Source organism: Rhinatrema bivittatum, chromosome 1 (genome assembly GCF_901001135.1).
Source record: "Rhinatrema bivittatum chromosome 1, aRhiBiv1.1, whole genome shotgun sequence".
NCBI lineage: Eukaryota > Metazoa > Chordata > Amphibia > Gymnophiona > Rhinatrematidae > Rhinatrema > Rhinatrema bivittatum.
In genome coordinates, this window is record NC_042615.1 from 47,343,002 (window position 1) to 47,415,090 (window position 72,089).

Below are 72,089 nucleotides of genomic sequence, written 5' to 3' on the forward strand. Positions count from 1 at the left end.
TTTGAAGAGGTGGATCCACCAGAATTCCTGTATAATCTGTGATCTACTTTACCTATGCGTTGACATTTAGCTACCTCCTCTCGCATCTCGGGTTTGGTCGAGAATTTCTTGGAGTATGGTGGGACTATTATGCTGGCCGCTCTCAAAACTACCTCTGCCTCCGTGTGGGATTTAGCTCTGGAGGTGACGCCTTCAATTATGAAAGAGAGTCCAAAAGGAAATAACCATCAATATTTAATCTCCTCCTTGCGCAATACTGCTGTGACCTCCTGATGTTTTTTCAGTGTACTAGGAGCCAAATCAGTGTAAACTGCTATGGGGTGGCCATTCCACATCCAAGTAGGCTGTTTCCAGGCAAGATTATAGATTTGTTCTTTTAGCCAATAAGCGTGGAAGCACGCAATAATGTCCCTGGATTTCTTGGGGACCCATTGACTCACTGCCCAGTGAGCCCTTTCCAGCTCGATCGTAGGTTCAGCCTCCCCACCACTCTGAGATTGTAAAATCCCACAGCAGATGCTAACCACCAGCGCTTTGCAGTCCTCATCCTTGGAGGTCTCCGGTACCACCCTAGAATGCAAATTGCATCTCCGGGTGCGATTTTCCAAGTCCTCCAGCTTGTCTTGGAGCTCTGTATGTTCCTTCTGCAGTACCTGATATTTCCCATTGAGCTGTGCCAGAGATTATGACTGGGCATCAACACGGTTCTCTATGTCATCCACCCTCCGGCCCAGCTCAGTGATATCTTCTCTCAGCTCTGACATTATCTCCAGAATCTCTTGTTTATTGTGCTTCATATTTGTAATGGTTTGTGAGTCTGTGGACCCTTGGCCCGAGGGTAATGTTGTTACCATCTGTGGGGAGGGGCCCCACAGGTCTACACTGTCAGGAGACGAGGTCAGGCACAGCCGAGAACTCTGGGAGAAACTGTGGAGGGGTCCTGAGGAGCAGGGCAAGAGACACAGCAAGGAGGGATCCCCACAGTTCATGGGCAGGCTGGAGATCAGTACCTGGGCAGAGTCCTCCGAAGGAGATGGCGCTAGGCAGGCCCGCGGAGCAGGGAGCACGACACAGGATGTGCAGGAGGTATTCCAGAGAGACAACCCCGAGGGGGCGGAGCTGTACAGTGAAGGAGGTACTGATGTGATGACATAGGCCGACCCGCGAAGGGGGGAAGCCCAAGACAGGTCTCCATATGATGACGTAGGACAGCCCGAGGAGTGGGAGGCACCGACAGAGCCTGATGGCAGAATCAAAGGTACTGCCCCGAGGAGCGGGGAAGCACCGGTAGTCCCAAGTGTAGCACGTAGCCACGTAGGCACTACCCCGAGGAGCAGGGAAGCACTGACAGTCACAGAATAGAACGTAGGCACTTCCCCAAGGAGCGGGGAAGCCCTGACAGTCTCAGAAAGGAACGTTGGCACTTCCCCGAGGAGTGGGGAAGCACAGAGGTACAACTCCCAAGCGGTGAAGATGTTCCCAGAGGCAGCCCCAAGGAGCGGGGAGCCAGCAGGATAGGATTTACTGGAAGACGCAGGGCTAGCCCGAGGAGTGGAGGAAGCCAGGAGACCAAGTCCCCGTAGATTGCGTACGCTGGCCCCCGAGGAGCGGGTACCAGGCAGGATCCAGAGTCCAAGAATGTCCGATAGCATCACCACAGGAACGGCAGAGACAGGAGCTCGTAGAATAGTAATGGAACTCGTTGCCAAGTCGGCTAGCTGAGGACGAAGGTGGAGCTTAAGTACTCTGATGCAATGAAGTCATCAATCTGGGACGCCTCTGAGGTTCCCGCCAAAGAGGCTTTAGAAGAGGCTCCGGTGGCACACGTGCTCGCCACTAGTAAGGCCCAGTGTCAGCCTGGAGGACGGCAGCGTCTAGACTGCCACGAGGAGCCATGGGGAACGCGGCAGCAGGGACTTGCCTGCGCTGCGAGCAGGCCTGGAGAGGGAAGCAGGACGGTGCAGGATGTGAGTAGACGTGGTCACAGCCATCTGCGACCGACGGTTATAACAGTACCACCCTCTTAAGACCCTCCCCCGGGGGTTTGGGTTTGCGAGGATGCTTAGCATGGAAATGCCGAATGAGATCCTTGTCCAGGATGTTGGCCAGAGGTTCCCAGCTGATCTCCTCAGGCCCAAAGCCCTCCCATGAGAGGTGATATTCCCATTTTCTTCCACGTTTTCTAATGTCCAGGACATCTCGAACTTGATAGGTGACATCTGCTTCCAAGGACAGCGGTTGGGTGTCCGGTGGTTTTTTAGAAAATCCTGAGAGAACCAAAGGTTTTAATAGAGAAACGTGGAAGGCGTTGTGTATCTTGAGGAAGGAAGGCAGATACACACGCAGACATGCACGTACACACACAGGCTGCTATGGTCCAGACTGTGTTAATCAGTTGTTTGCTCTTTCGAAAAATACTCAAAGACTAGGGGATCCACAATGAAGTTACTAGGCGATACATTTAAAACTAATAAGAGAAAATATTGTTTTACTTAACGCATAATTAAGCTCTGGAATTTGTTGGTGAAAGCTATTAGGGTAGCTGCCTTTAAAAAAGATTTGGACAAGTTTCTATATGAAAAGTCCATAAACAATTAAGATGCACTTGAAGAAATCCACTGCTTATCCCTGGTATAAGTAGCATGGAATCTATCTACCCCTTGGGATCCTGCCAGGTACTTGTGACCTGGGTTGGATGGACCTTTGGTCTGACCCAGTATGGCATGTCTTATGTTTTTACCCAAGCAATGCGGGGCGCTTTTTGCTTGTGTATGTGTGTATGTATATGTATACATGCACATATATATAGACTGTTAGATATAAAATCAACCAATATATAAACAGCGGGAATAGCATAAGGCCCAACCTTTCGGGAGGGTCCTGGACTAGTGTAATAGGGATCATAAGAAAATGTTTTCTTCCAGTCCATTCTGCCACTCCAGTCGCGTTCAATCCAAACAGATGGGACATACCCAAGACTCACTATTGAGGGAGGGAGGAAGTAAAGGCCATCTTCAGGGTGCCAGCCCCTTAAGCTGGGTCCCCCTTAGTGAATATCCAGACAATAATGTTTCACAAAAGAATTCATGGAGGGCCAAGTAGCTGCCCTGCAAAATTTCTTCAGAGTGACAGCAATGGCTTTCACTCAAGTAGAAGATTGCACTCTAGTAGAATGAGCGCAAATGAATTCCAGCACCCACCGGCCCCTAAACAGATAAGTGAAGAAATTGTATCTCTGCTCCAACAGATTAAGGTAGCTTTAGAAGCTGCTTTATCTTTACGCAGACCTCCAAACAACACAGATTGTCAGACTTACGAAAAGCATTAGTCACTTTCAAATATTGAATAAGAACCTGGTGAATATCCAGGAACCTCAAAGATTTGTTAACACCTTGGCACTCTTCCCTAGAAAAGCCAGCATAGTGATAGATTGATTCAAATGAAACCCTGAAACCACCTTCAAGAAAAAGGAAGGAACAGGCAGAAAAGACACCAAATCCAAGGCTATAACCAAAAAAGGGTCCCTGCAAGATAAAGCCGGAATGTCTGAAATGCAATAAGCAGAACAAATGGCTATCAAAAATACAGCCTTCAGGGAAATATCCTTCAAAATAGCCCACTTCAGAGGCTCAAAAGGAGAAGAAATCAAAGCTTGTAATACCAAGTTAAGATCCAACTGAGAAATCAATGAAGAAAAGAGGATTTATATTCAGACAACAACCAACAAGGACTGAATTGCATAGTCTGGGTAAACAAATAAGCCTGGAATACATATCCGGTGCAGCTCACTGATTCAATGGCAGGGGGAATGAAGAAAAGAGGATTTATATTCAGTCAACAACCAACAAGAACTGAATTGCACAGTCTGGGTAAACAAATAAGCATAGGAGTAGCTTGCTTATTGCGGCGGTTACTACCCCTAACCAATTAAGCTTGATACCTCACTCAGATGCAGCTCCAGCACTGCTCTCTACTAGAGATGTGAATCGTGTGATCGGTCGTCTTAACGATCGATTTCGGCTGGGAGGGGGAGGGAATCGGATCGTCGCCGTTTGGGTTTTTTAAATATCGTGAAAATCGTGAAAATCGTGTAAATCGAAAACCGGCACACTAAAACATCCCTAAAACCCACCCCTACCCTTTAAAATAAATCCCCCACCCTCCCGAACCCCCCCCCAAATGCCTTAAATTACCTGGGGTCCAGTGGGGGGGAGGGCGGGAAAACCGGCACACTAAAACAACCCTAAAACCCACCCCGACCCTTTAAAATAAATCCCCCACCCTCCCGAACCCCCCCAAAATGCCTTAAATTACCTGGGGTCCAGAGGAAGGGTCCCGGTGTGATCTTTTACTCTCGGACCTCCGGTGCTTGTAGAAATGGCGCCGGCGCTACCTTTGCCTTGTCATATGACAGGTCAAAGGTAGCGCTGGCGCCATTTTGTTTTTTGTCCCCCGAGGTCAGGAGCATAGGAGATCGCTCCCGGACCCCCGCTGGACCCCCAGGAACTTTTGGCCAGCTTGGGGGGGCCTCCTGACCCCCACAAGACTTGCCAAAAGTCCAGCAGGGGTCTGGAACGACCTCCTGCAGTCAAATCGTGTTGTCTACGGCCGGCGCCATTTTGCGCCGCCATTTTGCGCAAAATGGCGCCGGCCATAGACAACACGATTCGACTGCAGGAGGTCGTTCCGGACCCCCGCTGGACTTTTGGCAAGTCTTGTGGGGGTCAGGAGGCCCCCCAAGCTGGCCAAAAGTCCCTGGGGGTCCAGCGGGGGTCCGGGAGCGATCTCCTGCTGCGAATCGTTTTTCCGTACGGAAAAACCAAAGGTAGCGCCGGCGCCATTTCTACAAGCACCGGAGGTCCGAGAATAAAAGATCACACCGGGACCCTTCCTCTGGACCCCAGGTAATTTAAGGCATTTTGGGGGGGTTCGGGAGGGTGGGGGATTTATTTTAAAGGGTCGGGATGGGTTTTAGGGTTGTTTTAGTGTGCAGGTTTTCCCGCCCTCCCCCTTCCCCCGATTTACGATTTTTTGACGATAAATCGGGGGAATTGTTATTGTATCGCGGCTCTAACGATTTTTGACGATTTAAAATATATCGGACGATATTTTAAATCGTCAAAAAATGATTCACATCCCTACTCTCTACATCAATGGTGGGGGTGGAAGGTAACTAGAACCAAAATGTTACTAATAAGGGCCAAGAGTAACAGATAAGTATAAGAAAAAATAAGTGTGGAAGCTTGCTGGGTAGACTCGATGGGCCATTTGGTCTTCTTCTGCCGACATTTCGATGTTTCTATGTTTCTATGAAGGCAGCTGGAATCGATAGATAACAGGACCCAGACGGTGGAGCACAGGAAAGGGATCAATATATCTAGGGGCGAAGTGAACTGAAGGCAGCTCGAGTCGAATGAATTTGGTACTGAGCCATACCTTATCTCCGGGTTGGAACCGGGGTGCTTCGCAGTGATGTGTGTCAAAGGCCTTCTTCGATCTCTGGGCAGCCTGCTGGAGCAGCTGTTGGGTATTATGCCAAATTGGTGCAATTTTTGAGCAGTCGCTTGAACTGCTGGTGATGCCACGGACAGCGAGAGCGGAAGTGGTGGCAAAGGCTGGCATCCATAGACCACCTGAAACAGAGACAAACCGGTGGAGGCGGACTGATGGGAGTTTAATGCGAACTCTGCCCATGGAAGAAGGTTGGCCCAGTCATCCTGCCACAGGCTCACATAGGCTCGCAAGAATTGTTTTAGGGTTCTATTAGTCCTCTCCATTTGGCCATTGGCCTGCAGATAGTAGGCTGAGGTGAAATCCAATGAAATATCGAATTTCTTGCAGAGGGATTTCCAGAAGTGTGCAGTGAATTGAATTCCATGATCCGAGAGTATGAGCTTGGGAAGGCCGTGGAGCCAAAACACATGTCAAAAGAACAGTTTGGCGAGCTGAGGCGCCAAAGGGAGACTGGGCAGCACCACAAAGTGGGCCATTTTGGAGAAACGGTCGACAGTGACCCATATGGTATTGTTACCATTGGAGACAGGCAAATCCACTATAAAGCCCGTTGCGATATGGGTCCAAGGCTCACTCAAAATGGGGAGTGGTTGCAAGAGTCCCAGGGTTTTCCTGCTGGAGGTTTATGATGGGCGCACGTAGGACAGGACTCAACGTAAGCTTGAGTATCCTTTTGTATAGTAGGCCATCAATAGTATCACTGCAGCGTGGAGAGCATTCTGGATTGGCCTGGATGTCCTGCAGTCAAAGAGTCAGTGGGCCCATTGCAGCACCCTCCATCATAGCTGGCGAGGGACCACCGTCTTCCCCAGTGGCACAGGATAGGTGGCGAAGAGAATCACCTTGGCATGGTCTATTATGTGCCGTGGGTTATCGGGCACATCCTCTGCGTCGAAAGACCTGGAGAGCGCATTGGCATGATCATTTTTATTGCTTGGGCGGTAATGCAGTATGTAATTGAATCGGATAAAGAAGAGGGACCAACGGGCCTGGCGATGGTTTAATCGTTGAGCATGATGTAGATACTTGAGGTTTTTATGATCCGTGTATATGGTGATCTGATGTTGAGCTCCCTCGAGCCAAGGTTGCCATTCTTCAAATGCCAGCTTGATGGGCAGCAGTTCTTTATCCCCTATGGCATAATTACGTTCCACCGACGAGAAGCACTGGGAAAAAAATGAACAAGGGTGTAGAGTATGATTAGTTGAGTATTGATTCAGTAAGGCTCCTACTCCAACGTCGGAGGTGTCGACCTAGAAGACAAACGGCCATGTAGAGTCCAGATGACGGAGACAAGGTTCCTTGAGGAAGGCAGACTTGATTTCCTGAAAGGCGGTCATGGCTTCGGGGGACCACTGAGAGGGGTTGGCCCCCTTGCGAGTCATGGCTGTGAGTGGCACAGTCAGGGTTGAATAGTGGTGAATAAAGGTGCGATAGTAATTGGTGAAGCCAAGGAATCTCTGAAATGCCGTGAGGCCGTTTGGTTGAGGCCAATCACGGATGCTCTTTAATTTCTGAGGGTCCATTCAAAACCCCTGGCTAGACACCACATAGCCAAGAAAAGAGACAGTCTCTTGCTCGAAGGCGCACTTCTCAAGCTTGGCGAAAAGTTGGTTATCTCGCAGGCATTGGAGGACACGAGAGACATCCTGGCGATGACTTTGAAGGTTTTGAGAGAAGACTAGGATGTCGTCAAGGTATACGACTACGCAGTGGTAAAGCATATCTCTGAAGACCTTGTTCATCAAGTTTTGAAATACTGCGGGCACATTGCAAAGCAGAAGGGCATCACGAGGTACTCAAAATGGCCATCACGCGTGTTGAAGGCGGTCTTCCACTCATCGCCCTCGCGGATCTGGACCAGATTGTAAGCTCCGCAGAGATCCAATTTTGAGAAGATTTTTGTTCCTTGAAGCCTGTCGAAAAGCTCAGAGATAAGAGGCAGTGGGTAGCGATCCTTGAGCGTGATTTCATTTAAGCCTCAGTAATCGAGGCAGGGATGGAAGGAGCCATCGTTCTTCCCTACAAAGAAAAATCCTGCTCCAGCGGGAGACTTGGAGGGCCGAATGAACCCTTTGGCCAGGTTCTCATGGATGTACTCAGACATGGCTTGGATCTCCTTTTGAGAGGATAGATTCTACCCCGAGGAGGCTCTGGGTTAGGCAGCAAATTTATTGAGCAGTCGTAGGAGCAGTGAGGGGGTAGAATATCCGCAGCCTTCTTAGACAACACATAGGAAAACAAGGCACACTGCGATGGAAGGCCGGGAAGCAAGGGCAAGGTAGTCATACAAGGCAGAGGAGAGACGGACTCAAGGCAGTTTTCATAACAGGATGGACCCAAGGAAAGAGCTGTAGAGTAGCCCAGTCGAACTGCGGAGTGTTCTGCTGTAGCCAGGGCAGTCCCAGAACTACAGGATGAATAGCCTTGTCCAAGATATAGAAGGAAATGGTTTCCACAAGCAGGGTCCAGGTGCATAGCTGAATAGGAGCTGTGGTGAGGGCAACCTCACCAGGGAAAGGTTCTCCATGGATAGATGAGAGTAGTAAGGGTACTGGAGAGTGGATGGTGGGAATCCACAAGTGTTCCATGAGCTGTTTCAATATGAAATTCCCACCAGCCCCAGAGTCCAACAATACCAAGGTGTGAAACTCCTGGTTGTCCATCTTAATGGACACGGGAACAGTCAATGGAGGAGATGGTGAAGTCAGGCCTAGGAATAATCCTTCAGCAGAACCTAGGCCCAGGAGTTTCCTGGACAGACTGGACAAGAGGCGATGGCATGTCCGGGTTGGCCGCAGTACAGGCAAAGGCTGGATTGCTGACAACGTCGTCATTCCCTTGGAGAAAGTCTGCTCCGACCCATCTGTATGGGTTCTTCCTCCACTGGACTCTGCAATGTGTTCCCTCTGGGAAAAGAAGAACATTGGGATCGAGATGAGCCTGAGGTAGACTTCAGGGATGCTCGGGACTCCTGAGAACATTCTTGTAGACGGTCAATACGCCCAGTGGGGTCTATTAAAGAGTCCAGTGACGAGGGCAATTCGGGAGCTGCCAACTCATCCTTAATCCGAGGGCTCAAACCTTCGAGGAAGAAGGCGCGCAGACAGTCGGAGTCCCAGTGGAGTTCCGAAGCAAGAGTTCTGAATTCAATAACATAGTCAGCCAATGGACGAGAGCCTTGTTGGAGATGAAGAAGAGATGACCCAGAAATGGCTCTACGTCCAGGATCTTCCAAGACAGACCGAAACAGGGCCAGGAATCCTGGAAGATCTCGAAGAACCAGATCAGCTCGCTCCCAGAGGGGTGACGCCCAGGCCAAGGCTTTACCATCCAAAAGGGAAAGGATGTATGTAGTCTTGGTGATCACGTCTGGGAAGTAAGCTGGTTGCAGACAGAAGTCCATATTGCATTGATTCAAGAAACCCCTGCGTGGAGGTGCCAGCAAGGGCACAGTTGGCCGAGGAACTGGCGTAGAGGTGGAGGCATTGAGCTTGATAGATGTCGTGGTGGCAGTCACGGTAGCATCTAGACAAGGGCTCAGGTTGTCTAAGGCTGCTACCAGAGACTCCAAAAATATTTACTGTTTGCTGATCCTTTGTGCTAGGCCAGGGATGGCCTGGAGGGCTGATACCTCTGCCGGGTCAATGGACTTGGCAATCTGTAATGGTTTGTGGGTTTGTGGACCCTTGGCCTGAGGGTAGCATTGTTACCACCTGTAGGGAGGGGCCCCACAGGGCTACACCATCGGGAGGTGAGGTCAGGCACAGCTGAGGACTCTGGGAGAAACTGTGGAGGGATCCTGAGGAGCGGGGCAAGAGACACAGCAAGGAGGGATCCCACGTTCGTGGGCAGACTGGAGATCAGTACCTGGGCAAAGTCCTCTGAAGGAGATGGTGCTAGGCAGTCCTGCGGAGCGGGGAGCATGACACAGGGCGTGCAGGAGGTATTCCGGAAAGACAATTCTGAGGGGCATAGCTGCACAGTGAAGGAGATACTGATGCGATGACATAGGCTGACCTGCCGAGCGGGGACACCTGAGACAGATCTCCAGATGATGATGTAGGACAGCCCGAGGAGCGGGAAGCACCGGCAGAGACCGGTGGCAGAATCAAGGGTACTGCCCCAAGGAGCGGGGAAGCACAGGTAGTCCCAAGTGTAGAATGTAGGCACTACCTCGAGGAGCGGGTCCCTGCATTGCCTATGATTAGGTAATCACTTCCTTTGCATGCCATTAGCATGCCCTCACGCAGAAAAACCGCGGGTCTGAAAGTGCATTTGTATGCGCTTTTTTCCCGCACACAAACCTGTATTACATCCCCATCTAGGCTTTGTGCGGGAAAACGCACATATAAACTCGCATACAGGCACGTACAAACCTGTGCTTCAGCATACCTTATTACATTAGCCCCCAAAAACTGGTATTTATGCAATCATTTTACATAATGTTACTTAAACTTTATTTTAAGAACTAATACAGCATGGAAGAAAAATAAAAGAATGACTGCCCTTTGCACCATACATAGAGACATACACTATGGGCCTGATTTTAAAAAGCATTTACACACTTAAATCTGGGTTTTACACATGTAAATGCATTTTACCTGTGTTAAATGGGCTTTTGGAAATTGCTACAATATGTGCCATTGAATTGTCCATAGGATATTCATGTGTAAGTGCACTTTATGCACTTAAATGGCTTTTGAAAATTGCTAAAATAGTATGTTACACTTATTTGTGTAACTCCTTTTAAAATTATCCTTTTAATCTAATGAAGAAAAAACAATAACCATGTAGAAAGTTCCTGCTAAGTGAGTTATAAATTACATGAAAGGAGATCCAAGTCACAACAAAAAAATAATTAAGATAATCTTACAAACAATACCTCCTGTAGCACTTATCTTCTGCCAACAAATTATGAATGTTATAAATAAAAAATGAATGTTACAATTCTAATATCACCCTTTAAGGCATACAAGAAATGGAAAGGAGCCACTGCACATGCCCCAGGTTTGTCATTCACAAAAGGTTTTAATTGCTGGGAGGTCATAAAAAATAAATTATTTTCCCTGATATTTGACTAAACATTTGTATGGGAATTAAAAAAAGGTGGAAACCTCTTGTTGCATTGTCAAGAAAACCTTCCTCCTAACCTGGGTAGCACTGCAAACATCAGGAAAAACCATAATCTTGTGTCCCAGAAAAAATGAATTCCTTTTTTCAAAAAATAATCTCAATGTCCAGTCCTGAACATGCTCCAGAAAATAGTAGCCTTAGTGACTTCAGGTTCATAAGGTGCCTCCAACTTCTAGGGCAGCTCCTGATTCTTTACAGACAGCCAACTCTCCACTGGATCCTCCTAGGGGTGTGTGGCCCAAAGATTTTGTTTTGCATCATTCCTGAGAAGGGAGGGCGTATTCCGGGACTTTTCGCGTGCAATAGCTAGATAGGGGCAGAGTCGGGACCAGAAGAGGAAGAGTCGGGGTGGACGTGGCGGTAACTTCGCTGGCAGCGATAAGGTAAGACCCATTATCACCGCCAGTAGCGTGCCCAATAGCGCCACCTTTCACGGTGGCGCTATTGGGTGCGAAAGCCGGCAGCGATAACACCGCAGTGGTGCGATCGCTGCCGGCTTTCGCAGGCCTTCCCCCTGCTTCGCCCCCCCCCAACTCCTGTTACTGTGGGATTCAGAAAGCCATGTGATTTTAGAAAATCCAGGCCTAAGCAAGTTACAAAATAATCACAAACATAAAACAAATTCCTCCAACCCACAAAATAAATAAAAACAACCCAACATACCTCCCAATATCAAATAACAATGAAGCAAAAATACAATTACAAAATACTTGCACTAACAGAACACAACAAATGTTCCCACTCACCTCCAACATTCATGAAAAATAATAACCCCATATCTCCCAAATTATTTCAATAAAAAAACCAATAAAGCAAGCACTCTTCATCAAAATAATCCTCCATAAATAAAATATCTAAACAAGGAACAGAAAAAAGTATTAAAAAAACCCTGAAACTATCAGAATGGCTGCATGAAAAGCCAGGTTTTTAAATTCTTATGAAAAGACAATGGATCTTGAAGCAGGCACAGTTCTCTAGTTGCTGATTCCAGATAAAAGGCCACTTCCATTGAAAATGCTCTTTGGTGAGTGTGTGCCAGCCAGGCTTCCTTCGCTGAGGGAGCTGTCAAAAGTCCATCTCCCTTCGAATGCAATAATCGATTGGGTTTATGCAGCAGAAGCTTATCTTTCAGGTAACGAGGACAAGTCCCCCTCACAGTCTTAAAGTCTACACAAGGGGGGTAATTTTCAAAAGGAGTTGCATGCGTAAATGTAGCTACTATTGTAGCAATTTTCAAAAGGCATTTACTCAAGTAAAGTGCACTTATGTGAGTAAATCCTATAGACAAGTCAATGGCATATATTGTAGCAATTTTCAAAAACCCACTTACTCAAGTAAAGTGAATTTACTCCAGTAAACCTGGTTTTTACTCGAGTAAATGCTTTTTAAAATCAGGCCCAAGGTATCCTAAACTCATTTATTTATGCATTTTGTGAGTGATATTCCACCTTTCAGGTTGGTTTCATTGGCGTTTTCATGTCATTTGAAAATGAAAGCACAAACCTAGCTCTTGCCCATTCCTGACCTGTTGGTTATTCAAAGAAAATAAAATATCTTGGCAGTAGGCAGGATAGCCTTAGAGGGAATCTTCAGTCTTCAGGAGGGGTTTCTGATCACCTAATGAAGGAGATTAATACTACTCTCTCGCTCTCTCTCTTTTGCTGTTTTTCTTTCAAGTGAACTGAGGAGAAGCTAAAATGCTGGTTGTTAAGTTGGTTACCTGTTTTTCTGAGGCTAAAGATGTGTAAATACGGAGGGTAAGGAGCAGAAGACTTAAATTCGGAGATTCATCAGTGGCAGAGAAGTGAACCATAGCAGGATGGGAACTGTTTTCAGGATACAAATATAAGGACATCGCTCTCTTTGTTTTGTGGACCTTAAACATCCCAGGAAGTAACGTTTCCCAATGAGATTTGACTCAGAAAGGGCTTGGAGGTTTCCAACCTTTGTTGTGTGCTTTAATAAATTGTGCCCAAAAGCACTTGAACCAGAAAAGTCACCCTGACTCTCCACCCTACTCCCCTCTTCCCTGATGGTCACCCTGTCGGTAATTGTTTAATTCAGGGTCCCCCACTACTCATTTGTACACAGCGCACACCACATGTGCGCACTGCTGTATGGCGACAGAAACTGAATTAATGTTTATTTTCTGATAGAAACACCCCCCCCCCTCCTGAAACAAATAAATAAATGATGTACTGTGTGACCCATTTAGGTTCATATTCGTGATCTGACATGCAATACTTGCAGAAGTTCTCAATTTCAAAATGTTTGCATTCAAAGTAATTCGGCCTAACTGCGTCTGTTAGCCCTTGACTTGTACACCGGGCATGACTGCGGACGCAGGGGTGACTCGCCTTTCCACTGGCTACCTCGCGCCTGAGATCTGGATTGTGCTTTCTATCCAGACGTCCATTGTCGTCAGTCATTATTTGTGCTCGCCTTTTAGGCTCACAGAGAATAAATGTTAGCTTTTGTTATTGTTAAGGTTCAACACAGTAGTGTGTTTCATTATTTTTTTTTCTCTTTATTTATTTTTTTATTTATTTAAGGGTTTCTTATATACCGAGGCACGTTTGCAAAACATCACCTCGGTTCACAGTGTAACATAACCTAGCAACAAGCTTTACAATAATAATAATAATAATAATAAAATAAATAACTAGCAACAAGCTTTACAATAGAACATTAACAGGTAGCGGTTAAGAGGGTAGGGGATGATATATAAAATCTTTCATTTTTTGACATAAGAAATAATTAGGAAACAAACCCAGAACATAAGTGGAGAGTAATAAAATGAGCCCTTTGAGAATTTGCTTTAATGTCATCTTAATTATTAGTGTAATCCGTGTTCTGATCGTAGCTCGGTGGCCGACTGACCTAGGCAGCATCAAAGACTGCTGTGGGCCTCCCAGTTGCATTGAAGGGGAGAGAAACCCTTCTGCTACAGTCAGCTCCACTTCCATTACTATATGTTTCTTTTTTTTATATATTTCATTAGGCTAGAGGGTGGGAGTGACAGTGCAGGGATTCGGCTGAAGTCATTAACGAGAGACAATAGTGTACATGCATTTAAAAAAAAAAGAGAATTGTAAAATCTGACGGGACTGGAAATTGTCATAGCGTAACGGAGTCCTTCGACTCTAGGTCAGCTATAAACAATCTGACTCGTTTTAATAGGGTCCTTAAAAAGGATGTCCTGCATGAAATGAATTAGCGGTCTCGGTCCGATTGTCCCTGTGAACCAATGCCCACTAAAACCAGCCTCACACTTTGTCACGAATTGATAGCAGCTGGTGGCAGCCTCAGCAGAGAAGCTGAGGCTACCACCATTTTCAAAGGTTGGCTCTTATGCTATCATATCCCCCATCTTTCCTTTCTAGGGTATACATGTTTAAGTCCATAGGTCTCATGCCATATAGCTTTTGGTGCAGTCACCATACCGTTTTGGTAGTCTTTCTCTAGACTGCCTCAAGCTTGTCTATTTTCTAATTGAGATCTCACCGCCAACCTATACAGAGGCATTATCACCTCTTTTTTTTCTGCTACCATGTCTCTGTCTATGCACCCTAGCATTAGGGAATGTCTAACACTATTTGTTTCCTCTTATCTGTGACTTGCTAAAGAGTAGCCCGAACAACTAATACCTACATGAGTCATAACCTGCTATGAGGACTTACTGCTTGTATGAACATCTGTTCATAGTTCCTGCACGCACCTTCTGATGAAAGTTATTAGGAGTTACCACCAGAAAAAGGACCTTTATAGGATCTGCATCTACTCTAAGGAACAACCTACTACTGTCTATCAGGCTTGCACCCAATCTTCTTTCATTCAGAAAGCTATTAAAGACCTAGGGGCTGATGCAATACAGTGTGCTTAGCTGAGCGCACTGTTTAACCCGCTTAATCCCCGAAATAGTGCTTATCACATGCAAATGCATGTGAATGAGGTTGTATTCACTCCCAATTAAAAAAAAAATGTGGGTCCAATAAGCACATTTTTGCGCTCAGAAATTAATGCCTGGCGATATTAAGTCAGAGGAATGAAAGATTAAAAAAATTTTTTTTTATAAAGTGCTGGTGGTCAGCTTCGGGAAACGGACGCTCAGTTAGCCAGCATCCATTTCCCGAAACCGTGACTGTGCACTGATTAGGAAAACAGACGCCGATAAATTCAGCGTCCGTTTTCTAAACCAGCGGACAACTGCGGACATCCGACTGCTCACGGGCACCAGTTGTCAAGGAGGGGCTTGCAATCGACCCCTAATTTAAATATTGCATGGCACCCCCAGGAGAGGTGCCTGGGGGCGTGAACACTCAGCGCCCGTTTTCAGCGCTTTTTTTTTTGCATTGGCCCCCTAATTTTTCGAAGCAGCATTTAGTCCATAGCAGAATTTTCTCCTACTTCCATGGGCACAATACTGCCCTTCAATTTCCAGTACTCTAATCTTCCCTATCACCATTTAAAATTTTGTTGTACTGCATAGTACTAGCAAACATCAGAAATACTCATAATAATGTAACCCTTCCTGGGGAAGTTTAGGTCCCAAGGGCACAAAAATGTATTCGTTCTCTTCCGGGTATGCACTTCTCCCATGCTCAGCTCTCTATTCTAGGGTGGATTCTTTCTACAGGGGGAAGCTCTCATTTATGGCCCAGACAATGGTATGTTATTCCCAATCAGGCCGATTCAATATAGTACGCTCAGCCAAGCGCACTGTTTAACCCGTGGTTGGACGCGTGTTTTGGACGTGCGACAACAACCTCTTATGCTATAAGGGGATTCGTGCGTCCAACCTCCCCGCAAAGGTAATAGCGCTCATCACATGCAAATGCATCTTGATGAGGCTAGTAGCTATTCTCCCCCAATTAAAAAAAAAATGGGCACCCAACGCGCACAATTTAATCTGCAAAAATTAATGCCTGCCCAAAGCAGGCGTTAATTCTTGAGGAGAAACTGAAATAGGATAATTAAAAAAAAAAAAGTGTGCCGCGGTCAGGTTAGGAAAAGGGACACTCAATTAACGAGCATCCATTTTCCTAACTGGCTCACAGCCACCTCTCCCGGGCACCCGCTGCCAGGGAGGCACTAAGGGTGCGCAATTTCCCCTAGCGCCTCCTTTTCACTGTGGCGCCCAATTTAAATACTAAATTGGGCACCCGGGATAGGTGGATCAGCGTGCGTTAAGGGAGCGGGCACTCAATCATGAGCACCCGTTTAACACACCCCGATATTGCTTCGGCCTGCTAGTGTGTTATTAGTAACTGCAACCCAAGGAGTGGGATGCTGGGACAAACTAGAAAGGACAAGGCATTGGGTGTTAAATTAAAATTTACTGATTGCGCAGCAATTAAATTAAAGTCCATTTGTCCATTAGATTGAAGTTATGGGACTTCCGGTTATGCACTGCTGTAGAGAAATCGCACGGTGAAGAACTCTGGGAAGGCCTATTTAATTTTTGATATTTACATACTGTTGGGAATCCTGGTCGTGGGTGGCCGCAGTCGGGGCCTCCTTACCGGCAGGCTCTTCTCCTGCATCGCGGGAAGCCCCGGCCAAGCTTAGGCCATAGTGAGGCCTCCTCTCGGCGTTCTCCCCATGAGGGAGATGCCGTCGTATTCCTTGGGCGGCTCTGCCCACTAGGCGCGCGCGCCCGACTGTTTAAATTTAAAGGCACCGCAGCGGGAAACCATGGCCCGGCCCCTTTCTCCTGGTCTATTTAAAAGCTGCACGAGATACCAGTGCTTTGCCTTGGCAACAGGTCACCTCCTTGGAGCTGATTCCTGCTGTCCCTGACTCCGTGCCTGATTCCTGCTGTCCCTGACTTCGTGCCTGACTCCAGCTGCTCCTGACTCTGCTCCTGTACCTGGTTGGTTCCTGCTTCCGCTCCCGCTCCTGCTATCCTTGACTTCGTGCTTCCCTGACTTTGTGCCTGGCTCCAGCTGCTCCTGACTCTGCTCCTGTACCTGGTTGGTTCCTGCTTCCGCTCCCGCTCCTGTGTTCTGGTCTCCATCTTATGGCTTCATCGGCTTGACTTTGGCTTCATCTTCTGGCTCCTCCTCATCTGCTGCCCGCCTCGAACTTCTGGACCGTCATCGACACTTCTCGACTGCTGCCTGCCACGACTCGGAGCTATGGGATGGATGGAATTGTTCAAGACGTAGAAGGAGATCTTCTACTTGTGGAGAATTCTGGTGTGCAGGATCATGGGAGCGGTCTTTATCCACCTCCCGGCTACGAGTACCACTGCAGGCCTTCCTTCAGTGGTTCCATCTCTCACTCTAGCCGGCCCAAGGGTCCACGCTTTCAACAAGTTTGCCAAGGCCATGGACCCGGTGGACCTCTCTGGCCTCCAGGCCATCCCTGGCCTGGCCCAACGGATGCAGCAGCAGCAACACTGCTTAGATATCTTGACCGCTACTGTCGAAAGTCTAGCTAACCACCTGGATTCAACACCTCCGGTGGTAGCCCCGCCACTGGTTCCTCCAGTTGCCGCTCCGGCCGCATCTATGCATCTACCAGTGCCACCTCGCTATGCGGGAGAAGCCAAGCAGTGCCGGTTTCATCAACCACTGCCTCATGCAGTTCTCTCTTCAACCCATGCAGTTCGGCCTAACTGCTTCTGTTAGCCCCATCCGATCAGGTGACGACCACCTACATTCTGTCTCTATTGGATGGAAGGGCCCTGGCATGGGCTTCCCCGCTATGGGAGCGAGGTGATCCACTGCTGGGAAATCTACAACAATTTCTGCACAATTTTAAGTTAGTATTCGATGAGCCAGCTCATCAGTCTACCACAGCATCAGAACTCTTGCATCTCCACCAAGGCTCCCGGCCGCTGGTCGACTATGCGGTTGAGTTCCGTACCTTGGCATCGGAGCTAGGATGGCAGGAGGACAGTCTACCCAGCATCTTCCTAGAAGGACTATCCCCCCGCATTAAAGATAAGCTTGCGGCAAGGGATCTTCCTGACGACCTCGAAGACCTGATCGACCTGTCGGGAAGAATTGATCGCAGGCTTCAGCAACAGGCCCAAGAAGTTAAACCTGTTCGTAGACCCCGTTACACTGGCTCCATCCTTCTCCCGACCGATGGCACCACCTCCAGAACACCAATCCAGTCAGGGTGTGGAGCCCATGCAACTCGGCCGCAGTCCTCTTACCCCAGAAGAAAGGAAGTGCCGCCGTACCCTCGGCTTGTGCTTGTACTGTTGTGGTAAGGGACACATGCTAGCACAATGCCGGGAGCGACCGGAAAACTCCCAAGCCTAGGCATTACTGGGGAGTTAATCCTAGGCTGTGTGAGTCCTGCTCCCCAATGCGCCCCCTTCCAGTCACTCTGGAGTATCCTGGGGGAATTTTGCCAATTTGGTTTTTATTGATTCTGGGGCCGGGGGCAACTTCATCCTTGCTGATCTGGTCCAACAGTTACAACTGCCCGAGTTCCTCACTCGCTACCGTTATGAGTTTCTTCTATTCATGGCACTCCTCTGCCAGGCAGCATTTCTTCTACCATGGCTCCTGTGATCCTGCACACCGGAATTCTCCACAAGGAGAATATCTCCTTCTACGTCTTGAACAAATCCATCCATCCCATAGTTCTGGGCCTACCCTGGTTTCAGAAACACTCACCACTCATTGATTGGAAGTCTCTACAAATCACATCTTGGAGTCCAGCCTGCTTTACAATCTGCTTGCCGAATCTGCCACAGCCTAGTGCACCTTTGGCCGTTACTCCTCTGACACTGCCACCTCAGTACACAGAATATGCAGATGTCTTCTCCAAAGAAAAGGCTGAGCTTTTACCAGAACACCAGATCTTCGACTGTGCCATTGATTTACTACCTGGCGCTATACCGCCTCGAGGGCAAGTTTATCCATTGTACTTACCTGAGGCTCGGGCAATGTCCCAATATATCCAAGAGAATCTGGATAAGGGGTTTATCCAGCCATCTACGTCTCCAGCTAGGGCAGGATTCTTTTTTGTTGCCAAGAAAGATGGTTCCCTTAGGCCCTGTATAGATTATCGGGGTCTCAACTCCATCACCCGCAGGGACCGATATCCTCTTCCACTCATCCCTGAGCTTTTGGACCGTTTACAAGGAGCAAGGATCTTTACTAAATTAGATATCCGAGGAGCATATAATTTAATACGAATAAAGCCAGGCGATGGGTGGAAACCCGCATTCAATCCTCATGATGGGCATTACGAGTATTTAGTCATGCCTTTCGGACTTTGTAATGCACCAGCGATTTTCCAAAATCTGATGAATGAGGTTTTTATAGACATGCTCCATTTTTCAGTAATCGTATACCTTGATGATGTCCGCATATTCTCTAAAGATATCACCACCCATTGACAACAAGAAGATGTGGTAGACCTGATTGACAAACTGAAGAGTAGTAAATCACCTGGACCGGATGGTATACACCCCAGAGTTCTGAAGGAACTAAAAAATGAAATTTCAGACCTATCAGTAAAAATTTGTAACCTATCATTAAAATCATCCATTATACCTGAAGACTGGAGGAAAGCAAATGTAACCCCAATATTTAAAAAGGGCTCCAGGGGCAATCCGGGAAACTACAGACCGGTTAGCCTGACTTAAGTGCCAGGAAAAATAGTAGAAAGTGTTCTAAACATCAAAATCACAGAACATATAGAAAGACATGGTTTAATGGAACAAAGTTAGCAGGGCTTTACCCAAGGCAAGTCTTGTCTCACAAATCTACTTCACCTTTTTGAAGGAGTTAATAAAAATGTGGCTAAAGGTGAACCGGTAGATGTAGTATACTTGGATTTTCAGAAGGCGTTTGACAAAGTTCCTCATGAGAGGCTTCTAGGAAAAGTAAAAAGGCATGGGATAGGTGGCGATGTCCTTTCGTGGATTGCAAACTGGCTAAAAGACAAGAAACAGAGAGTAGGATTAAATGGACAGTTTTCTCAGTGGAAGGGAGTAGACAGTGGAGTGCCTCAGGGATCTGTATTGGGAACCTTAATTTTCAATATATTTATAAATGATCTGGAAAGAAATACAACGAGTGAGATAATCAAATTTGCAGATGACACAAAATTGTTCAGAGTAGTTAAATCACAAGCAGATTGTCATAAATTGCAGGAAGACCTTGTGAGACTGGAAAATTGGGCATTCAAATGGCAGATGAAATTTAATGTGGATAAGTGCAAGGGGATGTATATAGGGAAAAATAACTCATGCTATAATTACACAATGTTGGGTTCTATATTAGGTGCTACAACCCAAGAAAGAGATCTAGGCGTCATAGTGGATAACACATTGAAATCGTCGGTTCAGTGTGCTGCAGCAGTCAAAAAAGCAAACAGAATGTTGGGAATTATTAGAAAGGGAATGGTGAATAAAACGGAAAATATCATAATGCCTCTGTATCGCTCCATGGTGAGACCGCACCTTGAATACTGTGTACAATTCTGGTTGCCGCTTCTCAAAAAAGATATAATTGCGATGGAGAAGGTACAGAGAAGGGCTACCAAAATGATAAGGGGAATGGAACAGCTCCCCTATGAGGAAAGACTAAAGAGGTTAGGACTTTTCAGCCTGGAGAAGAGACGGCTGAGGGGGGATATGATAAAGATGTTTAAAATCATGAAAGGTCTAGAACGGGTAGATGTGAATCGGTTATTTACTCTTTCGGATAGTAGAAAGACCAGGGGGCACTCCATGAAGTTAGCATGGGGCACATTTAAAACTAATCGGAGAAAGTTCTTTTTTACTCAACGCACAATTAAACTCTGGAATTTGTTGCCAGAGGATATGGTCAGTGCAGTTAGTATAGCTGTGTTTAAAAAAGGATTGGATAAGTTCTTGGAGGAGAAGTCAATTACCTGCTATTAAATTCACATACAGGCCGATACAGTAAGGGCGCGTAAGAAAAAATGTGGCAGTGCCGGGCGCCCACTCGTTTGCCGCACGCACAGTTCGGATCACATACCGCTCGATACAGTATTTAAATTAGACGCAAATGCAAGCTGCGTCCAATGCGCGTCCATGAAGCGCAATCCATTTTACTGTATAGAACGCTATACAGCACCTATACAGTATCCTGGGTGCGCTGGTACCTATCATTTCAAATGACATTTGAAATGACAGGTACCAGGAAGTGGATGGTTCTCCTACGCTCAGGCATCGGGGATTGCCAGTCCTCTCTCCTCCCCTCCCGAAGCAAGGCGCAGGGCGAAAATCGACTCGACATATTATTAAAGCAAATAGAAATTGTAACAAAAGTAAACTTACTGCATGCTTCCAGCAGCCCCAGTCCTCTCTCACCTCCTCCCAAGGCGCCCACCGCGGCTCCCCTGCCTCCCGGGGGCAGCCGGCGGCGAAAGTGGCTTCCAGCAGCCCCGCCGGTGAAGGTGCATGAACGCACGTCCAATTTGGGCGCTCAAGCAGCGAAGGCGCATGAGCGCATGCCGTAACCTCAGATGTCCATCGTATATTTATTTATTTTATTTATTTATTTAGAAAATTCTTCTATACTAATAGCCGTTTGCACATCGTATCGGTTTACATGTAACCAATAACAATTAGGCAGAGCCTTGGAACAATTAGGCAGAGCCCTTACATAGAACAGTAAACAATTATATGAGGGAATAGAACATAAGAACATAAGAAATTGCCATGCTGGGTCCATCATGCTGGGTCAGACCAAGGGTCCATCAAGCCTAGCATCCTGTTTCCAACAGAGGTTAAACCAGGCCACAAGAACCTGGCAATTACCCAAACACCAAGAAGATCCCATGCTACTAATGCAATTAATAGCAGTGACTATTCCCTAAGTAAACTTAATTAATAGCAGTTAATGGACTTCTCCTGCAAGATCTTATCCAAACCTTTTTTGAACCCAGCTACACTAACTGCACTAACCACATCCTCTGGCAACAAATTCCAGAGCTTAATTGTGCATTGAGTGAAAAATAATTTTCTCTGATTAGTCTTAAATGTGCTACTTGCTAACTTCATGGAATGCCCCCTAGTCCTTCTATTATCCGAAAGTGTAAATAACCGATTCACATCTACTCGTTCAAGACCTCTCATGATCTTTTTCCTCAAGGTTTGGACTATTGTTTTTAGGTGAATTAGTGAGAGAATCATGTGATGCCTTCGCAGGGTGCATCTTCACTGCAGGAAGAACTCAACTGGATGAAGATGCAGTCCCTTGGAATATTCTCAGATTTGCTACTGTCTGCATATTAATTGTGCTGTGTATGTGTGGTATATGGATGAACTGGAAACAAGATGTATGTGTAGCTGGGTTCCTTCAATGGACATAGGTACATATTATCAGCATATTAAGTCCCTATTAATGGACAGAGACTTCATTGGTGGTACCTATTATGCTGTTTGCATCTATGGTAGTTTTGATGGGTGTTTAGGCTTTTATATTTTTCAAGTACTTTTGGGTTGTATTCTTCACCACTTTTGCTCTTGTTATTATATATGGATTCCCTAAAAATTAGCTCATTGAATGTTGGTGGAGTCCATTCCCCAAAGAAAAGGAAAAATACTTTAAATCTTTTCAAAAAATCTGTTTCTCAAATTGTGTTTTTTTGCAGGAGACCTATCTAACGTTGAAAGAATGTCTTAAATTTAAAAAGGATTAGGAGATTTAAACATTTTCTGGGTTTTTTTTCTGCTCGCCAAAGTGGGGTTTTGATATTGATTTTAAGAATCTCTCATTCCAGGTCCAGAAAGTTGTTAATGATAATAGTGGTCAATATGTTTTTGTGGCTGGTATGTTGCATAATAAAAAATATCTATTAGGGAAGAGCTATGCCCCAAATGCTTACAGTCATGCTTTCTTTTCTGAGTTAGTGACAATTGCCAGTCAATTTTTGGATCATGCTTTGATCCTGGGTGGGGATTTTTATGTGGTTTCAGATCCTAATGTAGATGCGAAACCATCGAGGCTACAGTGTCACATAGGCAAAGGGGATGGGAATACCCTTTTTGTTAAAAGAGTTGCAAATGATGGACATCTGGCGGGTGTTAAATCAGGATGAGGTAAACTTTACATTTTTCTCGGCGCTCATGGTGCTTTCTCTAGACTTGATTATTTCCTTCCCTCTGAGTTTCTATTTCCAAGAGTTAAGGTGGCTATGGTTTTTATTTTTTTTTTTTTTCTCCTTTATCTTTTGGTCATCAATGTTACAACGTTATTGTTAAATTTTGAACTTATGTACACTGTTCCAAGTTTCATAACCTTGTTCTATGTAATGCCTTTTGGCAATTTTCATGTTCTGTTTCAATGTAAACCGATGTGATCTTTATTTCATATAGGAACACCGGTATATAAAAATCTAAAAATAAATAAATAAATAAATATGAAAGGAACAATGACTATCTCTCATCATGCCACTATTACTATCAAACTGGACTTGACACAGAGGGCAGCTCTACCTTAGATAGCGCTTCCCATTTTCTCTTTTACGCAGATGATTCATTTAAGACTTTTCCAAAAACTAAATGGCAACAATATTTAGATGAAAATCCATCTTCTGAAATTTCTCTGCAGGTGTTTTAGGAAGCAGGTAAAACTAATTCAGGGAGAGATTATTTCTTACATGAGACACAGGAAAAAAAGCAAGAGATACCAACATACTACAACTTACTCAACAATGCCACATTCGTTCAGGTTTGGAATCAGATAGGCTACATATGCTAAATATTAAACATCAGTTAAACCATCTTCTGTTTCAAAGAGCTCAAAGATCATTGTTATGGACAAAAGCTAGAATGTTTTGTTATGCTAATGAGGCTAATACGGTAATGACGAAATTGATCAAAACTAACCAATCAAAGTATTATATAACAAATATGATGGATAAAACATCAAGGGTGGTTTCAGACACCAAAGGAATCGTGAAGATTTTTATGGATTATTACCGAGCCTTATGTGACTGCAAACCAATGCAGGAAGATCTTTGCAAAACATTTTTCAAGTATGTTTCATTGCTTGGTCTTTCTGACTCTCAAATTCTTAATTTAAATAGACCAATTAGTTTGATTAAAATTGACATTGCTATTAAGCAATTGAAATTAGGGAAAGCCCTGAGATTCGATGGCCTTAGCCCTGAATTTTATAAGATATTAAGGTCATAGATAACGACTCCTTTAATATTGTTTTTCAATTGGAAGTTGGAGCTTTTTTTGGGTTTGCTAATCAAGCATTAATTATGGTTTTCCCTAAGAGAAGTAAAAATTTAACTAAACTAGAAAGTTATTGCCCTATTTCTTTATTGAATATAGATCTTAAACTATTACAACACAGAAGTCAAACCTCCTCTCCCGATATAGAAATAATATAATACGGAGAGGGAAAATATATTCCCAAATGCATTAAAAATAATAAAATAATTGAATATATGTGAAATAAAGAGACAGGTATCATATATAAAGTGCCTAAAATGTCAATCCACCGTCTCACGCCCCCAATGGGCCACAAACGGTATCAGCTCTTATAGCACCATTGATTATAATCACATACCCACTCTCTTATACATATATCTTTTACTTTATTTTTTATTTCTTTATCCAATTTCTCTTTATCCAATTTTATTTGTTCTCATGAAAATTATAAAATTAATCAAATATAAGAGTCATTATATCAAGATACTTAGCTCGATAATAGGCGTATTGATATCCTCAATAACTGTATAAAAAGAAAATCCCCTGATGAAGGCTATTTTTTAGCCGAAACATGATCCATGTTGGGAGCAACTTGTGACTTATGATACAGTATTGAATATTGAGGATATTGATACGCCTATGATCGAGCTAAGTATCTTGATATATTGATCATAAATTTGGATGCTGAAAAAGCCTTCAACAAAGTATGATGGCATTATTTATTCTGGATTTTGGATCGTTATGGTTTTGAAGGAGATTTTTTGAATTGGCTAAAGTATATACTAACACGAGTGGAAGAATAATTGTTAAAGGTCAGATCTTAGACTCTTTTGATCTAAGGGGAGGGACAAGACAGGACTGTCCTCTGTTGCCTTTATTATATGTTTTATCAGTAGAGCCTTTAGTCATCAGAATCTGTAACAGTCCTGATTTTCATGGTTTTATATTTGGTCCATGCGGACAAAGAATTTGTTTGGCAATTTCTTATGTTCTTATGCAGATGATATTCTTTTTTTTTTTTTTGTTTCTGATCCAGTAGCTTCTCTGCCTACTATCATGAAGATTTTCCAAGATTTGGGTCTGTTTGCAGGGCTTGTCATTGTCCCTTAAAGATTCTTGGCCAGGGTAATTCCCATTGAAGTGGGTTGCTTCAAGCTTTACATATTTAGGATTAAAATTTTCTTCTAATTACAGGCAAATTTATCAGCTAAACATAACACCGGATGGAAGTCCCTTAGTCATTATTTGGCAGAGTTTCTCTGTTTAAAATGGTTCCTTTTCCTAAATTAAAACACAAGCTGTAAATTTGCTTTGTTGGCTTCGAAAAAGGATATTCAATAATTGCAGCCTCAGGTATGGGGCTTTTTATGGTGGAAGAAAGCTAGACACATTAGTTCAGGAGTATGGTTCAGGTGGAATATGTTTACCAGATTTTCATTTTAAAAACTTTGCCTTTCAATTTTGATTTGCAAAGGAATGGGAATTTAATAAATTTCAATTCTATATGCCAGGTTTGGTTGAGTTGGAACTCTCTCCTTATACCCCATGGGCAGCTTTACATATGTCTAATACAGCTATACCAAAGACTTTGAAATTGTATCCCTTGTTTCAGGCTGTAAGCAGTGCTTGGAAATAAGTATTGCTCCTGGTGGGGCTCTGATTATAGGATGTCTGGCTTTTTGCTGTTTGTTGGCAACATTGAATTTGAACCTGGTATGGAGAGGGATCTGCCATTTGGGAATGACGAGTGCGTGAGGCCAGATGGAGGCTGAGGGCAGGAACAAGACGAGACATGGAACTCAGGAACTTGGAAGACTCAAAATGAGGGTTCGAGGAACTTGGAAGACTCAGATGAGGACTCGCGGAACTTGGAAGACTCAGACAAGGTTTCAGGTTACTTGGAAGACTCAGACAAGGTTTCAGGATTCTTGGAGACTCAGACAAGGATTCAGGTTTCAGGCACTAGTACAGGTTGAGTACTGCACTACAGCGCGCCCTACACAGCCGTCCATGGCTGGTCGCGGACCACGCCGGAAGTGAAGCAGACTCCAGGTGAAAAGGTGAAGACTTGGAACCAGAAACATGTCGAAGAATCAGGAGAGGCCTGCACCGAAGCACAACCTACACTGACCTGTGGCAAGGTGAGGGGCTGCTCGTGGGATGGGCCCCGCGAGCAGCATCGTAACAAATCCTCTTTCTGGTTCTCCTCTTTAACCCTGCCAAGAGGCAGCCTGTCCCTCTTCCTCTTTCTGTCTCCCCTCCCTCCTATGCTCCTTCGGCTGCAATGATGTCCACCTTTCTGCAGTGGCAGCAGCAATGGCCGAAGAGACTTAAATTAACACAGGGCCAGCGAGCCATGAGGCAGCCCCCACTTTTCTCCTTCACAAGCTTATTCATTGCAGTATCCTGAAAACATGCATGGATGGGGAACCACTTCCTTTAGCCTTGCATGCCAGTGGGAATATATGTTGCTTTATTCCCCAAGCCCCATTAACATACATACACAATCTCATATTAGATCATAAGAGTATTAACATCAGGCTGAAAGACTATTTGCTAAATCTGAAGATGTTAAAAGGGGCCGACTAACTTATCTAAATGTTTAGGTTTGAATATTTATTTATTTTATTTATTTAGACATTTTATATACCATCGTTCCATGCACAAATTACAACGGTTTACAAAGTGACATTCATAGTTATTACTTAACAGACAAACAATGGTTGGTTACAGCATTGGTATTCATAGACATGCATTAATACTAACAAATGAAATTATCTAGAGTGCATTACTAAATTAGTATTTAAGGTAAAGAGTATGCTAAGTTAAATCAAATGATAGTGTTCTCATTAAAGTCAGAGTGTTGTTTGAGAATCTTATATTCTCTCATTTGGATTATTCTTCCTGATTTGATTATTATCTTTTTTTCTTAATGCCATTGTGGTTCATTACATCCTGCAGTTTTTAGGTTAGTTCATAGGCGTTTTCGTATAGCCACCATCTTTTCGCCTATGATTATGCCTGAAAAGTGCACAGTATTTTTTCAGAATTGTTGAATTTTCAGGCATTCCCACAAACAGAGAAATAAAGTACCTAACATTGTCTTTACACTTCAAAGATTTATCTGAGGAAGCAATATCCGCTTAAAGGCTCTCTGAGGGAAGAAAACTGTTCTGTGCATGATGCGTATCTATAATTCTCACAACGACACATTTTCAGTAATTTTATATAAGAACACAGATTGCAAATGAACACATCATCTTCCTCTATTGCAGTCCTTCAATCTTTTTTTGCCAGACATCTGCTAGTGCATCAGCAAAATAAGAGACGGCTTCAGTTTATTAATATATTTATAGAGACTTTTATATTGAGCCTACTAACCTGAAGGCTGTTCCCTGACCCGGTCACCACAGCCATGCTATAGATGCTCAGAATTAGTTATGCAGAGGCTTCAGGGTTGCAAATATGTCAGGTGGGTATCTCTAAATATGCAGTCATGCCCAAATATCTTCTAAGCCGTTATGTGTCCTATGAGGTTTAAAAATCTATGACTGTTTTGATCTTTCCTTCAGTCTCTAGTCGTCTACGAAATTTACATTTTTCTCTGTTGAGCTCAAGTACATGTACAGAAATAGAATTAAAGGCTTTTTTCCGGGCACGTGCCAGACTCGGCTTTAGTAAATCCACATGCAAGGATCTCATACCTTCAAGTCTACTCATCTTTTTAAAGATTTCGGGAACTAATATAATCCCAAACAGTCATCTTCTAAAATAATATAATGCCAGTCTCTCCACCACAGACGAATAAAGGTTTTCGGTTTGGCATTTTTCTTTTCCAGTGGAATCTGCCAAAACCCACAGGCAGCACCTAGGCTAGAGAAGATTGTGCCAAATGTCAGTTTGGGTAATGTGTATATTTCTTACTTTACATTTCCTGCGGGTCTGCAAGTACCACAGGGAGCCTGAGAATTGGCCTCTAAGATAAACTAAAATGCTTCCCACCTCCTTCATATCCCTGTATGTCAGTTGCTTTCAGGGCTGGTACTACCAGGTGTACAAACTGTGCAATTGTACAGGGTAGCACACCTGAGAGGGCATTTTCATTGATGGTCAGCAAGTGTGATAGAGGAATACCGGATGCCACCAGCAGCTGCTGCAGCTGTAATGGAGCAAGGTGAGAGCAGATTCAAAGCCATCCTAAGCAGAGCCAATCAAGAGCAACAGTGCAGACAGAATGTGCATGAATTTGTGTTCTGGGTTCTGTGCTGTGGCTGCCCTCTTGCTTGACAGAGCCAGCAGATAGGCTGAGACAGAATGGCAGGGGTGGGCTGTGGGTAGGTACAGGAGCACCATCGACAAGCTGGCTTAGAGTCAAGAGAAGAGCTGGAGGAGGACAGGGCAGTTTACTGTGGCTGGTTCTGGCTGGTTCTACTGTGGGTCCCTATGATGCTTGTTATATTTGGCGGTCCACAGTCTGCCCCGCAAACCACAGCACTCACTTCCCCAGCCAGGCTCTGCCTTCCTGCTCCTGATGTGGCCAAATGCTGTCAGCGCTCCATGCGGCGGGCTGCTGCACTCCGACATGCCAAGACACCACAACCCCTCACTCGGCAGGACGTCGCCAGCCACATCTTGATGCGATCCTCCTTAGGCATGTGCATGCCAGACTTCATTCCCTTTATAGGGCAAACAGTGGGAAAAGCCCTGCAGCGCTGGATGATGACATCATACATCAAGCCCTATAAAGGGTTTACTCTCTCCTTCCCTCACTACCTCAGCAACAGGTCCAGCTATGCTTCGTAGAGAGTGTTGCTTCCCAGCGTCTTGTCCTCATTCCAGCTTTGTCCAGCTTATCTTCAGTTCCACTCCAGTTGTCTTCTCCCACGTTAACCACTTGTTCTTGTCCTTTTCTGCCTATCCTACCTATCCGTCCCCCTGCTCTTCTCTTGGATGGATACTTGGTTTGACCCCAGCTTGGATGACGGAAACTCTTGACTGCTGCCTGCCTCTGACCATCACCTGGACCTTGGATAGGCCTGACTGCTGCCAGCCTACAACCCCAGCTATCCATCTGTGCTTGGCAATGACCCCACCTAAGTCCTTCTGGCCCTGTTACCTAAAGGTTCAACCCGAGGGGAACAAGGGCTGGTATAGGTGAAGGTCCTGATGGGTCTCTGCCTCACTTGGCAATTTTTAAAAAGAGATCAAATAGTGATCCAGGAAATTACAGACCAGTGAGTCTGACATCTGTGTCACGCAAAATGGTAGAAACTAAAATTGCTGAACATATAGATAAGCATAGTTTCATGGGACAAAGCCAACATGGATTTTGTTGCGCTGGGAGTGGATCCTTGGCCTGGTGCAGGATTGGTATGCCCCTCCGGTTGGACCCGGAGAGTGCCTGCCACCAGGAGGCAGAGCACAAGCAGAGACAGAGGCTAGCTGGAGCTTCACCAATATCAATCCAGGGGTTCCCTCAGGTTGATCCCTTGGTTACCCAGGCCGTCTGGTCTTAGGTGGGCCTCACAGGGTCTCCTAGTCAGAGAGTTCAAGGGAGTGCCCATCACGAACAAGGGTGCGCGGTCGGTGTGTAAACAGGAAAGTCTAGAGGTCATAGAGAGGCCAAAACAGAGTGACCAAGAGTATGGCGAGGAACCAAGGCCAGAGTAGTAGTCGGTGTTCCAGGCAGAGGTCAGGTCAGGTGGCGATCAGAGAATAGTCGGAGTTCCAGGCAGAGGTCAGGTCAGGCGGCGATCAGAGAATAGTCAGAGTTCCAGGCAGAGGTCGAAAACCAGGCACAAGTCCGAAGAGGTCAGCAGCAGACGAGCCGGGGAAGCAACTAACCCCAAGTAAGGGAGAAGTTGCTAAGGAGAGCCCTGAGTGTCAGAAGCTGCCTTATATAGTTTTGTAAAGGTGATGTCATCTGGAGGAGACGGCAGTCCTGGCACGCCGCGGCCCCTTTAAGAAAGGGGGAGAGGCACACGCGCACGGCCCCTTTAAGAAAGGGGGAGGGGCACACATGCGCAGCTAAGGGGCTCCCTCAGAGAAGACAGTGGCGGCATCGCCACTGCGAGGCAAAGGACCACACCCAAAGGCCGGCCGAAAGCGTGCTGTCAGTCGTCGGAGCGCCTCCTCTGCTCTGCAGGGCAAGCTCCGGAACGGCGCGGGAAGGAAGGTAGGAGGGGCCGGTCGCGAGTCCTGCGTCCGGCCATCACAACAGATTTAGCCAAGGGAAGTCTTATTTCACAAATTTGCTACATTTTTTGAAGGTGTAAATAAAAGTGGATAAAGGTGAGCCAGTTGATATAGTGTATCTGGGTTTCCAGAAAGCATTTGACAAAGTTCCTCATGAGAGACTTCCTAGGAAATTAGAAAGTCATGGGATGGTTGGCAGTGTCCTGTTGTGGATTGCCAACGGGTTAAGAGATAGAAAAGAGAGAGCTGGGCTAAATGGTAAATTTTCCCAATGGAAAAAATGTTTTATTATGTCATGTGGCATGCCCCAGGGATCTGTTTTGGGACCAATGCTTTTTAATATATTTATAAATGACATGGAAATGGAAACAACAAGTGAGGTGATCATATTTGCTGATGACACAAAATTATTCAAAGTTGTCATAAGAGGATTGTGAGACATTGCAAGAGGACTTTGCAAAACTGGGAGATTGAGCATGCAAATAGCAAATGAACTTTAATGTGGACAAGTGCAAAGTGATGCACTTTGGGAAGAGTAACCCAAGTTATAGCTACAAAATGCAAGGTTCCACATTAGGAGTCACCACTCAGGAAAAGGATCTAAGTGTCATCACTGATAAAACGTTGAAATCTTCTGCTCAGTGTGCAGCAGCAGCAGCCAAGAAAGCAAATAGAATGCTAGGACTATTAGGAAAGGAATGGATGTTAAAACATAGAATATAATAATGCCTCTTTATTGCTCCATGGTGCGACCTCATCTTGAATATTGTGTGCAGTTCTGGTCACCACATCTCAAGAAAGATATAGCAGAATTAGAAAAGGTACAGAGAAGGGCAACCAAGATGATAAAGAGGATGGAACAATTCCCCTATGAAGGAAAGCTAAAGAGGTCAGGATTCTTTAGCTTGGAGAAGAGGCGGCTGAGGGGAGATATCATAGAGGTCTATAAAATAATGAGTGGAATGGAATGAGTAAACGTTAATCAGTTGTTTACGGTTTCGAAAAGTTCAAAATACCAGGGAACACACAATTAAGTTTCTGGGTAATACATTTAATACTAATATTTAAGCTCTGGAATTCATTGCCAGAGGATGTAGTGAAAGCTATTAGTATAGCTGTGTTTAAAAAAGGTTTGAACAAGTTCCTGGAGGAAAAGTCCATTAACAATTGTAAAGGGAGAGTTGCAGAAATCCACTGCAACTTGAGATAAGCAGCTCGGAATCTATCTACTTCTTGGAATCCTGCCAGGTTCTTATGACCTGGCTTGGCCACTGTAGGAAACAGGATGCTGGGCTTGATGGACCCTTGGTCTGACCAGGTATAGCAAGCCTTATGTTCTTATGTTCTTACCCTGGATAGGGGAAGGTCAGGGAGAAAGGACAAATGATGGTGGGAATAGGGGTGAGAGAAAGAGAACCCTAGATTTGGACGGAGAAGAGTTGGGAGAAATCCAGACCGATAAATTAGGAGAAAGGGGATAAGGAATGGAAGATAAAGCACAAGAGCAGGAGATTAGAAAAGAAAAGGAATAGGGAAAGGTAAAGAGGCAGGAAGAGGAAGAATAGAAAGAAGAGACAAGAAAATATTTTCTCTCTGATGGAGAATATTAATAACTGATCAATATAAAATATCCTGGGACCCAGTTCAGAGTCTCTGACTTAGACATACTGGGTCCAGTATTCAAAGCGCGTTCAGCGCTATTTAGCCGGATAAGCAGGACTAATGTAGCTAAGTAGCGACCACTGAATATGTGCCTAAGTTCAGGGCCACCGCTTAGCCGAATAAGTCCCTTATATGGCTAAAAGTTACATGCACAAAAAGAAGGTATGTCCTGGGCAGATTGGGGATAGAGCAATTTAGCTTGGACTTTGTCCCAGTCACATGGCTGGAGCAAGGTCAGGTCTGCACCATTTTGGAAATGGCACCAACTGGGCTGGGTGTGCAAGAGCATCCCAGCTCCAACAAGGGATCTACTCTTGATTTTAAAGGTTTGGGGGGGCTGCAAAGGGGCCCGGAACACCTTTTTTGTATTTCAAGCAGTTTGGGGGAGTGGGGTGGTGGGACCTCTGAAATCCCAATCAGCTTTTTTTGGGCAATTTTTTCTTTTTGGCTGGCACGTTAAATGAGTTGGGAGCCTCAGGAACCACGTTAGGGTCCAGGAGCTCCTGCTCACATTTACTGCATTTCAAATAGTTGTTCTTATTTTATCGCGGCTGACCACTTTCTCGGTCAGCTGCAATAAAAAATTAGCATCAAATTGCCTATTCATGATCTTCTTTGCATGCATTTGCATTATTCATGCATGCAAATCATATGCAAATTATACCCTTGTATAAAGGGAGGGTACCAGGGTGGGGATATGCAAAACATCACGTATATCACGCAATATTGCCATATTAGTACTCTATTGCAGGATATATACTGTTTAACATGCGTTTGAGCACTAACATGGCTTATTGCATCACCCCCTGTTTTCAGCCAAACTTAGGCCCCTGTGTATTCATTTGAAAATTGACAAATTTAGGATCTTAAAACTTACGGTGATATGTTTAGGCCTGCTATTCATTTGCCTAGATTTAGGCCCTTAAGTTAGGTGCTTATTTCTGAAAATCAGTGCTCGGCTCCTGACTTTGTTTCCCTGCCCTATTTCTACCCCTGTAGCCACTCACTTTTTAGAATCCCAAATTTAGGAACTTAGCCACAGTAAGCTTTCAAAAGAACCAATTTAAGAGCCTAACATCAAAAGGTAGGATCCTTAACCCTTTGAAAATTGATCCCAAGATGTGCTATGCTAGGTCAGGCCAAAGGTCTATCAAACCTAGCATTCTGTCTCAGGCAGTAGCCAATCTGGATCTCAAGTACTTGGCAAACCCCAGAGAGTAGTTGTATTTCTTGTTTCTCATCCCCAGGGATAAGCAGTGGCTTGCCCAAGTCTACCTGGATAATAGATGGTTTATAGCCTTGGCCTCCAGGAACTTATCCAAATCCCTTTTAAACCCACTTATACCAGATGGTTTAAGCACATTCTCCAGCAACAAATTCCATAGCTTGATTATGAGTTGAGTGAAAAAATACTTTCTCCATTGTTTTAAAATCTGCCACCATTAGTTTTATGGAGTGTCCTCTAGTCTTAGTACCATTTGAAAGGGTAAATAACTTCCTTATTTACCTGTTCTAACCCTCTCATGATCTTATAAACTCCTATCATATTCCCTCTCAGTGGTCTCTTCTCCAAGCTGAAGAGACTTAACATGTTAATCCTTTCTTCTTTAGGGAATTGTTTCAAGCCCTTTATAAATTTTGATGCTCTTCTCTTCCCGAACTCATTATAGCTTGTTATTGCCAATTGGCCGTATACCAGTAGTGGATCTCTGTAACTGCAACAATAACTAGATTTGCCTCACCCATTAGAGTTTAGACGTCTGGAATTTTATTACCTAGACCTGTGGAACTATGGTGGCCCCACTGGATCATTGCAGGGGATCCATAAAAAAAAAGGAAAAAATTAGTGTCTTCATGAGGCTGTAATCCACCTGGGCTGGGAGATCAGCAGCAGCAGTAGCAACATCAGCAGCAGTCTGCATTAGATGGAAGCAGGAGTGGCAGTAAGGGCAGAATCAGTGACAGTCTCTGGGGCTGGAGTAGAAGCAATAGAATTGGTTGCAATAATGTTGCAGCAACATTTCGGAGTGGAGGAGTAGCCTAGTGGTTAGAGCAGTGGGCTATGAACCAGGAGACCAGGGTTTGAGTGCTGCTGTCGCTCCTTGTGACCTTGGGCAGGTCACTTTACCTTCTATTGCCTCAGGTACAAACTTAGGGAAATACCTACAGTGTCTGAATAAAATCCACTTTGAAGCACTGTGAAAAGTGGAATATAAATAGTACAGTGAGAGAGACTAGTGGTGGTGGTGAGGGTGATGGGGATAGACTGAGAGACTCATAATGATAGGCTGATAAAAACTGGTGGGCAGAGGCAGGCATGGGGAGAGAGTAATAGAGTGACTGGTGGGTATTGGAGGACTGATAGCAAAAGGTCATTCCCTAAACCAGACAGCAAGGTGTTAACATTGCCAGGTTGTGCCATGGTAACTCAGAAACCATGGCTTCTAACACAGATCCCAGAGCAGCTACAACTACACTGAATGCATGCAATTATCAGATATGGATAAACTATGGGACATGATATGCAAGGACAAAACTGCTTTAAATACAGAGGATTGGGATGAGAAAATTATGCAAGCAAAGAGTATGATTTCTCTTTTTGTTGAAGATAGTGAATTAATATACATCTAAGGGCATGTCACTACAAAGCAGATGTGGAAATCATTGAAAAGATTATCTGAAAGATGTAATTTATACGGCAAACTCGTTCTACTTCACAAATTATACTGTACAATCTAATGCTGAAAAGGTTCTAAGAAATGTTGGAGCATATTAATGCTGTATTAGAAGTCACAGAGTGAGATGCATGGGAAAAGATTTGAAAGATAATCATGTGTCAGCAGTATTGATGTGTAACATGTCTGATTCATATGAACCCCCCTAATAAATGTATTAGAAATTGTTGTGCAGGAGGTGGACCCTTGGGCCGAGGTGGGGGTTGACACTACCCGTAGGGCAGAGCTGGCTGATTGATGGAGGCCAGCTGGAGCTTCGCCTATACCAGCCCTCATTCCCCGCAGGTTGAGCCCTTGAGTACCGGGGCTGGCTGGCTTAGGTAGTCCTCCATCCGAGGTCTTGAGGGACAACAAGGAGGTCAACCAGGGGTCAGCAATGGTAGGAGTTGATAGTCTGATCTGGATGAGGTGGAGTCCCGGAGACCGAGGCGCCAAAGGGAACTGAAGGCAGACAGGGGGCGCCTGAGTACAAACAGGCTGTAGCCTGAAAAGCCAAGTCCAGAATGAGTTAGAAAGGAGCGTCGTTGACTAGGCTGAAGTCAGGGCAGGCGACACGCAGGGAAGAGTGGCAAGACAAGTGTAGGTCAAAGCCAAAGGTCAGCGAGAGGATAGTCGAGCAAGGAAAGGGTCAAACCAGAGGGCAGTCCATAGAGTAGTCAGGCAAAGCAAGGGTCAGATCCAGGAGACAATCAGTAGCGTGGTCAGGCGAAGCAGTGGTCAGATCCAGGAGTTAGTCAGTAGTAACAAGCAGGGTAGACATGGAACACAGGAGCAGGAACGGATACCAGGATCAGGAACAGGAACGGAGAAGAATCAGGAACACGGAGGTATCGCAGGAAGAAGCAACTAAGCACAAGATTAGCGTGGAAACCTGTTGCCAAGGAGGGAAACACTGGCTGGGTCCGGCCTTATATACCGGGACCAAGTGACATCATCATCTGGGGCCGCGGGTTGGATTCCCGCCACGGCCCCTTTAAAGGGAGACCAGATGTGTGCGCGCGCGTCTAGGGAGGGGTGTGGTGCCAGATGGTGGCGTCTCCCTGCGGACCACGTGGGGAGGCCTGCCATGGAGCTGGGACATCCATGGCGGAGCTAGGAGCACGGAGAGCAGCCCGGAGTCAGGGGAGACAGCCCCTGGCCGCAAGGGAAGCCGAACCAGGCACTGGAGCAGGCACACAGGGGAAAGAGGGCCTGGCCGTGGACCTGCTGCAGCCAGCACACGCAACAGAAACCAAACCAGAATATGAATTAACATTGGACTATGTGAAAGAGACCCTCATCATTGGATTTGTTCACAGGGCTGAAGGAGAGACACAGGTAAACACCACAAGACAGCACAGCTTGGGAGAGTGAAAGAGACAAAAGATTTTCAAACTGCCCTTGCTACAGGGAGAAGGACTGGTGGGCAAACACAGACCAGAAAATGTAAGGATGCCTTCACAGCAGGGGTTGTAGCTGATGGGCAGTTGCAACCAAAGGTATGCAACCAAAGACATGAGTGGAAGGTGAAAAATGGTAGTCATAAATGGAGTGTATTCTAAGGAGGTGAGAATTATTAGGTATGTGCCTCAGACATTGGACCTTGGACTAGTTCTTTTCAACATTTTCATGAGCAACATAATAGAAGGATTGTCTGCAACAGGGTAGACATCCAGGAAGGTGTGAAAAATATATGGAAGCTTGAGGAATGGTCTAGTGTCTGGCTGCTAAGGTTTAATGCAGGAAGGTGGGACATTTTAAAAGGAATAGCTAGCAAACCTGAGAACAACCTCAGAGTCACAGAGATTAAAGAAGTTGTTAAGACTGAACAACAATTTTGAAGCTGAAAGAAAGACTGAATGGCTTTGAAACTGCTGCTTTAAACGCACTGAAAGAAGCAACTTGGCAAGTATATTGATTCAAGAGCAACAAGCCACATGACATAATAAAACATTTTTTCACAGACATTGATTGCAGTGTAAAAAATAAACTATTCCTGGCAAATGGGAAACGTATTTCTGTTTTAGGAAAAATAGAAGAATGGCTCAAATGTACAATCATTGATGGACACAAGCACAACATTCTCATGAAAGATGTCCTGTATGTGTCAGATCTGAAAGAAAGTCTAATTTTAGTGAAATTCCTGACAAGCAAGGGTTTTACTTGCATTTCTGCAAGAATGTATGCATGATTACAAAGGGAGCAGATATAGTGGCACAGGGGATTGCAAATATCAGCCTATACAGAATCATCTGTACAGATGAGGAAACTAAAGCAACAATGCCACCCCCACATCAAAACTGCATACATACATGGCACAAACACCTAGGACACAGATGCCTAGATGTAATTTAAGCCTTCACATCTTTGGGTCTCTCTTGTTTCAGATGACAGAAGATTTAAAAAAAATATCCCCATATACAGAGATACCAACATATGTGTGATGTCTCAAAGTCAAATCAACACTGCAAAAGGCATAGCACTGGAGCAAATATATAGTGATTTTTGTAGACCAATGAAGACAGTGCCCCCTTCTGGAAAGAGATACTTCCTGACCTTCATTGATGATTTCCTTCATAAATGAGGAACAGCTGAAATAAGTCAAATAGAACAAAACAGCACAACCAAACCTCTATCTATGCTTTATAGCTTAAGATGTCAGCAAACCAGATGGTATCACGTATGCATTCCCAAACCCAGTCTTCGCTATCATCCACATTTTTGTCCATATCTTTTTTTGTTAAGTTTTTAAAAATGCACTAAAAAATTGAAAAGTCACTGAAACAAATCTCCAACACTTGTGACAATAAAATACAACATCTCAGAAAGACAACATTCCCACTTATATGAGTATATGCGCTCTCATTGAACCATAGTCTCATAAACTTTCCTTGATGATTACCAGGAGGAGGTGGTGGAGATAAAACAGTAGCAGAAATAAAAAATGCATGGGATAAGCACAGAAGATCCACAGTGGAAAGATGATGGAAATGAAGCATATTAGGATAATCTGCACAGTGCAGAAGTTACAACCCAAAACAGCAGTGGCACAATTGCATCAGGGCTCCAAAAAAGCACTGAGATAACCTATATGGAGAGGCATTTATAACCCCCAAATAGCAGTGATGTGACTTCATCAAGACTCAGAGAAAATATGGAGAAGCCAACATTGTGATGACCATGATGGACTTGGCCATGCATGGGATAGATATGATAGGAGGGTTGAGAAATCAGGTGGAAGACCCAAGGGGAAGTTGGTATTGAGTTGCATTTGGGAATTTTATATCACATCTACCAAAAGAGGATGAATCTAAATTGGGCAGGCTGGATGGGCTATTTTGGTCTTTATCTGCCATTATTTACTATGTTATTGAGGGTGGTTATGTTATTGAGGGTGGTTATTGAGGGTGGTTATTGAGGGTTATTGAGGTTATTGAGGGTGGTTATTGAGGGTGGTTATTGAGGGTGGTTATTGAGGGGTTATTGAGGGTGGTTATTGAGGGTGGTTATTGAGGGTTATTGAGGGTGGTTGAGGGTTATTGAGGGTGGTTATTGAGGGTGGTTATTGAGGGTGGTTATTGAGGGTGGTTGAGGGTTATTGAGGGTGGTTGAGGGTGGTTATTGAGGGTTATTGAGGGTGGTTATTGAGGGTGGTTATTGAGGGGTTATTGAGGTTATTGAGGGTGGTTATTGAGGGTGGTTATTCTCCCAATATAGAATAACCACCCTCAAAACCCAATATAGAATAACCACCCTCAAAACAAAAAGAGACTACTTTTCAGCTAAGATCCACCAATACACGTACAACCCGAAAGCCCTTTTCAATTATGTTGCCAACCTCACCAAATCCTCTCAGCCCACTATCCCTGAGAATGATGCCTCCACTAAGAGCGAAGAAATCGCCCAGTATTTCCTCACAAAAATCACCAACATCCTCCGCAGATTTCAACACCCTTCTCCATCCACCTCCCCTTCCCCCTCCCTCCAACCTTCCCCCACTTCACCCACCCTCCAAACCCTTGACCTGACTTCCGCTAAAGAAGTGGAATCTATTCTCAGAAAACTTAAACCAGCTTCCCACCCTTCAGACACCATTCCCACAAAATCCCTCCTCTCCATCCCGAACACTATATCCAAACCCATCGCAGACATCATAAACTCCTCCCTCTCTTCAGGCTCTGTCCCAGATGCTCTTAAACAAGCTATTGTCAAGCCCCTCCTAAAAAAACCAACACTAGACCCTAAAGACCCCGCTAACTTCCGCCCTATCTCTAACCTGCCCTTCCTATCCAAAATTATGGAAAAGATTGTAAACATCCAACTTACAGAATATCTAGAAAGGCAACAACATTCTGCATCCAGCCCAATACGGCTTCCGTAAATACCTCAATACAGAAACCCTCCTGCTCTCCCTCACGGACCACTTACTCATAGGCATGGACCGAGGCAACTGTTACCTCCTCGCCCTACTCGACATCTCAGCTGCCTTTGATACCATCAACCATAACCTCCTCATCAACCGGCTATCCGAAATAGGCATCTCAGGCCTAGCCCTACTATGGTTTAAATCCTACTTATCTAACAGAAAGTTCTCCGTCAAGATAGGAAACGCCAACTCCACACTCTATCCCTTGTCTCAAGGTGTCCCACAAGGCTCCTCCCTCTCCTCCACCCTTTTCAACATTTATCTCACACCTCTATGTCAGCTCCTCACAGACCTCGGCCTCAAATTCTACCTCTATGCAGATGACGTTCAAATCGTCATTCCCATTCACAACTCTCTCTCAGATGCCCTTGCCTTCTGGAACACATGTCTTGCCAACATCAATGACTTCCTCACCAACATCCACCTCGCTCTAAACTCCTCCAAAACAGAGCTGCTCCTTATCTCTCCTCACCTCCCTCCCAAACCACCGATCTCCAACGATCCAGCTTTCAACGTCATAACACCCCAACCCACAGTAAGAGACCTTGGGGTTATCATAGATCAACAACTCAATCTCAAAAAACAGATCAACTCCATCCTCAAAGAAGGTTTCTTCAAGCTTCACATCCTGAAGAAACTCAGACCCCTCCTCCACTATCATGACTTCCGCACCGTCGTCCAAGCCACCCTTTCCTCAAAGCTGGACTACTGTAATGCCCTCTTCCTTGGCCTACCCTCCTCCACCACCAAGCCCTTACAAATGCTCCAGAATGCCATCGCCAGGGTCATCACCAACTCAAGGAAAGCTGATCACATTACCCCAATACTCAAAGAACTCCACTGGCTCCCCATCGCATCCCGAATTCTCTTCAAAATTCTAACCATAGTGCACAAGTCCATCCACTCGCACAATTCCAATTGGTTGGATGAACCCTTTCGTCCTATACGCACTGAACGACCCACTCGCACTGTCAACAAAGGCACCCTCTCCATTCCCCCTTTGAAAAAAGCCCACCTCTCCTCTACTAGGGACCGTGCACTATCCATTGCAGGCCCTAAACAATGGAACACCCTCCCTACCACTCTCAGGCTAGAGCCATGTTACGCCAAGTTCAGAAAAAAACTTAAAACATGGCTCTTCCGACAAGCCTACCCTGATTAAGTACACCGACTTCTGCAAGATCTTGCCTACGCCTTGTATATTCCTGTAAATAGTCCGTTGCAGTTTTTATTTATTGCTTTAATTCCTCCACCTCCTGCTCTTTGTATACTCCTCCTTGTTCGCCCTCCCTGTTCATTGTAATTTCTACCTTTAAAGTTACATTGTAAACCGGTATGATGTATGCATACTAATACCGGTATATAAAAGTTTTTAAATAAATAAATAAATAAATAAATGTTACTATGTTAGGTACACAAAGACTTACTTCTTGATACACAAAAATGAAAAGTTCCAGTGTAAATCTGGAATCATCCATAGAGGCAACAGAGTAGAATATGCGAACAGAGCAACTCAAGCGTATGTCAAGTGACAAAGATCAAACATCAGACCATAGTGAACTATATTCCTGAACAGAATGGTATAGCCAAAAGGAAGAATAGCACACTGGTGGAGATGGCAATGAACATGTTGCTTGATGCCAACCTTCCTGACAATTTCTGGGGAAAGACACTTCTGATTACAAATTATCTGTAGAACCTGCTACCAACAAGGGCAAATGAGGTGATACTGCATGAAAATTGGCATGGCAGAAAACCTCATGTGTGTCACCTGAGAATATTTGACTGCAAACCCTACATGCATGTCCAGAGCGAGATGCCTTCAAGATGGCACACAAAGCCACAGAGAGTAGCTGATGGGATATAGTGAACACAGCAAAGGGTACATGATCTTGTTCTCTGGGACAGATAAGGTGACAGAAAATCCAAGCATATACTTTGAGGAGACATCCTTATCAAATTTCATGACTCCTACAAGCCCAGAACAGACTCATTCCCTGCCCTCCTTTCTCCCGTTGCATTCAACTCCCCCCCCCCCCCTTGAATGCACCCTTGGAACTGCCCATGCTGCTCTTGATGCTACTCTTGCTATCATAACCGCCCATTTGTGTTACCATGATTATCGTTAATATACTATATTACCCTTTATCTTGAATTGCCATTAATCCTGTATTAGTTATCTTTCCTTAGTTTCACGTATTTCCCTTGCCTTGCTTTACAGTTCCATGTATTTCTCTTTCCTTGTTATTACAGTTCCATGTAAACCGACATGATGTACATACGAATGCCGGTATATAAAAACGTTTAAATAAATATATAAATAAATAAAATAAATAAATACCCAAGAATACTCATTTCAATATGAACTCAGATAAAATTGTGGAACAACTAGTTGAGGTGCCTTTTCGGATGTATTACCTGTTCATGGAAAGGGAAATGAGAAGATATGCCATATAGATAATTTCAATTTCTGGCTCAAAACCTGGTGTACAGAAAGTGGTTTTGGATACATTGGAGGCTGGGGTCGTGTATGGAGCAGTAAAAGGCTATATTGTAAGGATGGCCTACATTTGTCTGTAGCAGGAAGGAGGATGCTAAGTACAAAATTCAGATCATATATTATCAGACATTTAAACTAAAGAATGGGGGTGGCAGGAAATGGCCAATGAAATTGACATGTCCCCCCCAAGCAATACAGGGAGTGGGAGGAGAAAATAAATTCAATCAGCTCAAAAAAGCAGAAAAGGTGTCTAGGAATTGCAGCCAATCAAGGGAGAAAAATTGGAAAGCTATGATTACAAATGCTCATAGCTTGGGCAATAAAATCCCAGATCTGCAGGCCCCTAATGGTGGAGGCAGACTACATTGTTGTGGTTAGAGAGACATGGTTCACAGATTCTCATGATTGGGATATGGCTATTATTGATTAAGGAAGGACAGAGAGGACAGAAAAAGGGGGTGGGTAGCACTTTATGTCAAAAACAATCTCCAAGCAACTGAACTGCAAGGAAGAAGAAGCAACAGAACAGCAAGGAAGAAGAAGCATTTTGGGTGATCCTAAAAAAAGATGATGGTGCATCCATTTTTACTGGAGTGGTTTACAGGCCTCCAACTCAAATGGAAGAACTAGACAGAGATCTGGTTGATGACATCTAAAAGATAGGAAAGAACGGAGAAGTGTTGATTGTCATAGATTTTAATCTGTGGGACATAGGCTGGAGAATCCCTTCTGCAGAATCTAACAGGTTCTCAAAGGAGGTGGCTGATAAAATTAAAGCAAAAAGGACAGCGTTCAAGAAATATAAAGGATCCCAAAAAGAGGAACACAAGGAAGAATATCTGGTGAAACCGAGGGAGACGAAGAAAGAAATCAAGAAAGCAAAAAGTCAGGCAGAAGAAAGGATTGCCAAAGAGGTAATGCAAGGTGACAAAACATTTTTCAGCTACATCAGGGAAAGGAGAAAGGTCTGAAGTGGTATAGTGAAACTGAAAGGTGACAAAGAATGTGTGGAGAAAGACGAAGAAATGGCTAAAATATTAAACAACTACTTCAGTTTGATATTCACTAAAGAAGACCCTAGAGAAGGATCATTGCTAGTTAACAAGACTGTGGATGGGAGTGGAGTAGACAAAACTTAATTTACAGAAGAGAATGTACAGGAAGAGCTAGGAAAACTGAAAGTGGACAAAACCATGGGGCTTGATGAGGTTCATCCAGGATACTGAGGGAGCTCAGGGATGTGCTGATGGACGCTGAAGACCTGTTCAATAGATCCCTGGAAACGGGAATGGTGCCGCAAGATTGGAGAAGAGCGGTGGTGGTTCCGCTTCACAAGAGTGGGAGCAGAGAGGAGGCTGGAGACTACAGGCCGGTTAGCCTCACCTCGGTGGTGGGAAAATTAATGGAGACTCTGCTAAAAGAAAGAACAGTGAATTATCTACAATTAGGTGGGTTGCTCGACTCAAGGCAGCATGGATTCACCAGGAAAAGATACTGTCAGACAAATCTGATTGATTTTTTGATTGGGTGACTAGATCAGGGAAGAGCGTTCAATGTGATTTACTTGGATTTTAGCATATATTTTATTTTACTTTACCTCTATTAGATTACAACAACAGAGGACTAGACTTAAGTGTTAATTTATCTTATAGCCGATATACTTAAAGTAGACATGACTTATCACAACCACTAAGTAATATTTAATAATGAAACTATGTTACAGTATTTGATGGCACCTGTTTAGTTAATATAATTCAGCACATTTAAGTTTAAAATGTTGTGCCTTATTGTGAACCGTTGTGACGGCAACTAGCTTAACGACAGTATAGAAAAGATTTTAAATAAATAAATAAAATAAATAAATAAAGCTTTTGATACTATCCCACATAAGAGATTCATGAAAAAAATAAGAAGCATGGGAGTGGGTGCTAAGGTATTAGCCTGGATTGCAAACTGGTTGACTGACAGGAGACAGCATGTAATGGTAAATGGAACCTACTCTGAAAAACAACAGTGTTATTAAGTGGAGTGCCATAGGGATTGGTTTTGGGACCGATCCTATTCAATATAGAAACATTGAAACGACGGCAGAAGAAGACCGAACGGCCCATCCAGTCTGCCCAGCAAGCTACGCACTTTTTTTTTTTAATCTTTTTCTCTCACCCACCTGTTACTATTGGCTTCCAGTACCCTCCAGCCCTAATTCCCCTCCACCCCATCACCAATGTAGAGAGCAGTGCTGGATCTGCATCTGGCACTGCTCTACATTTGTGAGCGACCTGCCAGAAGGGATAGAAGGTACAGTTTGTCTATTTGCAGATGATACTAAGATCTGCAACAGAGTGGACACATCTGAACGAGTAGAGAGAATGAAAAGTGATTTAAGAAAACTTGAAGAGCGGTCAAAGATTTGGCAGCTGGGATTCAATGCCAAGAAATGCAGAGTCATGCATCTGGGGTGTGGGAATCCAGAAGAGCTTTATGTGAAGGGCGGTGAAAGACTAATGTGCACAGACTGGGAGAGGGACCTTGGTGTGATAGTGTCAAATGATCTGAAGGTGGCGAAGCAATGTGATCAGGCGATAGCTAAAGCCAGAAGAATGCTGGGCTGCATACAGAGAGGAATAACCAGTAACCTGGCTAGGATCATAGGCAAGCAGCGATCAGGCATACTAAGAGTTCAGATAAGGTCAAGGGTAGGCAGCATATAGGTTTATTGAGAGTCCAAGCAAGGGTCAAGAGCAGGCAGTAAACAGGTCTATCAAGAGTCCAAGCAAGGGTGAAAACCAGGTATCCATCTGAAGAGGAAGAAGAGGGATGGATAGGGCTGAGGCAGGCTGGGCAGGAAAGGTAGAAACAGGCTGGGCAGACAAAGAATGTGACAGACTGTGCAGACGAAGACTGGAACAAGCTAGGCAGACGATAGCTAGAACAGGTTGGGCAAACAAGGAGTGGTAGCAACACACACTAATAAAGTAGGTGGACCTGTTGTTGAGGCAAGATGCATCAGGGGTGCCGCCCTTATATAGGACAATGCCAGTGATATCATTAATAGGAGCCAAGGGAACTTTCCCACCTTGGTCCCTTTAAATAGCCAGACGTCAAGCGCACGCGTACCTAAGGGGAAGCACAGAGAGTTGAGGCTGGCAGCACCCTGCTGCATGGCGTCTGGTGGCATCCCAACAGGGAAAGTGTCTGTGGCATCCCGCTGCACCAAAAAGAGAAGTGGCTGGCCCAGCCGCGAAGGTAAGGGTGGTGGTTCATGGGAGCAGCCCGCAGCCCACCAAATGCAGCAGAATGCTAGGAATTGTTAGGAAAGGAATGGAGAATAAAAGAGAATATCATAATGCCTCTGTATCGCTCCATGGTGCGACCTCATCTTGAGTATTGTGTACAGTTCTGGTCGCCACATCTCAAAAAAAATATAACAAAGAAGAACAACCAAAATAATAAAGGAGATGGAATGATTCCTCTATTAGGAAAGACTAAAGAAGTTATGTCTCTTCAGCTTGGAGAAGAGATGGCTGAGGAGATAATAAGTGAATTGGAATGAGTAAACATTAATCTACGCCAGATTTTATAACATGCGTGCGCTGCCACGCACATGTTATAAAATCCAGGGTCGGCGCGTGCAGGGGGGGGGGGGTGCACAATTGTGCAACCTGCACGCACCGAGCCGAGCAGCCTGCCTCCGTTCCCTCCAAGGCCGCTCCGACCTTTATTGAAGAAGTTACACCTGCCTCCGGGCAGCATTTCTGGGATTTCTTTCAACCAGGCATACCGAATGTAAGTATTTTTTTCACTTATTTACATTACAACCACTACATTGGCTCTGCATTCATGCTATAGCTCCTCATTACCTCCCCTATCTTCCCCTACATCTATCCTTCAAGGCAAGCTGCTCATCATCTGCGCCTGTCTCCTCCATTGCTACCTCCCCACTCTACCCTTTACATCTTGCTGCACCGTATTCCTGCAATTGTTATGGTAGTCTCAGTTTAGTGGACCCTTGGGCCGACCTGCAGGAGACTGGGAAAAGATGGTCAATGTCTCTAGTAACTGGCAGGCCGGGAGGCAGATGTTCAGGCTGGACATAGAGGTGCTCTTCACCCTGGAAGCTGGTACTCCCCCGGGAGGAGCCCATAGGAGCCCAACCTCTGGGACTTAGGTGGCTTCACACTTGGAAGCTGGAGCCTTGGGCCGACCTGCAGGAGACTGGGAAAAGATGGTCAATGTCTCTAGTAACTGGCAGGCCGGGAGGCAGATGTTCAGGCTGGACATAGAGGTGCTCTTCACCCTGGAAGCTGGTACTCCCCCGGGAGGAGCCCATAGGAGCCCAACCTCTGGGACTTAGGTGGCTTCACACTTGGAAGCTGGAGCCCCCCCGGGAGAAGCCCGTAGGAGCCCGGCCGCTGGGACTTAGGCGGTAGTGGATCAGGACTGGGAACTGGAACCAGGCTAGGACAGTAGGTCAGTACTGTAACTGGGCTCGGGTTCTGGAACCAGGCAGGAACGATAGCCGGACTTGGGTACTGGAACCAGGCAAGAACTGTAGCAAACTCGTGTACTGGAACCAGGCAGGGACGGTAGCAAGACTCAGGTACTGGAACCAGGCAGGGACTGTATTAAGACTCGGGTATTGGAACCAGGCAGGAACTGTAGTAAGACTCGGGTACTGGAACCAGGCAGGAACTGTAGCAGGCGCTGTAGCTGGTGAGCAGGAACCAAGCGGGCACTGTAGCTGGCAAGCAGGAACCAAGCAGGCACTGTAGCTGGCGAGCAGGAACCAAGCGGGCACTGTAGCTGGCAAGCAGGAACCAAGCAGGCACTGTAGCTGGTAAACGGGAACCAAGCAGGTACTGTAGCTGGCGAGCAGGAACCAAGCAGGCACTGTAGCTGGCGAGCAGGAACCAAGCGGGCACTGTAGCTGGCGAGCAGGAACCAAGCAGGCACTGTAGCTGGTGAGCAGGAACCAAGCAGGCACTGTAGCTGGCGAGCAGGAACCAAGCAGGCACTGTAGCTGGTGAGCAGGAACCAAGCAGGCACTGTAGCTGGCGAGCAGGAACCAAGCGGGCACTGTAGCTGGCGAGCAGGAACCAAGCAGGTACTGTAGCTGGTAAACGGGAACCAAGCAGGCACTGTAGCTGGCGAGCAGGAACCAAGCAGGCACTGTAGCTGGTAAACGGGAACCAAGCAGGCACTGTAGCTGGCGAGCAGGAACCAAGCAGGCACTGTAGCTGGCGAGCAGGAACCAAGCGGGCACTGTAGCTGGTAAACGGGAACCAAGCAGGTACTGTAGCAGGAACGGAGCGAAAAGGCAAGGCAGGTCACTCCGGGGCACAACACAACAGGGAACCGGGAGGTAAACCCGTTGCAAGGCAAAGACTGGATGTCCGCGGCCAGCTTAGCAAGGCCGCGGCGTCTGATGTCAGGAATTGGGCGGAGTCACCACTGGCGGGAAACGGCCTAGAAAAGCGCCCAAGTGGCGCACGCGCCTAGAAGCAGGGCGTCCATGGGAAGCTTTGCGGTGGCGCAGCTCCAGCGGGGACGCCGCCAACCAGGCCGCAAACCAGGCCTCCGGAAGCGGGAGCAGGTCCGGGAGCACGGAGCTGAGGGTCTGGCTGCGGTGCTCGCGGCCAGAACCGCAACAGCAATAGCCTTACGGAGCTGGCCATGTTCAAATCCCACCTCAATGAGGCTGCTTTTAAATCTTAAGCTGACGATCATAGCCTTGTTGATTTTATCCATGTTTTTCTATAATAAATACATTTCCTGCAGTCTCTTATGTGTTTTGCCTGCGGGTCTTGATTGGATTGTAAGCTCCGCAGATCTCTTATTTGTACCTGTGCAGTGCTGCGTACATCTAGGAGCGCTATAGAAATTATAAGAAGTAGCAGAGGTAGCTACACAGGACAGTGCCCAGAGCCACAGCGTATGGCACACACAGGCACTACCAAGAGAGGCAGCAAAAGGGAGCATCCCCTGGTGGCTGCAAATGGAGGCTCGTGATACGGTAGCCCAGAAGAAGCTGGTTTCAACTGAACTGGAAACTGCCTTAGAAAGATATTAAAAAATATATATATATATATATATATCAAATGCTTTTAATGTATCTAGGCAAGTCATCAAATGGATTTACTTTGCTTCCCCTGTTTAAACTATTGCTGTTCTTACATTTTGGATTGAACTCCTACAACAAAATGTGCCTGATCTTCATAGAAACTTCTTCATTTTGTCAATCAAAATATCTACATCCTGATTAAGGAGGGATATAGGGCAGTACAAGCTAGGTAATTCATTGAACCTTCCCTTTTTATACATACAGGCCGATACAGAACGGTGCCCTCGGCTGAGCGCACCGTTTAGCCCCCATTTGGCCGTGAGTTTTTGATGTGCTGTTATTACACCTTATTCTGTAAGGGGTAATAGAGCATGGAAAATGCACGGCCAACCCCCCCCCCCCGAAACTAATAGCGCAAATGCATGTTGATGAGCCTATTAGTTAGTATCCGCAATACAGAAATTAATGCCGGGCAAGTGTACAAAAAAGCAGAAAAAACTGCTTTTCTGTACACGCTCCAACTTAATATCATAGTGATATTAAGTCGGAGGCCCTAAAAATTAAAAAGAAAACAAAACTTATTTAAAAAAAAAAAAGAAATCTGCCCGCAGCTCACGGTTTGCAAAACGGATGCTCAACTTTGCTGGCGTCCGTTTTCCGAACCCGTGGCCGTCAGCGGGTTCGACAACTGACGCTGGTAAAATTAAGCAGACCCGTTGACAGCCGCCGCTTCCGCCAATAAGGAGACGCTAGGGACGCTCTAGTGTTCCTAGCGCCTCCTTATTAGCGCGGGCCCTAATTTAAATATAGAATCGCGCGCCCAGGGGAGGTGCCTGGGCACGCGTTGGGAGAGCGGGCGCTCGCCTCGGAGCGCCGGCTCTTCTTGCGAACTTTATTGAATGGGCCTGATAATTAGGGCTAGATTGGAAGAATTAGAGAGAGAGCCTTTTCCAAGGGCATTCATTAAATGTTTCTAACAAAGAGGTTGATTTACTAAGGCTTTTTCTCCCATTCTGTGTCTATGGGAAAATGCTTAGTAAATGAGGCCCCCAAGGTTGAGAAATTCTTTCTACAAGAGCTCTGTACACCTCTATACCCAAGCACTTGGGTCCCGGTGCTTTGGCCAATGGCATTGTTCCCAGCATTTGTTCAATACCTACCAAGGTTAGCGGGGCGTGGAGTGACTGTCGTGGGTCATAACTTAGACTACGTATTGTGAGAGAGAAGATATGATCACATTCTATTTTGATTAAATTCTCTGAAGATTTTCTGTTGTTTGAATGATGGAAAGGTACAAGAAGAGTTGATGTGTACAATGCACTCTACTTAGCTTGATGCACTCTCTACCTAGCTTGTTTGAAGCTAGGTAGAGAGTGCATTATACAAATCAACTCCTCTTGTACCTTTCAATCATTGAAACAACAGAAAATCTTCAGTGATATCAAGTTTGCTGTATGTACCTCTTACTGTTTATGTAAAACCGGCCCCCCCAAACCTCACCACGAGTTAAAAGTGACTCCTTTTACAATGGTATAAATAGTAAAGTTACATCTTGGTCTCTCTAGCTCTCTCTTTCTCTCTCTCTCCCCCCTCCCCACCACAGGTGTGATAAATTACCTATGTGGGAGCAGGGGAATTAACCTAACCACACCCCTTTGCTATAAATATAGCATTTTCATAAATCTAGGGAAGAGTTCTTTTGCAGGAAATTTCACAAAAACTTTAATTATATCTCTGAGGTAAAGCTAAAGTTTGTGCAGAAATCTGCAAAGTTATTTTCTTGTGTAGTTATGCTATGCACTAATGGTTAATGAGCTGCTTTGTATAATTTTGCATTGCAGCAACTCATTAGCTATTAATTTAAATAAATGTTTACAAGTGTAAAACTGCATGTGAAAAATTACTATTTACAAAGTCAAAAAATTTCACAAAGTCCACTTCGCATGCTATAAGGGAAAATATTGCATGCAATCACAGAGTTTTTTTGCACACAAAACAGATAATTTAGCTCCCATTAGCCCATCAGCCTTTACATTTGTTGTACCCATGGATTTATCGTAACATAGGAGAACACAGCTGGTGCCACATCTGCATGCCACATAATATTTTTAAAAATCCTGGCAGCTTCAAAGAGTGCTCTGGTTATGTTTAGAACAGTTGCTAATGTATACATTTTGGGCTTGTAATAAAATGGTTTGAAATTCTTTAAATGTGCTTATAATCTGCTTCATCTGTCCAGCACAGTACATTATGTCACCCCTCCTAACTGTTCATGTTGTTTCCCAGAAAAAAACTGGATTGTCTCTATGCAAACCATTGACCTTTGAATAATTAGCCTAGCAAGAGGTCAAGTATTGAACACAGCTTTTGTCATGGAACAATCATAAGTTAAATCTCCAACTGAGGACTAAGTATCTTGCCAGGAAGTGTCTAAGCCATCCCAGACCAGTGCAAGGTCAGAAACCAGACCACAATTTTGACTTTGTTAATCCTGTGTAACAGACCACGTGATACTGGCAAATAATTTAGTCTGGATTTTGAGCTATATGGATGTGAGAGAGACAAATAATTCTTTACTTCTAGATTTAGGCAGCGCCAAATATCAATAAGATTAAACTGATAACAGAGAAAAATCTGGGCCTTTATATTTATGAGAGGGGCTGACATGGGATGGGGGAGGTTTGTTTTGTAAGGGATCCGGGCCAGGGGAAGCACTAGGCGAGCTAGGCCTGTGCCTAGGGCTCCGACAGTTAGGGGGTGCCACTGCCGCTTCAGGCGGCAGAATTTTGAAAGGGCAAAAAGTGCCCCTTCAAAATTCTGCGGCCCCCCCCCCCCCCCCTCCATCGTGCCACCCTCCCGACGCCCCCCTGATAGTCCAGCGGAGGGCCCGGGAGCGATCTGCCACTCCCGGGGCCTCGGCTGCCACTAACCAAAATGGCGCCGGTGGCCTTTAGCCCCTACCATATGACAGGGGCCAACCAATGGCACCGGTAGCCCCTATCACATGGTAGGGGCTGAAGGCCACCGGCGCCATTTTAGTTACTGGCAGCCGACGGCCCAGGAGCGGCAGATCGCTCCCGGGCCCCCTGCTGGACCACCAGGTGATTTTATGAGTTTTGCGGGGGTTTGGGAGGGTGGGGGAGTGAGGGAGTGAGGGAGTGAGGGAGTGAGGGAGTGGCAGCATGTGGTCCTCGCCCCTAGAGTTGGGGCTGCGACCGGGGGCGGGGCTGGGGCCGGCATGACGGTGGGGGGGGGGGGGGGGCTCAAGGCTGAAGGTGCCTAGGGCACCCAGTCCCCTTGCACCAGCCCTAAAAGGGATCCACTGGAAAATTGAAATCATCCCCACTACAGTCCAGGTATAATCAAGAATTCAAAGTGTATATAAGAACATAAGACTTGCCATACTGGATCAGACCAAAGGTCCATCAAGTCTAGTATCCTGTTTCCAACAGTGGCCAATCCAGGACACAAGTACTTGGCAGAATCCCAAGGGGTAGCTAGATACCAAGCTTCTTATCCCAGAGATAAGCAGTGGATTTCCACATCTTCACCTTAATAATGGTTTATGGACTTTTCCTCCAGGAGCTTGTCCAAATCTTTTTTAAATGCAGTTACACTAGCAGCTTTCACCACATCCTCTGGCAATGAATTCCAAAGCTTAATTATGCATTTTAAATGTATCACCTAGTAACTTCATTGTGTGTCCTCTAGTCTTTGTATTCTTTGAAAGAGTAAACAACACCGGCCCAAGAATCCACCTACAACTACCTCGAATTCCAACAGATTGCTAAACTCCCACTACACCTTGTGGACATCAGGGTAAACCCACAATTTTTGCCCCAAATATAAACAAGATCTTTTACTTAGAAATAATTTTAATACATTATCTCTATCTTCTGAGAATTTAAATTTTACCAATAAGGTTCCTCGCATTTCAGTTTGAGAAGTATAGGAAGTCTCTATTAGTTCTGTAACATTTAACTAAGTTCCATCTACTGGAAGATTTTCTATTAGATTTTCATTTTGTTGCTCATTTTTCTTCAAAAGAAAATATGCCTTCGATATCAACGATAGCATATCAGATGATAGTAGTAATACTTCCTGAAAATAGTTCTTTAATTGTTCTTTTGGAGAAGTCATTTTACACTTGGAAAGTTTAAAATCCTTAAGTTGTTATATCTTATAGAATTCTCAATACTTTCCACTTTCTTCTCCAACATAGAGTCTCCTTTAATTATTGAAAGCTGAACATTCTTTATCTGATTAATTTCTTCTTCCACTTTTAACAAATTCACAGAATGTTGGTTTATTTCAGGAGTTAAATTATATAACACCGTCTGCATTTCTTTTATATTTGTAGACAAATTTACTATGGCACTTTGCATTAACATTATCGCCTGCCATATCAGATCAATAATAACAACTTTTGGTTTCTCACTTGGTACAAACAGTAAAAAAGTTATTACTTGCAATAGAGATATACCTTGAGTGTCCTGGATCCTTTGAGGCTGAGCTCTCTTCATAACTGTTCCGGCTTCCATTTCGCCGGTCCCAGCTCAGTCCTTGCCGATAATTCCTTCTACTTGTGTGGAGGAGATGAAAGGACCTCCCGTTCTTTCTGTCGCCGCCATACTTCCAGCAGCTCCCTCCCCAATAGGGCTCACTTCTAACGACGCCATCCGTCCTCGGAGTGGGCCTGGGTCAGCAGCTGTTTCGGCGTTACCTGGTGGAATAGGAGTTGTTGGGGCCCTGGGACTTAGAGTGGTGTCTCCCTGGAGCAAAGGCACTTGCTCCCCACCCGTTTGCTCAGCGGGATACTCCAGGGGTATAAGCTCCATTTGAGGCTGGAAGCACGTCAGCGTTGTTTGTATGAGCATGGGTCTTACAGGGTTCGGGGCACCCTCTCTTACCCTGCCCTTACGCTTTGTATGTGGCATCTTTCGATTGTCAAGAAACAGGAAAAAGTACCAGAGAAAAACAAAAAACACTTCAGGAGCTTCACACGCCGACTTCTCCCACAGATGCCATCTTGGATCTGCCCCTGTGTCTTTTGTTAATTTTAAATGATTCTTTCCTACATAATATCTTTCTTACTCCTGGAGAAGGTTTTCATGGGCGATGATTCAGATCAACTGGACCAAATCAAGGTGAACCTGGAAGATGTGGTAGGCCTGATTGACAAACTGAAGAGTAGTAAATCACCTGGGCCGGATGGTATACATCCTAGGGTTCTGAAAGAACTAAACAATGAAATTTCAGACCTATTAGTAAAAATTTGTACCCTATCATTAAAATCATCCAATTACCTGAAGATTGGAAGATGGCCAATGTAACCCCTATATATAAAAAGGGATCCAGGGGTGATCTGGGAAAATATAGACTGGTGAGCCTGACTTCAGTGCCAGGAAAAATCATGGAAACTGTTATAAAGAATAAAATCACAAAGCATTTAGCTAGACATGGTTTGATGGGACACAGCCAGCATGGATATATCCAAGGGAAGTCTTGCCTCACAAATCTCCTATATGTTTTTGAAGGCGTGAATAAACATGTGAACAAAGGTGAACCGGTAGATGTGGTGTATTTGGATTTTCAGAAGGCTTCTAAGAAAACTAAAAAGTCTTGGGATAGGAGGTGATGACCTTTTGTGGATTGCAAGTTGGTTAAAAGACAGGAAGCAGAGAGTATGATTAAATGGTTAGTTTTCACAGTAGAAAAAGGTAAACAGTGGAGTGCCTCAGGGATCTGTACTTGGATCGGTGCTTTTTAATATATTTATAAATGATCAGAAAGGGGTACAAGGAGTGAGGTGATCAAATTTGCAGATGACACAAAATTATGCAGAGTAGTTAAATCTCAAGCGGATTGTAATGAATTGCAGGAAGACCTTGTGAGACTGGAAGATTGGGCATCCAAATGGCAGATGAAATTTAACGTGAACAAGTGCAAAGTGATGCATATAGGGAAAAATAACCCTTGCTGTAGTTACGCAGTGTTAGGTTCTATCTTGGGAGTTAAGTTACCACCCAGGAAAGAGATCTAGGTGTCATAGTGGATAATACATTGAAATTGTCAGCCCGGTGTGCTGTTGGCTCAAAAAAGCAAACAGAATGTTGGGAATTATTAAGAAGGGAATGGTGAATAAAACAGAGGATGTCATAATGCCTCTGTATCGCTCCATGGTGAGAGCACACCTTGAATACTGTATACAGTTCTGGTCACTGCATCTCAAAAAGGATATAACTGCATTGGAGAAAGTGCGGAGAAGGGCGACTAAAATGATGAGGGTCATGGAATGGCTGCTCTATGAGGAAAAGCTAAAGAAGTTAGGGCTGTTCAGTTTGGAGAAGAGACGACAAAGGGGGGATATGATTGAGCTCTACAAAATCATGAAAGGACTTGAACGAGTTAATGTAAATCGGTTATTTACTCTCTCAGACCAGGGGGCACTCCATGAAGTTAGCAAGTAGCTCATTTAAAACAAATCAAAGAAAATTATTTTTCACTCAGCGCATAGTTAAGCGCAGGAATCTATTGCCAGAGGATATGGTTACAGCAGTTAGTGTAACTGGGTTTAAAAAAGGTATGGATTTATCTTCTAGGAACTATGGATAAGTTCCTACCTAGAGGATAAATCCATAAACTGCTATGATGGTAATTAATAAGCAATAGTAGCTTGTGATCTATCTAATGTTTGGGTACTTGCCAGGTACTTATGGCTTGGATTGGCCACTATTAGAAACAGGATACTGGGCTTGATGGACCTTTGGACTAACCCAGTATGGCATATTTTATGTGCTTATGCTTCCCCTCCCAACCTCCAGGAGCTCCACTGGCTGGGTGGGATTTCCCATTTCTTTTAAATTACCTAGTCAGGAAGAGGGGCAATGTGGAGGCACCGGCACAGCAGTGGCCTCCGGGCTGCGCGAAGACAGCAGCAGCGGCGGCCTGCCACCAGATGTAAGGGATTGCCTGTGGCTAGGCCCGCAGGCAGAATCCCAACACATACCCCACCGTCATTCGGAAACTCCACCTAACAATGTGGAAGAGAGTCACCATTTCCACCAGTTTATGCTAGGGGGCGCTACAGTAACAATATTGGAGAATGACAGGTGATACAGCTGAATTTTGAATAGACTGTATTGAGAAAGGAGCAGGTTGCAGTGGTCTAAGCAGGAAGTGATGAGTAATTGGACAAGGGCTGATTTTGGTGATGGTATAGGGAAAGAAACAATAACATAAGAACATAAGAACTTGCCATACTGGGTCAGACCAAGGGTCCATCAAGCCCAGCATCCTGTTTCCAACAGTGGCCAATCCAGGCCATAAGAACCTGGCAAGTACCCAAAAACTAAGTCTCTCCCATGTTACCATTTCACTGACTACCTGGAGGGTATGGGTGTACAACTCCTCTTATTCACCAACAAATGGCTTTTGGCTGAATTAGACAAATGTGGTCACCACTGAGCAGCAGTTTGCTTACTAGTAAGGGCTTGAACCTGTCCTGCAATTTATTGGAAAAAAAAGATAGGTTCATGAACTAGTCCAAACTCTTTTATAATCAATTGCCCAAATGGTTAGACTCTCTGGTCACGAGTATTGGTGCTGATCAGAATGCAGAACTGCTAATACTGCTGTCACTGCAAAACTAAATTACATTTTCTCATAAAATATAATTTATTTACTTCTATTTCTTTTCTGAATAAAGACCCATTTTCCTGAATTCATTCTGCCTGCAAATGGTAACACATTCAGCGACATTTTATTGTGTTGCAAAATGACATTTAACTGCTCTCTGCTGAGAATTCTCCTCATTAGTGTGCCCAAAAATGCGTATCTGGGGAGGGGGAAAATGCCCCTTTAGGCACCTGGTCTGTTTTTCCTGTCACAACAACAGAGGCGCTGGAAGACGGGCCCCAGAGACAATATAAAACATGTACATTTAAAAAAAAACTTTATTAAAGGTACTGAAGCCTCCAAAGCAACCTGCTTCCACCAGGCCCAGGCAGGCGGTAGTGAGCGACACGTGTGGGCCTCACTTTTCCAAAGCTTGCACAGGACTGGTGCATGGAAAAGAAGAACTCATGCAGCTAAATTGGCTCTGCGTGCTGCTTATACGGAGTTTCAGCTGCCACAATAGATCTGCTTAAGTTCATGGCAGGCGTAAATTTGTCTGCATTAAATAGAAGCATTCTGCGGTGGGGGGGCGGGGTGGAAGAGGAGGAGGTGGTTTCAGAGATGTGTTATGGATTTCAGCATGCAGGCAACTTGGATTCACATGTACAGTTAGTGAAAGTTTAGGGCTCACCCCTACAGGGGGATATTAGATGAAGTGTGAACATTATTCTATTCATATTTCATCCCCTTTTTCCCACCATAAATTTCCAAAGCTGGTCATTTTAGCCTTCTTCCCTGACACACCTGATAGCTCTTCCCCTGCTTCTCTAGCTGCCTCAGATTCTAATCTCCTGCACTGAATAGTTATATTCCAGGTGGGAAGATATCCTGGAGCAACGGTCAAATAAACTTGCCAAATAAAAATTGCAGCCATGTGAATTTGAAAGCTGATGTCTTATTCAGTATTTTGCTGCATTTTGATTCCATTTGTACCCACTGTAATGGTTTGGAGTGAATTTTCAAAGGCGTTACATGCATAAAAGTAGCCTATTTCCTAGCAATTCTTTTTAAAAAGCCAGTTTACGCGTGTAAAACCTTTTTCAAAATTCAACGCTATGGCATGAATATTCATAGGAGTTAAGTGTGCAAAAGTAGAAATTCTGAAAGGCCCATTTAGATGCATAAATCCTTTAAAAAAATTATCTCCTATCATTTGTAATATTATACAGTCCAGGACTGTCACTAGGGAAACAGCAAAAGGATTATCTATATTTTGAAGCTATCCTTGGGGCCATAGGGTGGGTGACAATAAGGCTCTGTGCAAAAGGAACAGGCTGAGTCAGTTCTGGTTTTCTGTTCCTTGAATTGCAACCCTTGCTTGGAGGGGTTTAGGTCCCAAGGGCACACAAACTTATCTTTACTTTTCGGGGCACGCATCCGGGCAGCAGTCTTCCTATGCTTGACTCTCCGTCCCAAGGGTGGATCCCTTTTTAGTGGGGGGAAGCTCTCGCTTATGGCCCAGGCGATGGTTTGTTTCTCCCTGAGTGGTGTTAGCTGCTGCATCTCAAGGGGTGAGATGCTGGGACAAAACCAGGCAGGACAAGGCGCTGGGTGTTAAATTAAATGTTTACTGATTCTTTATAAAGGCCATTTTTCATAAAGGTGAATTTACAGCTGACTGATGTACAGAGGTGGGTTTTTTTCACTTCTGGGTAGGTGTCCTTTATCTCAGGTATCTGGGTTAAGCTTTCCATGGTGATTTTAAAGTGCACAAAGCTTTCCCAGTGGGCCAAACGGGAATCCTACTGGAGGGGTCCCCTGAAACACAAAAGTCCTACCTGAGTCCAGTTTATTCACAGTCACCCAGCCTGTCCTGGGTCCGTAGGGTGGAGATTCGGTTGGGACACACCAGGATATTGCTCTTTATCCTTGGTCTTGGTGTCAGTGACTTCTCTTGCAGGAAAAGTCTTTTGGAAGTGGGAACCAGCCCTGGAAACCTTGTGGGAAGGGGGTGGGTCAAAATCCTCCCCACAAACAATAAACAAATATTTGTTTTCTGTAAAAATCTCTCGGTGACTGCTGCTCCACAGTCATTGGTGTTTGCCCCATCTAGGGGAGTAGATTAGGGCTCACAGGTCTTCAGCCCTTGTCCTTTGTGTCCAGGGGGAGCCTTCTCCAAAGGGTGCACGGTTTAAGCAGCTGTCACTTCTGGAAAAAAATCAGGATATATCTTGGCCATAAAAAAAATCTCACATTGTGGGTAATGTCACTGGTGCTTGCTTCACCTAGGGTGTAGCTGTGGGTGCTGTCACTGGTGCTTGCTTCACCTAGGGTGTAGCTGTGGGTGCTGTCACTGGTGCTTGCTTCACCTAAGGAGCAGAGTGAGGCTCACAGGTCTCAGCACCCTCACGGGAGTCCCAAAAGCAGATCCAGCAAAAATCTGTCTTTCTGCACAGAGCGTGCACAGGGTGTGCACAGAGAGGAACCTCTTCAAAAATAAAGTTCATGATTTTGCTGGGAGGCCTCACCAGGGAATAAGAAAAAGTGCAACCTCACTGCTCTGAAGTTGACTCAAAATGACCATACTGAGCCCTAAAATGGCCGCACTAAATAGGACGAGGCAACTAATCCCAGCTGTCAAGGCTGGGATGGGCAGAGAGGGATGGAAGGCTCCTAGATGTAAGGGTTCTAAGCAGGGACTGGGGCCATCTAGTGGCTGACCCAAGGGGGCGCCATACCTCCCCCCAACACGAAAAAATTGTCTAAGAGGAAGGCCACTTACAATTTTTCCCACAGTGAAACCACCCTTAGGATGAGGGGGATGCTCTCACCATCCGAAGGAATGCAACATTTTACACAATATTAGACAAATTACAGACAGGCCGATACAGTACAGTGCATTCCGGTGGAGCGCACTGTTAACCCATGTTTGGACGCGCGTTTTCGACGTGCTAGCTTTACCCCTTATTCAGTAAGGGGTAATAGTGCATTGAAAATGTGCGTCCAACCCCCCCCCCCCCCCCCCCCCGAAACTAATAGCGCCCGCAACATGCAAATGCATGTTGATGGCCCTATTAGTTATTCCCGTGCGATTCAGAAAGTAAAATGTGCAGCCAAGCCGCACATTTTACTTTCAGAAATTAGCACCTACCCAAAGGTAGGCGTTAATTTCTGCCGGCACCAGGAAAATGCACAGAAACGCAGTAAAAACTGCTTTTCTGTGCACCCTTTGACTTAATATCATGGCAATATTAAGTCGGAGGCCCCGAAAGTTAAAAATAATTTTAAATAATAAAAAAAAAATTTTAAATCGGCCCGCAGCTCGCTCAATTTTGCCGGCGTCCGGTTTCGAAACCCGTGGCTGTCAGCGGGTTTGAGAACCGACGCTGGCAAAATTGAGCGTCAGTTGTCAAACTCGCTGACAGCTGCCGCTCCTGTCAAAAAAGAGGCCTTAGGGACGCGCTAGTGTCCCTAGCGCCTCTTTTTACCGCAGGCCCTAATTTGAATATTTTTTTTTACTGAATTGTGCGCACAGGCCCGCTCTCCTGCGATTGTTACTGTATGGGCCTGTGAGTAATCCCCAGGTTGGTTCCCTGCAAAGGATAAGAGCCATTAGTTTGTTGCCTATTCACAACAGGGGGACATTAATTAAATTCAGAACACACTGTTGTCATCTTAGAAATCATTCTCCTTAATGCTCCCTAGCACATAGCCTGTGAAAGGAAACTCTCATTGTTCAGAACTGGAACATGAATTTATTGCATCAGTTGGGTAACTTCATGCAATTAAATAAAGGATTAATATGAGGGGTGTCAAATCCTGTGAGTGGATTCCACTTGTGAAAGAAATCACTAGTTAATTATCAATAATTCAATAAATAAATCAGACACCCATTTTATGACGTTTTCACTTTTATAAACTATATGAAGTAAATTCAACATTAAACCATGTCATGTAAAGAAATCACTAACAATTCTTGGCCACACGGACTCCGGCTCCAATTATTTTACCATCCATTGGCCTCGCCCAGTGATGGTGAGCAGCATAGCTAATTCGAGCTTCTGTTGTTCCTGTGCCTCCATTTATTCGGACCAGGACAATATACCGGCATTGCCGCAGGCCTCACTGAGGGTGGGTTCTTCAATGATGACTTCCCCCATCACATCTGAGGTATCGTCGAATGGGAAGGCCCGACCTCATCCTGTCTCTGGCTTAGCTGCTTTAACCATGGCAGGGGACCCCGATGCTCTCAGCAAGGAGATTTGTCCAGCTGTAGCTATTTTCTCTTTCTTGGCACTGCTGTTTTCGAATCCACAACGTCTTCCACGTCTCTCTTTGAAGCCTCTCATCCTCTCGGAATTTTCGAGCAAGACACCTGAACCTCAACCGCTTTCAGCAGAAGAGGACATCACTTATCAGGTCGAGGATATACTGGATGTAAGAAAACATGGAAGGCGCTGGGAGTATCTCATATCCTGGGAAGGATTTGGTCCAGAAGAGAATAGTTGGGAACCTGCAAGCAACATTCTCGACAAGGAGTTGATCAGGCAATTCCACATTTCCCATCCTAGGAAACAGTACCCCCCGAAGAAGGGGGGTACTGTTACGCCCGTCGGTTGCAGATGGCTGCAACCACTAATGCTCACCTCTTTTTGTTCTACCTCATCATTTTTTGGAAGAATGGCGGCCTCCGCCAACCACCACCGACCAGCCTGGCGTTCCCGGGATGGCGTGGGCACTGCCAACCGCCATCTTGAATCAGGAGTTACTTAGACGCATGTTCATGCGCATGGGCCACCTATGTACACGTCATGGCGGGAACCTCGGGGGTGTCCCCTCCGGATGACGTCATGTATCTGCTGTACTTAAGCTGACTGGCCCTACACTCCAACGAGTTAGCAAGGAGTTCCCTCGTTGCTGTATTCCGCTCCGTTCTTGGACTTCCTGTTCCAGACCCTTCACTTGGCGGATAGCCCTATTTGTCTCCGGCTATCCGCTTCTCGGAGGCCTTCTGCCTTGGACTGCTTTGATTCCACTCCCCGGGATCTCTCCTGGAACTGTCTATTTCTGCTATGAACATCTTCTATGCCTAAACCTCCTTGTGGGATCCTCTTCAGTGTACCCCGTATCTTGTGCCACTACTGCTTCATCTCCAGTAGGAGCCGCTCTGGTATACCCTGCGCTGCAGGTCTTTACCCTACCATCGCTACAGGATCTTCTCGGGGTTCCTGTACCTCAGACTACTATCTCTGCAATACTACTGAGACACCTCTTCGGCATACCCCGCTCTGCGGGCCACTACCTGATCTACATGTCTGAGCTTCAGCGTCACTACAGTGAGACTTCCTGGCATACCCCGCTCTGCGGGCCACTACCGGATCTTCTCATCTGAGGTATCATCATTGGGATATTCCCCTCTGCTCTGAACTGTACTTAACTGCACTTCCCGCTCCGCAGGCTGTGCTTTTCTTCTTTCTTAATAAAGACTCTATTCCACAGCTGTGTCTGATACTACTGAGACCACGCCTACCGGCGGTGAGGCTCACAGGGCTCCTCCCTGTGGGCGGAGACATCTCTCACCTCGGCCCAGGGTTCACATCCTTACAAAGTTTTAACAGCAATAGCCTTCCAGTGGAAGTGGTGGAGACAAAACCAGTATCTGAATTCAAGAAAGCATGGGATAAACTCAGGGGATCTCTGAGGAAGTAATGGGAATTGTAAAGCTAGGTTGATTGAGCAGATAGGTAGATTAGATAGGCCATATGGTCAACCCTGGATTTGTCAATAGGCACCCATTCTACCTGTGCTTAGAATGGCAAACATTTGGGGGCAGCAACCTGGCTATGATTTGCTGCCTTCCAGCTCTGTGAAATCTCATTCAGCAGAGAATATCCTTCTGCTACTCTGCAAAAGACCCTTATAGGAGAAGGGGAATTAAAAACATCTAAAGTGCCAAAAGATAGAGGTAACTGTGAAGGATTTCAAAGGAGCATGGGATAAACACTGTGGATCCCTAAAGGCTAGAGGATGGGAATAAATAAAAAAGCTTGGGGGTAACCTGCATGGAGTGGCAGTTACTACCCTTAACAGAAATGTGGGGGTAACCTGCACGGAGCGGCAGTTACTACCTTGGGAAGCTTGCTGGACAGACTAGATGGACCATTTTGGTCTTTTTCTGCCATCCTTACTATGTTACCATGTTACTCTCATTGGACCCCAGCAGAGATATCTGTCCGCTGCTTGGGTGAATTGCCATCTGTCTAAAGGCACTAAGGGCTGAAGGGCCTTCTCTCCATCCCTCAGTTATTCCAGGCCCCACCCCAGCATCTTGAAACAACAGACCATCACAGTAGTAACCGTGAGTATTAACTGCCACCGGATGCTGACCTGCTCGGCAGCCAGAGCACTCGACTGCCAGTATGACTCCCATCCCTGTGAAAGACATCCGAAGGCCCACCTAACATTGAACGAATCTTGCTACCTCGGTTAAGCTGAATATGTGGCCCGGTCCACCAACAGGGATCACGGTCTCGCTCACCCATCTGCCCCATTTACCTGTATGGTGTACGTAACTTCATCCAGAGATTTCGATGGACCTCCCTCACTGGGGAGAGCTGGTTTGGTTGGAAACTTCTCGGCCATGTCGTCTGTTGAAAGCTGCACTGCTTTTACTTTTGCCACCTCGCTCAAGGCGTAATATATCGGAATGTCTGTCAAGTTGTTTAATAAATATGTAATTGTTAAGTGTAAGGGCGATCGCTTGCTTTGGCTTTCCCTTTGTAGTCAGGAGTCACGGCCTACTGACTGCGATTGCTCAGCGCACACGCCAATGCCGCGCCGTCCCTTGTGCTGACAATGACACTGCGAACGTCCTACCACTTTTAAAGTGATTTATTAGTCATAAGCCACTATAATGACGTCAGCCGTACATGTTGTACGTTTCTTCCATGGCACACTTCCCTTCCCACGATGCTCGAGCGTGTGAATGATCGCCATTTTGTTGTAAGTTTCACGTTTTTTTTTCTCTACACTTCCTTGTACACTGTTCGTTCGCTAAACCTCCATTTCTCATTGGAAATACACAGTTATAGTTTTGCACTGCCCTTAAGCCCCACGTTCTTTGGGTGCCATTTTATGTAACCCTTGCTTGGGGGGGGGGGGGTTTAGGTCCCAAGGGCACACACATTTATTTTTTCTCTGCGGGGCACGCAGCCGGCCAGCAATCATCCCATGCTTGACTCTCAGTCCCAAGGGTGGATCCTTTGTGTGGGGGAAGCTCTCGCTTATGGCCCAGGCAGTGGTGTGTTTCTCCCTGCATCTCAAGGGGTGAGATGCTGGGACAAACCAAGCAGGACAAGGCACTGGGTGTGACGTTAAATGTTCACTGATTCTTTAGCAATTAGATTAAAGCTCATTTTTCCATACATGTGAAGTTTTAGCTGACTGATGTACAGAGGTGTTTTTTTCTCTTTTGGGTAGATGTCCCTTATCTCAGGTATCTGGGTAAAGCTTTCCATGGTAATTTTAAGGTGCACAAAACTTTCCCAGTGGGCCAAATGGGACTTCTACAGGAGGGGTCCTCTCAAACATGAAAAGTCCTACCTGAGTCCAGTTTTTTCACGGTCACCCAGACTATCCTGATCCCATAGGGTGGAGATCCGTTTGGGACACTCCAGGATCTTGCTCCTTCTTCTTAGTCTTGATGTCAGTGACTTCTCTTGCAAGAAAAGGATGTGGAAACCAGGCTATCCCAGCCCTGGAACCTTTGTGGGGAGGGGTGGGTCAAGAACATCCCGACAAACAATATATGAATGCTTGCTTCCTGTAAAAATCTCTTGGCGACTGCTGCTTCACTGACAGTGGTGCTTGCCATCTAGGGAGTAGATTAGGGCTCACAGGTCTTCAGGCCTTGTCCTTCATGTCCAGGGAATGAAAGGTTTAAGCACCCGTCCCTTCTAAAATAAATCAGGATACATCTTGGCCATCAAAAATCTCACACTGTAGGTACTGGTGCTTGCCTCCCCTAAGGAGTAAAGTGAGGCTCACAGGTTTTCAGCCCCTTCATGGGAGTTCCGAAAGGGGATCCGGCAAATAATTACTGCAAATAATTAGGGGACAACTCTCTGGCAAGGTGTGCAAAGAGAGGAACCTCTTCAAAAAGAACGTTTATGATGAGGCTGAGAGGCCTCACCAGGGAGTAAGAAAACTGCATCCTCACTGCTCTGAAGTTGACTCAAAATGACCACACTGAACACTAAAATGGCTGCACTAAATAGGATGAGGCGTCCAATCCAAGCCCTCCAGACTGGGCGGGGCAGAGGGGGATGGAAGGCTCATTGATATAAGAATTCTAAGCAGGGACCTAGGGCCATCAAGAGGCTAACTCAAGGGGGCATCACAGAATGTAAGGAAGTCTCAAGAATATAGATGTAATGTGAGTAAAGCCAGGTCTGATTCACATGGACCTAAATGGTCAACTGGACCTAGGTCAGTGTTTCTCAACCCTAGTCCTCCCAATTTGGTCTTCAGAATATCCACAATGAATATTCATTAACTATATTTGCATATGTTTGGGCTACAAAATGGATTCATTTGCATATTTTTGGCTATTCTGAAATCCAGATCTACAGGAGGAGTTAGTGGGAGAGGGGAGAGGTAAGGGAAAGACTCAGACTTTAGCTGAGGACCACTCTCCTAAATTTCCCTCCAAAAACTGAAGGGTGCTGTTCCCAATGGTGTTAGTTTAACATACCCCAGGTGTTTAAGTTTGCAATAGTAGGGGCTAAGCTTATGTTAGGGTCTGATGCTGCTTGAATACAAAGAATAGGACTCAGTATAAACTGAAGATACAAGAAAAATAACTGGTCAGAGAAAAAAATCCATTCTACTTATAAACCGACAATGGCAGGTAGAGAAACCCAACACCAAGGTTTCAGATTGAGCCTTTTTCCATTGTGCTCAGTATGAATGATGTTTGTACTCTGAAACCTTTAAAATATTTAAGCAAAAAAAGAAATGAAATGTACTGCAAGCAGTTAGGGTCATCCATTTAGGACAGACATGATAAAATATTAAAATTAAAGAAATACATTTTTGAGTCATAATGCTGAGGTTTCATGCAGATTTATTATTTAAAGTAGAGGAGGCTGTAAGACCTCCAGTATAGAAACTAGCAAAGAGGAAAGACCACAGGTCAAATGTATGGCAACGACAGGAAGAGAAGGGGAATAAAAGGAGAACGAATGCTACAGTTAATCTCCAACTCTGCTATCCTGAAGACCAATAGCCTGAGAAGGAAAATATTTCCTTTTCACACAGAGCCACTGTCAAAACTAATATTGCTGCGCAAAAACATTTGCTGTTATAACTTTTACAATGCTGCCTTGCAGGATTGTTTTAATGGAAAAAAAAAAAAGAATCTTTGAGTAAGGTAATAGGAAAGTGACATCAAGCGACTGATGTATTAAACCTGCAGGATTTCCTACAGGTTAGTGAACTCATTCACGTGCAAGTTTTCTGTCCATGCAAATTAACTAGATAGAAAACTTATGCATGATTCTAAGCTCCTGAGAAAGCCAAAAAAAAAGATAACTACATCTCATTGAGGTGTAGTTATCTTTTCTGCGAAAGCTGGCCTGCGAAAACATTGCACACCAGTTTATGCTGAATTCCGAGCTAATGAGCTGCTTTGCATTCTCTTGCACTGCAGCATCGCACTGACTCAGAATTTTAGTAAACCTTGAGGTGTATTTATTTATTTAGTGGGACTCGATATCCTGCATTTACAAATTAAGCCCAAAGCGGGTTACAGTAATAAAATCCAACAATGACATTTACATCATTATTAACACATAACATCAGGACCCACAAGCATAAAATAGTCTCAAAGTTACTACTGTCATTCTTATCCCAATAGTGTTTCCCAGCTATTCTTAAGGAGGGTACATTTCAGTGGTCTGCGAAGTGCTAATGTTTGCATGTACAAAGTTTCGCAGACTTTAGCCTGAATTTTCAAAATGGAATTATGCGCAGAAGTCTGCTTTTAGAATTAGTGGGACTTACAGCGTTGAACACACATTTATACCTGCAATGTGTGCAAGCAATAGGTTTACATGCATATTTTCCAAAACTGAAAGTATGCATGTGAATGCTATCTCTGGTCCTTCCTCCCAAAATGCCTCCTTGCTGATCGTATAAAAGTTAGGGTGGAATCACTGTTATGTGCACTTTTATGTTTACAACCCTCCAAGCTATTTTCAAAAGCTCATTTACGAGCAGGGAACCGAATTTTATAACAGAGCACTTAGAGCTGAAGTCCAGATATACAAAGTGAACATGGATTTCAGTCTGATTTAAATGCATGAGTCCGCTTTGAAAATCAGCAAGACTAGGTGTACTTTTTCACTGCATAGGCACGCAGTTTATAGCTCCTAGAGAGCAGATGCAAATATTCACATGAACATTAACTCACATGCTTTCAAAAATCAAAAGTACCTCCCTTTAATAAACCCTGTTTGGGCTGGTAAAAACATGCTCCAGCCTGAGATGAAACACTACCTTGATATCTGCATTTATCAGGGATATGGGCCTATAGGAGCTACATCCAGTATTGCCTTTACTGTTTTATATATTAGAGTAATGACCACATCTAGCCAAGGATTCCTGGGGCCATTTGCTCTGCATAAACGTGAATACAGTCTCAGAAAAATGGGAGTGATCAGGTACACATATGTGATGGACCCTACAGTCACGTCACCATTAAGGCCTGGCTATTTGTTATGTTTTGTAAGGTTTGGGAGGACCCTTGGACACTGTGGCAGCTGACCACACCCCCGGGGAGAAGTCCTGTGAGGGGCCACAGGTCAGGCTCATCTTTGGACACACAAACACAGATTATATCTTTATTTAGACAGTTTGTGAAGCCACCAGAGGTGGCAGTAGTGAGTAGAAGATGGAGCCCGACTGGGCTAGTATTCCTCAGGGCGCTGGAACAGGGTTCCTCCGGTAGCAGTGCTGTAGTAAAAAGAACTGAGAGAATGAGTACAATAAGACATTCACAGAGTCCCCCATGATTTTTTACTTTTCCTAGAAGCCTCTCATGAGGAACTTTGTCAAACGCCTTCTGAATCCAAGTACACTACATCTACCGGTTCACCTTTATCCACATGTTTATTAACTCCTTCAAAAACGTGAAGCAGATTTGTGAGGCAAGACTTGCCTTGGGTAAAGCCATGCTGACTTTGTTCCAATAAACCATGCCTTTCTATATGTTCTGTGATTTTGATGTTTAGAACACTTTCCACTATTTTTCCTGGCACTGAAGTCAGGCTAACTGGTCTGTAGTTTCCCGGATCGCCCCTGGAGCCCTTTTTAAATATTGGGGTTACATTTGCTATCCTCCAGTCTTCAGGTACAATGGATGATTTTAATGATAGGTTACAAATTTTTACTAATAGGTCTGAAATTTCATTTTTTAGTTCCTTCAGAACTCTGGGGTATATACCATCTGGTCCAGGTGATTTATTTGGGAACCTCATTAATTCAAACCCTGGATGGTGAGGGCTTCCCTTGCCCCTGGACCCAATCAAAGAGGCCATTGCACAGATAGAGAGAGAGACAAAGAACTGTATCAACCACCTGTGGGAGTAAAGGAATTACCGTATTTGCCGGCGCATAGGACCCTTACCCACTTTTCCATCACCTCTTGCTTAGACTGCTAGCAAATTGCTCCTCAGTGGTCTCCAAGTGAATCATCTATCTCAATGCAGGCTATTCAAACTTTGCTGAGTGACTTAACTTCCGTCAATGTTGTTATGACCATGTAACCCCTTGTCTCATGTCACTTCATTAGTTCCTCATCTGCTTCTGCATACAGGTCATGCTTCTCCTACTCACCTACAAGTGCCTTCACTCTGCAGCTCCTTATTACCACTCCTCTCTTATCTTCTTCTTTAGCCCTCTGTGAGGCAGAGCCCCTAGTGTCCCCTAGTGAGTAAGTGCAGCCTGGTCCCCTTTAAATCTCCTAGAGGGAGAATGTCTATGGGCGGGACCCTGCTGGGCAGGAGGTGCTTGGAGGGCGTGCCCAGCATAGGGGAGGATAAGTTACTGAGCCAGCTGGGAGAGGATGGGCCCCATGGATCTCGGAGCAGGAGCTCCAGACCTCTCTGGGAGAGGGTAGGCACACTTCTGGGAAGTGCCTGACAGATACTGTGAAGCTAGGCAGACTTCTGGGAAGTGACCAGTTACTTTGAGTTGCTGAGACTAGAAAAGAGTTTTAAGTGCTTGTATTTGTGTTTGCCATTCTGACCTTGTGTTTCTGCGGCACTGTAAATTAGATTATTGGAGACACAGCCAGAATCTGAGTGTGATTCCTCTGGCTGTATCCAAGTCCTTGTCCACTTGAGTGCCACATATGGTGTCTTCATGGGATCCCTCTAAGCAAGGCCAGAGGGAGGAACCAGTCTCAAGAAGAAAAGACTGAGATAAAGAGAAAAAGATTTTCTGTGCAGTGCTGCTGAGGGAGGATGTGGCTCTGGGAGTACACGGCAGAAGGCAGCTGGAGTTGCTGGGTAGCTCAGGGGACAAAGAGAGTGAAAAGGAAAAGCTTGTTTGAGAGTGTGGCTTGGGAAATGCACTACAGAAGACAGTTGGTCTGCTGGGGCTCTGGGAGCACATAGACTGAAGAGGGAGTTGTCTGAAAGAGGAAAAGTTTGGTTAATTGGGCTGCCTGCCAGAAGCAGCTGAAGAATCAGGTGCGGCTCTGCAGCGCATTGGAGCCCTGCAGCACTGCTGGTCTGCAGAGCACAGAAAAATTAAAAACACCAAACTGCGTTAAACCCAGAGAGAGGTATAAGGGGCCTCTTAGGGAAGCAAGTTGGGTTTTTGTTTTTTTTTACTGAGACTAAAGGGGTTAGCCTGTCTTGAGGTAGGGGTACAACAAAAGTATAGCCAGAGTTGGTCAAGCAGGATTTATTTTGCTTTTGGGGGTTTTCTTTTGAGAGAAAGAAAAAAAAAAAACAGAGGAAAAGCAGGAGGAAACTGTTGTGCTCTGGGCTGGAGCAGGGCGTGGCCCAGCCGAAAAGAAACTGCTAGAAGGAGCAGCTGCGGGAAACCTGGGCAGTATCCCATAAAACCTGGTTGAGAACCAGTGGGGATTACTGCAGCACAGAGAAAGAAAAGAGGAAAGAAGAAAGAGGAGCCAGAAGCCTCGAGAAGGAAGTGAAGTCTGGGACAATGTACTCCTGTGTATTTTTTTTAACTTTTTTGGTTTGTGAGGAAGTTTTACTACCACCCTTCCTCACACTGAAGCTGGGTTATAACGGTCCTGCTTCCTCCAGCTCTAGACCTTTCTCCAAGGGAGGTCCTCAGGAGGAGAAGAGACAAGATCTTGAAGGCCTATCTCTGGGGATCTCCCCACCCTTTGGGACACAGGACATAGGCTGGGGCTTTGAAGAACTGCACTCTTGTGGATCTCAGGTATGATTTTTCAGGAATAAGGTGATCCCCCTCACATCTAGGATTACCTTCCCCAACTGGAACAATTTATCCATTCACTCCAGGAGGGCTAAAGATCTATCCCAGGAGCCCGTGCCAAAAACACCATACACAGAGAGCAGGAAGAGGAGTTCAGTGAGGAAAGAAATCAGTCTGAGCACAGATATAATTTGGAACAGTCTTATTTGACGTAATTGGACAGTATTTAATTTGAAGAGCTCATAGTAAATTTGTATTTTGGAACACCTAGATCTGTGTCCTGTCTGATCCCTGCAGCGCCATCTCTGTTAAGATCATAGTAACACACAAGGGAAGGGGATTCTACTTACACACCTGGGCCCTGAAGGATATTCTTCTCCCCCATTAGAAAGAATCCACCCCAGGGCAACAAGGACTGGTGACCGTGAGTGATTTGGAAGCAGCCTGGAGTTGTATTATTTTATGGCCTCGTGCAGATTTCAGCATGCACATTGAATTGGGGTTACACTAGTACTTGCAGGAAGGAGTTTGGGGTTGAGGCAGGGAAAGAACTCCCAATGTGCTGGAGCTGGAACATAAACTGGAGCTATACCGGAACCTGACATTGGAGCAGGAACAGGAGTCTGAGCTGGAACATGGAACTAGAACCAAGATTTGAAGTTGGAACTGGAACTTCGAGCAGGAACTGGAGTCTGAAGCTTGAAGGGAGAGCTGGAGCTGGGACTGGGACTGACACAGGAGCTGGCTTGGGAACTTGGCACAGGAATTGGACCTGCAAATTGGAACAAGGTCTGGATCTGCAGCTTGGAGTAAGGACTGAAGCAAGGACTGGATCTTGGAGCAAGGGCAGGCTGGAAGCTAGACTGGGGATGAAACTGAAAAGTGCAGCTGGAGCTTGAAGCAGGAACTGGAGCTGGGCAAGGCTAATGCCAAAACAGGAAGTTGGAGCTGCAGCTGAAACTTGAGATAAAGAGCAGAGCTTACCCATGAAAATGGAGAGCTAGGCAGCTTAGGCAGCCTTCTGGTTCTGGTAAACAACTTACTGTTTTCAGTAGGGCTGGTGAAAGCACTAAGTAACTAGGCAACCATTTAGAGCACCGGAAGTTTAGGGACAGTGGCCTTGTGTTCTCACCGGCTGCGATTGCCATCGGCCCCATGGGTGTGGACTGGAGCAATAACAGCTGCAGATGGGGCTGGAAGGAGGGAAACTGTCGGCTGCTGTGCCCGCACGTGGTGAGGATGGAAAATCATCAGCCAGATAACGCACCAGCATGGTTATCTGCGGAGAGAGCAGAATTGGGTCACTAATATGACAGAAGTGTGAGCACATGTGAGAGAGAAAGAAGAAGGTAGGTGCCACAAGGGGGTGCACCAGTCCACCTAGGATGCCTGATGACCTTTGCACTGGCCCTGCTTCTCAGCATCCCCCTTTTAGCTTGCCTTCGGCCCATCTCTCCCCTGGGGGGGGCATGGCCAGCTTCTCTTGGCCTCTTATAGCCGTTGGCCCTGCTTACTTCTTCTAGTTCCCTGGTTGGCTCTGCTTTTAAGGCACTGGGGCCTTGATCTCCTAGCTGTCATCACTTTAAACCCTACCTGTTACTCCCCAAGGTTTTGAATGTTGTTTCATTCTAAAGGATGGGTAATATATCTCCTCCACTCAGGAGCACCTCGGCTTCTCTTTGCCTACCTCTATCTCAATTTTTGATAGACCAACAGAACTAACTCTGTGCCCTTCAGATGTTGCAAAACACTGCCACCAGGATAATTACTGGGAAGCCATGTAAGGAACACATCACCCCACAATTAATTGAACTTCACTGGCTACCCTTGAAGTGTGGGGCCAGTTTCAAGGTAGTCACTCTGGTTTTCAAGGCTTTGAAAGGTGAGGGGCCTCAGAATTAAAACTATCTTTTACTGGCCTACAGTCTTTTTCATGTACTGAGGTCCACAAATAAGTTGCTAGCAGTTCCTTCCCCTGTTGATGAAACCAAATGAACATTTCAACCTGGCAGCAGGCTTTCTCTGTAATTGAACCAATCTTGTGGAATTCATTCTCCATAGCTATTTGTTAAATTGATGATTACAGTGCTTTTAGGAAGCAGCTTGAAGCATTTTATTTTACTCAAGCCTTTGGAGGTTCAAACAGACTTGTTTTTAGTTTTATTGATTTCTGGTTTTTAAACGTTAGTTTATGATTTCTGTTTTTTGTGTTTTTACTTGTAATTCTCCCTGAATTACTTGTCCAGGTGGGGCAGAATATAAATGATCTGAAATAAAAATAAATAAATAGGTAAATAAATAGATAAAAAGCAGATAATAATCTAGTTGGGCTTAAGGTTAAGTGCACTCTCTTCTATGTCTCTTCAGATTGGCTTTTTAAAAAGGTAGAAACCAGCAGGAACAATGCCCAAAGAGGAAACCAGAGTCAACAAGGAATACATTTTAACATAAGCTCACCTGATTTCTAACACCAAGGGATGCAATCATATTTCCCAGCCCTTTTTTATTTAGCAGCAAAGTTGATATCACAAGGCAGGAGAGACCTGAGAAGATGTCTGTTTAGCAAATAGCTCTTAATAAATCAAAGGAGCAGCTGCAATCCATTTCACATTATACTCTGTCACTTTTGTCAAGTCAGTGCAATTGACATGTTAGGCCTATGCAATACACTTGCTCAAAACCAATTTTAGCATGTATTCACAAAATAATTTAATAGGATCACTAAAATTCCACTTAATGAGCGATACATAAAGACTTAGCGTGCTCATGGTAAAATATGTGGTCACCCCCTTGGGTCAGCCATTAGATGGCCCTAGGTCCCTGCTTAGAATGTACATCTCTGTGTGCCTCCATCCTTTTCAGCCCCTCCCATCCTGGAGGGCTAGGATTGGCTGCCTGTGCCTATTTATTGAAGCCATTTTAATATTCTGGGTGGCCAGGTTTATGTATTCTCCGAGCACTGAGGATGTCCCTTTTCTACTCTCTGGTGAGGCTTCCCAGCCTTACCAAGCTCCTTGATTTTAAAGAGAACTCTCATCGTGCACTCCCTGCCAGAAAGTCCCTCTATTATTAGTTACAGTGAGATAGATTTTGGGGCCAGATTCCCTTTGGGCACTCTCATTCAGAGAACTGAAGACCTGTGAGCTCCACTCTACTCCTTAGGTGGGACAGCATCTTATGAGAGACGTTTTGATGGCTGAAGATGTATCCAACTGCATTAAGAAAGTATTTTTGGATATTGTTTGTAGGGAGGTTTTTGACTCACCCCTCCCCATGGGGATCCAGAGCTTGGATTTTGGTTCCTGCGTTCTAAAGACTTTTCCTGCAAGAGAAGTCACAAGTACCAAGACCGAGAAGTAAGGACCAAGATCTATGGAACTCCCCATCGGATCTCCAACCCATGGGACCAGGACAGGCTGGGTGTCTGTGAAAAAACTGGACTCAGGTAGAACTTTTCCATGTTGAGGGGACTCCTCCAATAGGATTCCCATTTGGCCACTGGGAAAGCTTTGTGCACTTTAAAATCACCATGGGAAGCTTTATCCAGATCCCTGCGATAAATGACACCTATCTAGAAGAGAACAAAAACACATTTATACATCAGTCAGGAGTAATTTCACCTTTAT